This window comes from Mustela nigripes, chromosome 1 (genome assembly GCF_022355385.1).
Source record: "Mustela nigripes isolate SB6536 chromosome 1, MUSNIG.SB6536, whole genome shotgun sequence".
Classification (NCBI taxonomy): domain Eukaryota; kingdom Metazoa; phylum Chordata; class Mammalia; order Carnivora; family Mustelidae; genus Mustela; species Mustela nigripes.
The window spans coordinates 151,087,902-151,159,703 of record NC_081557.1 but is presented as its reverse complement, the minus strand read 5'-3'; the positions used below and the strand labels follow the sequence as shown (position 1 = coordinate 151,159,703).

The window sequence follows — 71,802 nt, the reverse complement described above, 5'->3', positions numbered from 1 at the left end:
GTTTCTTTGTCTACCTGCATGGTGGTTATAAAGATTGAAATAAGATCACACACTCAAAGCCTTTGTGTATGTCAAGCATCCTGCTCAATGCTTGATCATTCCCCCTTTCCCTTCCCTAATATGACCCTAATTGTGATCAGCCATAAAAGACGTGGAGCATACAGTTCTTTTTTTTTTTTTTAACTTAAGATTTTATTTATTCATCTGTCAGAGAGAGAGAAAGAGCACAAGCAAGGGGAGAGGCAGGCAGAAGGAATAGCAGGCTCTCCACTGAGCAAGGAGCCTGATATGGGACTCAATTCCAAGACGCTGAAATCATGACCGGATCCCAAGGCAGATGATTAACCGACTAAGCCACACAGGCATCCCAGAGCATACAGTTCTTAATCACATCCTCTTAAAAAAGATGGAAAGGTTGGATTGACTGTAGGGAGGCTATTTTTTTTTTTTTTTTTTTTTTTTAAAGATTTTATTTATTTATTTGTCAGAGAGAGAGAGAGCAAGAGCGAGCACAGGCAGAGAGGCAGGCAGAGTCAGAGGGAGAAGCAGGCTCCCTGCGGAGCAAGGAGCCTGATGTGGGACTCGATCCCAGGACGCTGGGATCATGACCTGAGCCGAAGGCAGCCGCTCAACCAACTGAGCCACCCAGGCGTCCCAGGGAGGCTATTTTTGAACAAAACTTCCTGCCATTAAAATTCGTAATTTTTCATTATATCTCTACGTTAGAATATATGTATGTATGTGTGTGTGTGTGTGTATAACATTGTACATTTATTTTTTAAAAGATTTTATTTATTTGACAGAGATAGAGATCACAAGTAGGCAGAGAGGCAGGCAGAGAGAGAGCGGGAAGCAGGCTCCCCGCCATGCAGAGAGCATGATGCAGGGCTCCATTCCAGGACCCTGGTATCATGACCTCAGCTGAAATCCACTGAGCCATCCAGGTGCCCCTACATTATACATTTAACATAAGGCCGTTTATCCTGGCTAAATTTGCAACTCTGGAAAATCCTGAAATCTCCCCTTAAGCGAAACTGTCTAGTGGAAAATAGAACTGAGAATTAAGATGTCTTCTGTATATCCCACAATAGATGCTCAGTAAATACTTTTGAATGAATTAATGAATTTTTGCTCCAGACAGGAACCTTGGGAACTTGCACGGCTTACAGAGACCTGGTACACGAACCTAGCCAACATCAAGTTGCCATTCTTGGGAGAAATTTCATTTGGTAGTCCTTTACACCTCAAAAAAACTAAAACCATTAAGAATACTCTACTCCCTTCTGCAGAATGTAAGTTCTGTAAAAGCTACTTTAGCAAATAGCAAATTTTATCTGTGTTATTTTGCTTATTATCAGAGAAATGTTTAAATATACTCATTCACACCATACCCCTCATCTATGTAGCCCTTCTTGTTTAGCATCAAAGAATGTGAATTTTGACATGTGATTCAATGTTCATTTTTAACAATATTATGTCTGGTGAAAAAGGTCCATTGGATTGCTCCATATATTTTATTTTCCAGCTATGAAACTTGAAAGGGAGTATGAAATGAAGCGCTTGAATCGCCTGAAATGTCAGGAGGATGTAGCTGAGGAAATTCAGCTTTCCCTAAGGGAAACGCAAATTGGTTTGAGAAGACCTCTTCCACCTAAGTGATATCATCTCATAATTGAACCTGTACTCAGTGCTTTCCACATCCAAAGGCAATGAAGGTCTCCAGCTTTTTGCTGTGTGAAGTTGGGTGCAGACCTACAAGTGTCCACTGGTGGACGAGCCAGCTCCTGGGGTTTGGTGGACAGCTCTGATGGATCTTCTGTGTTCCTGCCACTTACTTCTTCCTTTGTACCACACGTGACAACACTGTAAGTAGATGAAAAAGTAGCTGGAATTAAGTCGTTTATGGGATTAGTCATTGTGATTTTTGTAAAATTGCACCAAGGGAGGAGGAAATTCCTTGTCAGAGATATTATTTTGAATTTGCATCTTTGAGACACCAAAAGGAGAGAGAAAAATTCTGTTTTTTTTTTTTTTAAAGATTTTATTTTTCAGTAATCTTCATATCCAACATGGGGCTTGAACTCACAACCATGAGATCAAGAGTCATAGGTTCCAATGACAGAGCCAGCCAGGCATCCAGAGAAAAATTCTTCTATGGTAGACTAAAAAATTTTATTTGGTTAAGAAAATTTTAGGTTTCATTTCAGTAACTCTTTAGTTTCCAATGTTCAGTTACACATCAATTACTATTCTTATGCCATACTTTATTTTTATCCATCTATCTATCTATCTAGGCTCCATGCCCAGTATGGAGCCCAGTGTGCAGCTTGAACTCACAACTCTGAGATCAAGACCTGAGCTAAATCAAGAGTTGGAGACTCATCTGACCGAGTCACTCAGGGACCCCTCTCATGTGGTACTTTTAAAGTGGCAAGTAGAACTTACTTTCTGCTTGTGTTTTCCCCCAACATCGTCCTTTTGCTTTTGGTTAATTTTGTGTTGTCTCTCTGGGATGTCCTTGGAGCATGTGAAACACACACAAATATATGCAGATGACATGAAAATGCAAAGACCTAATTTTAAGAAAATGGTTATTTAGAGAGATGTTAGAGAATTATTCTCCCTGAATTGTATGTGTTTCCTCAACACTGTTTTTCTGTTAATTTTTATTTCTGTCTTTCACATGAAGAGCTCTCCCAGTAATCCAGGTGTGACCATGTGTAACTTAAGGAAAAGAGGTGGCTTGGCTAATATAGGCCTGACTCAGGGGTCATGGAAGAAGTAGAAACCACAAGATGGTGCCATTGATTGGATGTGGTTGCATGAGGGGATGTGGGTGAATGAAGGAGAGGAATTTAGGGCGAATTCCAGACTATGGGTTCAAGAAGGGAAGAATTGTCTTGGAAGTGTAAGAGCTATGTTAATTTTAGGTAAGTTGGTATTGGAAGTTCTTGGTAGACATGAGTGGTGGGTTTTACAGAGAGGAGTGGGTAAGGGGAAGAAAGGTGAAACCATGGGTATCTTTGGGCTCATCAGGAGGAGTGCGAAGAATAAACAAGGAGTGGTAGTGAACATTCTGAAACTTTGGTTGGCATGTAGAAGACACATACCTGTAAGGGAAAATAGCTTAGATACTGAAACCCTCGGTGAATTGCATGCTGTATTTTATTTTTAATGAAAAATATTATAGTATAGACATTTAACAATAAATAGCTGAAATTTTTGGAAAGAATCTTCATTTTTTTCAGTTGATAAAAATTGTCATCAATGAAAACATGGGGTCAGAAGAGGGGGAGAGAGAAGGGAAAGGAGAAAAGAAAAAACCCATATAATAAAATCTTAGATGTAGAAACTCTTTCAGTTGCTCTATTTATATCCTGTAGTCCTCACAATGACCCTGCAAGAAAGAAAGGACAATTACAAAGCAGAGCAGAGTTCTAACATCAGAGGGGGAAAGTTTGTGGACGGGGCTGGGCCAGGGTCTTGATGGGGCGGAACTTTCACCAATGGCTGACAGGGCAGCAAGCATAAAGGGGAAAAAAAGAACTCTCCCTTTGTTCACTTCCTTTAAGTACTATATTTATATCCAGTGTAGAACAGATTTAGAGCTTTAGGTGTAGGGCATGGACCACCCAGGACTGAATACTGGTCCCACCACTTAATAGCTGTGTCATCTCAGATAAATTATTGGGCTCTTGCTTTCCCTTGGTTTCTTCAGCCTCTTTTTATTGTGGTCTTAAGAATGGTTATTGTCTTTTCATTTTAGTAAACGGTGCAGTTTCTATTCTATTATGTAGACCAAAAACCTAGTGTCCCTTCCTCTTTCCTCCCAGTTCAATCCATCTGCAACTCTTGTTGGGTCTGTCTTCAGAAAATTTCCCACATGTATCCATTCTTTCTCCGCCTCTGTCACACTTATCCAGCCCTCCACCATCTCTTGTTTGGAACACAGAAAAAGGCCCATAACTGATTTTCTTGCATTCGTCTTTGGCTTTCTTTTGTCTTCCCTTAGCAGCCATAGTGATTTTTTAAGGGCACTCGTGCAGAGGCCCCTGGCTGACCCTGTCGGAAGAACATGGACTCTTGATCTCAGGATCATGACTTTTGAGCCCCACCATGGATGCAGAGATTACTTAAAAAACAAACAAAACTTCAAAAAGTAGCATTCATATCTTTGCCAAAAAGATCACCTCTCTCCCCCGAGTAATACCCTTTCCTGTGGCCTACAAGGCCCTAAGTTTGTTATTTGATACTTGTTTTCCTTTTGGACCTGTTCCCACTCATCTCTCAGTCCTACTGGGTGCAAAACATTAACGTAATCCTGCATCTGACATATCAGACTTGTTTCTGCCTTGGAACATTTGTACTTGCTGTTTAGTTTCCCCAAGGTTGTCTTCCCTCAGACTGTCACAGAGATGTTTCCTAACTATTTAGGGCCCATTCAAAGGACATCTCTGGAAGGAGGCTTACTATGACCACCCCCCACAACCCCCCAACCCTGATAAATTGGACTTTCCTTTTACTCAGTCACTTTCTGTGATAGCACGCTTTTTTAATTCCTTTACAGCAATTATCTGCAGTTATTTATTTGCTTACTTGTTTGTTATTTCTCCATGGTGTTTCTGTTGTCTACAATAGTATATACCCACAGTAGCCATTCTATTGATATTTCTTTAATGAATGAGCATATTACCTTAAAAATTGTTGAAAAGGTGTCACTTTTGTATATGTGCTGCCGAAGTGAGCATGAAAAGGTGTCACTTTTGGAGAGAGTGATCAGATGATTCGACTTCTGCTGTTTCCTCCCTATATATCCTTTTTTTTTTTTTTTTTTTTTTTTTTTTAAAGTAGTCTCTAGGAGCACCTGGGTGGCTCAGGCAAGTTAAACATCTACCTTGGGCTCAGTTCATGATCCCAGGGTCTTGGGATCGAGCCCTATTTAGGGCTCCCTGCTCAGCGGGAGACTACTTCTCCCTCTCCCCCTGCTCCTCTCCTCTGCTCGTGTTGTCTCTTTCTCTCTCTCAAATTAAAAAAAAAAAAAGGTAATCTCTACACCCAATGTGGGGTTTGAGCTCACAACCCAGAGATCAAGAGTCGCATGCTCTGCTGAATGAGCCAGCCAGGAGCCCCTTCCTATATATGCTTTGACACACATTTTTTTATTGGGTATGATTGGATATACCATAAACTGTACATATTTGAATTACAAGGTAATGAGTTTTGACACCTGTGGGATCATTATCACGATCAAGGTAATGAACATAGTCATCCCCTCAAGAATCTTCTTGTGCCCTTGTAATCCATCCCTTTTCACTGCTCTTCTTTCCTCAGCCCCCACCCTGCATGCCCCACTCCCATCCCAAGCAATCACTGATGTAGCTGCGTTCTGGCACTATAGGTTAATTTGTGTTTTTGAGGATTTTAGATACATGGAATCATACAATATGTACTTTTTTGGGATCCGGCTTCTTTTACTCAGCATATTTGAGAGTCATCCATGTTGTCGTACATGTGTTCCTTTTCATTGCTGAGTGGTTTTCCATTGCATGGATATCTTACCCTTTGTTTATCCATAACCTTGTTGATCGGTTTCTAGTTCTGAACGCTTAGAAATACAGCTGCCGTGAGCGTTGTATGGGCACGTCCTTTCGTTTATTTTGAATGGAGCATCTCAAGGAGAGGAATGGCTGGGTTGTATGCCAGGTACATGTTTAGTCTTGTCCATTTCCAGATCCCTCATTTAGTTTTGAAGGAATCAGGGGTTAGATGAAGGATTTGTAACCTCCCTATGGTGAGATGGAATTCTAGATCCACGTGAATTCTAAGTCTAACCTTTTTCAGAAGACTATGCTTGGGGCGCCTGGGTAGCTGAGTTGTTAAGCATCTGCCTTCAGCTCGCGTCATGATCCCAGGGTCCTGGGATCGAGCCCTGTATCAGGCTCCCTGCTCAGCAGGGAGTCTGCTTCTCCCTCTCCCTCTCCTCCTTGTGTTTCCTCTCTTGATAACTCTCTCTGTCAAATAAATGAATAAAATCTAAAAAAAAAAAAAAAGAAGACTATGCTTGGTCCATCTTTGGCCCAATGTCTATAGCTTGTTGAGAAAGTGAATATTGGAAAATATGGCTGGTATGGGGCAAGTAGGTCCTTTACTAGAATTTGGAGTGAGGGTTGAGTTTAGCTCAATGGTTTTCCATGAAGGGTGATTTTTGCCTTCCTCCCCCGTCAGGACATTTGGCGATGTCTGTAAACGTTTTTGGCTAACTTAACTATAGGGTATCATAAGGGCATCTAATGGGTGAAGTCCAGGGATGCCACCAGCTATCCTACAACACACAGGACATCCCCTGACAACAAAGAGATTTCCAGCCCCAGGTGTCAATGGTGTCAAGGCTGCGAGACCCTGATTTAGCTGATTGGCTTAAGCTACTCAGGACACATTGCTGAAACAGAAGTTTGGGTCAAACTGCAGGGCTGAGAATCCTGAGGTGGGGGTATTTCCCCAAAAGAAATGCAGCCCATGACAAGAAGAGGAGGAATGCTGGACAGCAATTAGCATGAGCTAGATGTCTCCAGTTCTCTTTTGGCTACTTACATTCAATCATACTCTTCTTTCCATATTATAAAACCTCAAATTATAAAATTCTCAAAATTGTATCGAGTTATACAACAACTCTGCATCCAGAATTTCAGTGGTCTTGAGTCTGGATCTTGCAACCGATGGCTAAATAATACTCCATTAACCCTAACACAATTGATACACCATAATGGAGAGAAGACAGGATGGATACTTATAAAGAAAAGGTTTGGCCCTTTAGTCTTTGAGGAGATCATGGGCCACAGACCTGGTGTTCTTTCTTCGGTATTTGGGGGCACATGGCCAAGGGGTTGCTGAAACTATTCCAACTTCACTGAGTCATCAATCCACCATCAGGGACCTCAAGGTGAAATTCAATTATAGTTTTCTTTCGCTTCATTTGGGAGACAAAGGGGAAGGAATCAGACAATAGGGGCATTGATAGGGAAGTTTATGGATGTTTTCATTGTACCTCAGAACTGATATAACATATGAGAAGAACCTAGGAATCTTGGCTTACTTTATTTGGAATTATGGGCATCAAATAGTAGTCTTAATTGGTCCCTAGGGAAGGCAATGTTGCCAGCGTATCTGGAGTCTCAGGCTCTGTTTTCAAATTTTCTAGTAGGCTTCTGCCTTCCATTCATATCTCCTTTCAGTTTCAGTCCCTTTCCTTCTCCGTGAATTATCTGTTTTCACTCTACGGACTTGTTCTGCACCTTGCAACTTTCACAGCATTGAAATGTGGGTGTCGTCACCTCCCTGGGCTGCAGTTGCAGGTGACATGTTTTTCTTACGTGGAATTACCTTTCTGTCACAGCAAGTCCTTCCTAGTTCTAGAAGCAGACTTCCTCTTTCATGGTTTCAGAGATTGCTCACTAGAGGACTATTTAGTCTCCTGCTATGTAGAACAGGTAAGAGGAGCACAACGTGAACCCAACACACAACTGTATACTGGGCTGCCTTCCCTGCACTGCCTCCTTCCCCAGAAGCTCTGTCGTATCAGAGCTGAAGTGTTCCCAGGAAGCTGACCATCAGAAAGCTAGCAGGGCAGTTTAACAACAGTGAAATTGCTTCACACGAGCCGTGGAAATAGCTAGCATGATTTCCTTCAATTTGAGAGGAGGTAAATTTCCTAATTTTGGTTTTACTTTATCATGCAATCACATGACAAGTGTATATATATCTTTTATCCCTTATGGCTCTCTTAGTATTTGAAAGAAATTTTCTAAGCTGTAACAAAAGGTTTTGAAAAATCAGAAAATTGGAAGCAGGAGCAAAGGAGAATTTATTTATTTTTTGATACTGACATTGTTATTTTTCTGGGTGAGTTGCAGCAGATGCTATTGATAATAATAACCAACACAATAGCTAATATTTATTGAGTACTTTGACTGTTCCAGGCACAGTAGCTAGAAAATGTCAGATCAAAAAGCTGGAAGCTCAGACCAGATGCTTGCCATTGAGGCCTGGTTTTCCTGTAAAATGCAGACGCTTGAGCTCAGCAGCAGCCTTTATTTTGATTGATTTTGGCTTGAGTACAAGGTGCATGGCCTCTGGCTTAGCAATGGAGGGTGGAGAAAAAACACTTCTGATCCTTTTCAAGCCAAGGCTTGAGGGCTTAACCTCTGTTGAAAGCATATAAAAGTATAAAAAGCATATAAAGAACCCTTTTCAGCATTATTGAAAAGTATCTTGCTTTCTCTGCTCCTACCCTTCTTCCTGGGGGTAGTTGAGGCATGTGGTCAAGGATCTATTTTGCTTACATATTCTTTTAGGGAGGCTGCTATGAAATAGCTTACAACCTACAGCGAATGCTAGGTCGTATTCCTTGAATTTAGGATCCTGCGTGTTTGACTCAGGTAGCTACTTCAAAATAAGAGTTGCTCAGCCGTGGGAATTAGGACGTTCCTCTCTTTGGCTCTAGTTCTTTCACAATGTCAGTCAACACCTTTTCTGTGCACCTGCTGCCTCATCTGAAAAGGCACGTGAGTTAAGGGTTTAGGAAGGTGAAGAAGAATGACCAGGATGTGACATATAGTTTGAGTGGCAGGAATAATATTTTATATGAGTGGAACTTGTAAACTCTCATGATTTCATCTATTTTTCGTGTATGGTATAGACCCCAGATTTGACTCCTGTGATCTCGCTTTATCATTTCCTAACTTAGCCTCTGGAAGGTTGTTTAACTTCTATAAGTTTCTCCCCATTCCTGAGTAAATGAGGGTAATAATGGTACCTGAGTGATAAGATTGTTGGGAGGATTAACTGAGATATTTTTTTTTTCTTCCCCATCTTGGACTCTCCAGCTGGGGCCCTGTAAACTAGACAAAAAGGTTAATGAGGGAAAGGAAGTTTATTAACATGTCCGTTGCAAATACACATGGGCACACTCAGAGATGAGTAACTTAAAGAGGTGTTAGAATTTGGGCTTATATGGCATCTTAAAAGAATGAGAAAGAAGCGACAAGACAAAGAAAAAGGAGTTTGAGCCTGTAGGGGTGGCAAATTGTGGGAAGACAAATATATGGGCAAACTAACTGTAGATAAGGCCTAGTTTTAGCAAGATTTTTTTCTGTAGATTCCTCTGGGATAGATTTCTCTGGGCTAGTAGGGTCTAGAGGGATCTTTTGGGGTTAGCTTCTGTCCTTCCTGGTAGAGAGGGAAAGAGAGACACCTTTACACATTTATGTCCTATTTTCAGGCATATAGAGGGAGGGCAGGGAGCTGTGCTTGTATCTCCTCCTCAATTGTCTTCTGCTCAAAATAATCCTTATGTGAAAGTGGCATATTTTGGGGTGGCGTGTTCTACCACCCTGCACATATAGAGACCTATCACAGGACCTGGTACATAGGAAAGACTCAATACATGCTAGTTGGTTTTACTGTTATCATCACAGAAAATCAGAATCAGTTATTTCTCCAATGGCTGACAAATCCCATTAATCTTATCCATTCAAGATTTTCTTATAATTCTAGGGGTCAGACACTCTGAAAAAAATTTTATTTTTCTTTTTTAAAGATTTTATTTCTTTTTTTGACAGAGAAAGAGAGATAGTAAGAGAGGGAACACAAGCAGAGGGAGTGGGAGAGGGAGAAGCAGGTTTCTCACCTATCAGGGCTGGATCCCAGGACCCTGCAATCATGATCTGAGCTAAAGGCAGACACTTAATGCCTGAGCCACCCAGGCACCTCCCCCCCCAATTTTTTTTTTTAAAGATTTTATTTATTTGAGAGAGAGCAAGAGCAAGAGCACAAGCGGGGGAGCAGCAGAGGTGGAGTGAGAGAGAGTCTGAAGCAGACTCTACGCCAAGCGCAGAGCCTGGGTGGATCTTGATCCCAGGACCCCAAATCATGACCTGAGCCGAAACCAAGAGTTGGATGCTTAGCCGATTGAGCCACCCAGTTGCCCCAACAGTCCATGAAAATTTATGGTTATAATCTCTCTCCCTCTCTCTTTTTTTATGGTTATAATCTTTTTTTTTTTTAAGATTTTATTTATTTATTTGATAGAGATCACAAGTAGGCAGAGAGGCAGGCAGAGAGAGAGGGGGAAGCAGGCTCCCCGCTGATCAGAGAGCCTGACGGGGGGCTCGATCCCAGGACTCTGGGATCATGACCTGAGCTGAAGGCAGAGGCTTTTAACTCAATGAGCCACCCAGATGCCCCTTCTGGTTATAATCTTAATAACATCTGATCTGACGAGCTGAGGCCAGAAAAGGTTGTTGGGAAAAGGACACAAATACTATAATAACTAGCATGCCACCTGTGCAGGTAAACACGTCTTTCCAGTTGATTCCAGGTGCTTCATTTTCCCTTCTGGTTATTTTATTCTGAAGGTGGAGGGGTGCTGTTTCAGGGTAAACACTTTGTCAGCTCGCTTTTCTGTGTCTTGTCTTGGCCCGTCAGTTCTTCTCACGCCCTTACATTCCATTTTCTGCAGGTATCTCTTACCTGGAAGCTTTGGTATTTGTGAGTCTCCCTTATAAAAACCCAAGAACAAAGACAGTGATTGAGTCATCTCAGCAGTCTGGCACCTTAGAGTCATCAGGCTCTTATCACGTTTTAGGAGCTGCTTGAAATAACCACAACTTCGTCTGTCTCTGTTCCTTTTTCCTTAATTATAAAACAGTAATTTTTGTGGCAATTTCAAAGGTATGACATAGTACCGAAAGTATAACGAAAAAAAATTCATCCATAATCCTACATACAGAAGCAATCACTGAATTTTTGCAGTTGAATTTGGTCTCTTTATGTTATTATTATTTATTATTTTAAGTTTTTGTTTATTAAGTATTCTCTACATCCAATGTGAGACTCGAACTCACAACCCCAAGATCAGAAGTCCGATGCTCTTCTGACTGAGCCAGCCAGGTACCCCTATGTGCTTACTATTTTAACATGGCTGGGAGTATTCTATCTGTACCTATCTATATCTATATCTTTTTTTTTTTTTTTTTTGCTTTACCTTCTAATAAAAACATTTCTCATTGTCAAAATATTTACATTTTAAATAGCTCCACAGAATCTCATTGTATCATAGTTTACTTAAATTAGTCTCACTTTGGGAATTTAACCAGTGAGCCACCCAGGCACCCCTCACTTTGGGAATTTAAATTCCCAGTTTTCTTGATCTATAAATAGCAATGGTAATATAAATAAGAATGTATTTATAAATAACAATGCTGGGGCACCTGGGTGGCTCAGTCTGTTAAGCGTCAGCCTTGGACTCATGTCATGATCCCAGGGTCCTGGGATTGAGCCACACATCAGCCTTCCTGCTCAGCAGGGAGTCCGCTTCTCCCTCCCCTGCTCCCCTTGCTTGTGCTCTGTCTGTCAAATCAATCAATCAATCAATCAATCAATCATCTTAAAACAAATCAACAAACAATGCTATTATGGAATCATTTGCCCCAAATGAAATCATTTGCCCCAATAAATTTCTGCCAGTATTGAAGGTTATTTATGAAGACAGGGTTTTAGACTTACAGTGACAAAGGCTCTGTGACATAGTGCCAGACTTTTCTCTGAAAGTTTACATGAATTTTCAATCCTACCTACAGTATATGAGAATATACTTTCACTCAACTTTTATCAACAAGGAACATTCATCTTTAAATTGTTTTCTTAGTGATAGGCAACATGTATTATATTATTTTAATATACTTAAAAATTATTACTTATGTTGATTTCTATGTTTTTGTCCCCCTATGATTGTTAACTGCTGTTTTGTGAATTTTCTGTTCAAGTACTGGGCTGTTTTTTTTTTCCTGCAAGGTGATAGCATTTTTATTTTTGAGGTTTGGCTTTAAAAAAAAATAGAATTAGGTTTTTTACCTTATGTCATGTAACAGTCTATTGTCTTACTGCCAATTTCCTTTGATTTTGGGTTGGATAAATAATTAATTTGGATTAAATTAATAATAAGTAATTAGTTTGGATTAAATACATAGTTTTCTTTTGTTTTGGATCTATCTCACGAGTTTACCTAAGCTCTTGGAACCTATAGGATCTTTTTTTTTTAATATTTTATTTATTTATTTGACAGAAAGAGAGATCACAAGTAGGCAGAGAGTCAGGCAGAGAGAGAGACGGGGAAGCAGGCTCCCTTCTGAGCAGAGAGCCTGATGTGGGGCTTGATCCCAGAATCCTGGGATCATGACTTGAGCTGAAGGCAGAGGCTTAACAGACTGAGCCACCCAGGTGCGCCCCCCACCCCTTTTTAAAGATTTTATTTATTTATGTGACAGACAGAGATCACAAGTAGGCAGAGAGGCAGGTAGAGAGAGAGGAGGAAGCAGGCTCCTCACGGAGCAGAGAGCCCGATTTGGGGCTATATCCCAAGAACCTGAGATCACGACCTGAGCCGAAGGCAGAGCCGTAACCCACTGAGACACCCAGGCACCTCCCCCTTTTTTTTTCTTAAAGTAATCTCTAGCGCAACATGGGGCTTGAACTCAAGACCCTAAGATCAAGAGTTACATGCTCTACAAACTGAGCCAGCCAGGCACCCTGGAACCTATAGGATTCTTTATGTCCTTCAAGCATCTAGATGTTTCCCCTTATACTAATTTTCACAGTTTGCTGAACAATTCCTTAACCATGCTGAACTACCTTTCATTTTGGCACATTCCCTTCAACCTTTATATTCCTAGACAGAAGAGTCTGGCTTTTCTTTTTTCTTTCTTTCTTTCTTTCTTTCTTTCTTTCTTTCTTTCTTTGACAGACAGAGATCACAAGCAGGCAGAGAGGCAGGCAGAGAGAGAGGGGGAAGCAGGCTCCCACTGAGCGGAGAGCCCGATGTGGGGCTTGATCCCAGGACCCTGGGATCATGACCTGAACCGAAGGCAGAGGCTTTAACCCACTGAGCCACCCAGGCGCCCTGAGCCTGGCTTTTCAGTTGGTTTTCTTGAAGAGTACCTTTCACCTTTAATTCTATTTGCAGAGAATAGAAATACAGGAGATTTTTCCTGTGATTTGTGTAGCTGGATCTCAAAACTAAAGTGTATATATGTGGCACAGATTCAGGTGCATTTTAAGCTTGTGAGTACGTGAGATAAATTGAGAAATTAAGGATTAGATGGTCTGTTTTTCCATGTTTATTCCAAATTGTGGTATTTTATACGTCAGCTATGTTTAACTGATAGTTTTCTCAGAATGATTCTGTTATTGACTGCTTTCATTGCTTCCCATCGATGTGTTCAAGGGAAATGACGATAGGCTGAGAATTAGCCTAGGATTTTAATCCTAATGTTAACTGACTTGTCTAATAACCCTGGACAAATCATAGGACCCTAGTAGGCCTTTGTTTCCTTATCTGGGAAGCAGGAATGGTAGTAGTTACCTCTTAGAATGGATGTGAAGATTGAATGGGATCTCATGAACTGCTTCACTAACTTAGGGTATAAATTTGGACATTCCTTTTAAAAATTTTTAATCACTTGAATCCCTACATGCCAATTACATTTAGGATCCCCTATTGAAAATCTCCTTTACAATTTTTTAAAAAATATTTATTTATTTATTTTAGAGAGACAGAGAGATTGTGAGTGGGGAGAGGGATTGAGGGAGATGGAGAGGGAGAATCCCAAGCAGAATTTGTGCTGAGCATGATCCCAGGACCCTGAGATCATGACCTGGAGCTGAAATCAAAAGTCTAATGGTGAACCAACTGAGTCACCCAGGTGCCCCTCAAATCTCTTCTACAAACTACACGAGCTCCAGGAGCTTACTCTTTCAAGGGAGTTTCCTTCCCAGGTTGGGGAAAAACTGGGAAAAACCTGGCATCCACTGGTAGGCCCTGTTTGCAGCTGCTGCTGCTTTGTTGGGACCTTTTCAATCAGTTGTTTCCACCCAATCAGATGGTCTGTTGTGCACTGCTGCCTTGCCCCTTATAGTCCAGATCTTTGCATACAACATGGCGGGGCTGAAGCTTGACCTCTCAAGGTTACTTTTTTTTAGGTTATATCCACATACTCAGTCACTGTGCCCTGTATCATCCTGTGATGTCTGTGCCAGGGTGACTTGATCTAGAGGAAATTGTCCAGACACCCCTTGCTTTCATGGTGGGTCACTGGACTTTAGTATCTTTTCCCGACAGTGGACCTCAGTTGAAACCATCCTAACTCGTTTGAGAAATTCTGATAGCACTTTATTTCAAAGGGTAAGGGTCCAAAGTCACTTTCCCTTTCAGGAAGCTCCTAACATCCACTATGCAATGGAGCCCCTTTCTTCCCAGCTATCAGAGCTGAGTACCAAGCAAAAGTTCCTATTAGGTCCTTGATGATGAATGTCTCATTAAACTCAAATTTGGTTAACTAAGAAGGGCCTTTGAGTGACTTCCAGGAACAAAGAGGGTCTGTCAAAGGCCTTTTGACATTATCCAGACAGAAATAATGTGACAACCTTCTCTCACTAAAATAAAAACCAAAGAAAGTTCTGCTGCACTAGACACAGACATGTATGTGTGAAGGACCCAGCATACCGTCACCTAGTAGGTGTTTAGAAAATGTTCTGTCTTCCTCCTCCATTCTTCCTCAGCTCTACCACATCTCTGCCCCCTTCAGCTGGAAGCACAAAGCTTTCCAAAGACCTAACTCATTCCTAACTGTCCATTTCTCTGCTGAGCTTTTCACTGATACAGCACAGGTGGTTCTGGGTTGTCTTCTTCTTCTTCATTTTTTTTTTTAAGGATTTTATTTATTCATTTGTTTGTCTATCAAAGAGAGAGAAAAGAGAGCACACAAGCAGGGGGAGCAGCAGGCAGAGAGAGAAGCAGGCTCCCCACTAAGTAGGGAGCCTGCAGCGGGACTGGATCCCAGGATCCTGGGATCATGACCTGAACTGAAGGAAGATGTTGAACTTACTAAGCCACCCCGGCGCCTCCTGGGTTGTCTTCTGACAGACTTACCAAGCTTGGTGTAAACGCTGGCTTATTCTTGGGCTTGAATCAAGAGTTGGTACCAGTAGGTCCTCATGCTGACCTCTGACGGCTTCCAGCGAGTTTCTACGTTCAGAGCTGCTTTTACAGTGTCTTTGCCTAAGCCAGTTTATACTCTCCACTTTCTTCAAATAGTCAGATTTTTCTTAAAGATTTATTTCTTTATTTTAGTGGGGGAGGGGCAGAGGGAGAGGGAGAGACTCAAGCAGACTCCCCGCTGAGTGTGAAATACCCAGTTCAGTCTCAACCCTGAGATCATGACCTGAGGCAAAACCAAGGTTTGGAAGGTCAACCAACTGAGCCACCTAGGTATCCCTCAAATTGTCAGATTTTATTTCGCATTTGTATTTTATTTGTATTTTTTCAAGATTTTGAGAGGGAGACAGAGAGCACAAGCAGGAGGGGCAGAGAGAGAAGCAGACTCCCCGCTGAGTGGGGAGCCTGATGTGGACTTGATCCCAGGACCCCAGCATCATGACCTGAGCCAAAGGCAGATGCTTAACCAACTGAGCCACCCAGGTGCTCCTTAATTTGTATTTATATGTAGCAAACATGCTCAGAGCATTTTGTCATGGAAAATAATTTGCTAATCCCAAAATAAACAATGCATAGCTAATATTCCTCTTAAGACATGTAGAGGTATTTTATAAAGTGTACCTTGTCACCAACCATTACCCCATAAATAAACTTTCTGCTCTCTGTGAGAAAGGGTGTGGCATCTGCTGTTTTGTAGGTTTAGTTTCATGGAACCATATTTTCCTTGTCTGGTTTTCCAATGAAATGTGTGTCTGTGTGGTTAAGACAAAGAGAAGGGCCCCTGGGCCATTGCGGTCAGAGGCTGGCCTCAGACTATCCCCAGCCTTCAAGACAAGCTCTTTATTACATTCTCTTCCAGAATTCCCAGACCTCATCACGAGACCCAGGGTGTGGCATCCCAAAGCCGACTCTGTTCTCCAAAAGAAAGTGACAGCTTCCTTGTATTATTTTGGGTACAGAAATGAGTTTTCACATGTTTGATGAAACAATTCAGGTGCTTAATACCATATTATTCTTACAGGTTGTTTAATTACTGGCTTCAGATACAAATTCTAGTAGAAAAAGAAGACAAACTGAGGGATGCCTGGCTGGCTCAGTCAGTAGAGCATGCAACTCCTGACCTCAGGGTCCTGAGTTCAAGCCCTAGGTTGGGTTTGGCGCGTACTTAAAAAAAAAAAAAAAAGGAATCAATAAAGAAGAAAAATTGAGACGAATTCTGAAGCACTCCTGAAACGATCGATCCTTGCTCCCTCCTGACATTTTCTTAACTGAACTTTTGCTTTAATATTTTCAACAGAAATGTTTTGCTAATGCGAGGGGGAGTGGCTTTGGCTTAGCGCCTTTGTTTTTTCCAGTTAGCCTTCCTCCTCATAAAGCATTGCATCCTGGTTCTTTGAAATCCCCATTGAATTTGGACAAATTACGTCTTGGCACTCAACCCATTTTCCTGGAACACAATGTGATGCTGACGACACAGCCCAGTCACTCCACTTGACAATAAATTTGCTTGTCTCATTTCACTTGAATATTCAGTGGTGAGTAAGAACAGAAGTGGAAAGCCTTACTTACTGCAGTTTATTATATGTTTCGTGCCCATGATAATTACTTTTATAATGCCACTCATGAATGCATTGATCAGATTAGGCTGAATCACCTGGCTGGCCAATAAGCATTGGAATGATTCTCCATGCATGACTTGGTTGCATTATTACAAAACGTGGCCGAGACCTGCCCAGCCATCGCGGCAGACGTTCATTTGTGATGCTGCCTTAAGGAGATGAAGAGATGAGAGCCAACTGTTCCAGCAGCTCAGCCTGTGCTGCTAACAGTTCAGAGGAGGAGCTGCCGGTGGGACTGGAGGCACATGGGAACCTCGAACTCGTTTTCACAGTGGTGTCCGCCGTGATGATGGGCCTGCTCATGTTCTCCCTGGGATGCTCTGTGGAGTTCCAGAAGCTCTGGGCACACATCAGGAGACCCTGGGGCATTGCTGTGGGACTCCTCTGCCAGTTTGGCCTCATGCCTCTCACAGCCTATCTCCTGGCCATCAGTTTCTCTCTGAAGCCCGTCCAAGCTATTGCCGTTCTCGTCATGGGGTGCTGCCCTGGGGGAACCATCTCTAACATTTTCACCTTCTGGGTCGAAGGAGATATGGATCTCAGGTAAGGTACACTAGAGAAGCCCAGAAGTCTCCCCCAATAGCCCTGACACCTTTGTGTTTAAATTCTGCTGATCTTTAGGTAGAGGTTCCAGTAGGTAGTGTTTTATGGAGTCCAGTCCTGGAAAAAAAGAAAGGACTTTCCTTTCTCAGCTTAAAATGTGCTGGGTTGCGATCATCCGCTGTGTTACTGGCAGCTGCTTCCCTGAGTAGTAGGGCTCGGTTCATGTGTAATAGTGGAGGCAGGTTTCCTCCTCCCCTGATGGCCCGTCCTAGGCATGAACTCATTCTCGCCCACACTGGCAGTGTTAACAGTCTTGCTTCCCAGTCTCCCAGGACATAGGCTGAGTATCCCAGAAAGCTCACGGTAGGGGTCTCTTTGGTGGTGGTGGGAGTGGTGGTGGCAGAACCAGAATGACACCCCTGTTGCTCTAGTCAGCAAGTGTTACCTTTACATCTATTTTATGAAGTATTTGGGGGCACTGGGTAAAGGAGCTTTTGGGGTATGTGATAGACATAGCCTGTTTTAAGTGCTGCTGGAGTTAGTTGAGTTGACCTGGGGAGCAACATAAAGACTTTTATGACCGAAAATGTTCTTCCTTGTTAGTTTGCAGACTAAACATTCATCATTAGCATCTCATTCTTTTGGGTTAAGGCAGGGACCTTACCCAGTTGTGTAAATAAATGCTCTCTGGGAGACACTAGTCTTTATTATTCATGTACACTTTAATGAGGAGGAATTAATCACATATCTTTGGGAGTACCTTTTTTGATACTGAAAAAAGGGCATTTGAAGAAGGAATAGAGGGAATGTTTGGGTGGCTCAGTCGGTCAAGCATCTGCAGCCTTCCACTCAGGTCATAATCCCAGGTCCTGGGATCAAGCCCCGAGTTGGGCTCCCTGCTCAGTGGAGAGAATACTTCTCCCTTTGCCTGCTGCTCCCCCCATTTGTGCTCTCTCTCTCTCTGACAAACAAATAAACCCCCCCCCTTTTTTTTAAAAGAAAGAATAGAGAAGGCACAGTTGGGAAAATAAAAGCAAACAACAGTGGTCTTTCTAGATTCTTTGTTTACTTACGAACTATTTCACCTCCTACGCAAGGATGAGTTATGAATGTAAATCTTTGCTCGATGTGTAGGTCATGTAGTTGAGATTTATTACGTGCTGCATGGTGAATCCGAGGTGCTGGTGGTGCTGGGAGTTGGCATCAGTGGAGCAGCTGCAGGTCTGGGCTTCCAGTTCCCTGCATGTGCTGAATGCTTAGCAGACAAACTGTTTCACCTGTGAATTTTAATGGATTCATTCCACGTGGAAGAGTTAATTTTCATATGACAATGCTTTGAGTTACCCACTTACTGGGGGTTTGAAAAGAATCACCAATCCAAAAAAAATACATTAACATGCACTGCTAATGCTGATTACATAAAGTTGATCATTAACATGAAAATTGGAAGATGAAAAGTATTTTTTACGCAGTCTACATATCAGTGGTAAGTTGTGAGGCCTAAATATTCTTGGAAAGGAAAAGGACATTGTACAAATTGAGTGAGTATGTTGTGAGGCATGAAGTAGGTGCTTTCTGTACTCTTTCTCTTCTTTCGTGGTTCTTATAATAACTTTGTAAGTGACCCTTTCTTATCCTGAGTTTTAACAGCTGAGAAAATTGGGACTCAGATTGGTTAAGGAGTTTGCCAAATGCTCCAGCCAAGTGTGGAAGAAGGCAGATGGGAATTCACATCTGTTTCTCATCACCCTGCAATTTAGGCATTTTCTTCCATGCCATTTATTAACACAACTCAATCTTCTGTTCTGAGTAGGAGCATAAATCTTAAAGCAGTGTTCTCAAACACTTCTGCTCTGGGAAAGAGAACGTTTATTAACTTCATCTTTTATTAGTCGACATTGTAGTAAAAGTACCAGTGAATAGGAAGTCTATAAAAGATAAAGCTCATTTTACTTCCTTTTGCCAACTCTGTCCTTAATTAGCTTCATGTTAGTCAAATTATTTAACCTATAAACCTCATCTCCTCATTTGTAAAATGGGTTACAATTACCTATTCCCCACAAGACTGTATTTTAAGGAGGAAATATATATTCAGGGTGCCAGGCACATGGTAGATACGTAATAAATATTAACTACTTCTCCCCCTTTTTAGAAATTTTGATTGTGAATCTCACAAACAAAAAATAAGCAAAAAACAAAACAAAACCAAACCCTGTAAGAAATGAAATTTTAAAACAGTGACTAAACATTAGATTTTCAAAAGCTTATTGATACGAGTAACAAAAATCTTAATTCTCAGTGAAAATTGCAACTAGGAGAAAATTCAGTGCTCTTGATTGCGTGTCCAAGTTCATTACATTTCTTCCCACTTGATTACCAACAAAAATAACTTTCAAGACAAAAAAGAAAAAATTGGATAGTCCTTTGTAGCAATTCTGTTTTCATGTGAGATAAAATCCATAGGACTTTAGAAGAACATCTTTGTTTCACAAAAGAGGAAATTGAGGTCTAGCTTTGTGCAGATTGCCCAAACATACGTGCCTTAATTCTGTACTTCATTCCGTCTACCTGTAGTTCTCCTGGTGTTCACCCCAAGCAGGGAGTTTCAGAATCAACATGTATAAACCAGTTTCTGCATTTTACATGTGAGGCGGTAACACCCTTGCTGTCCCAGTCACCTGGGCTCATCACCTAAGCCTTCCCCCGTGGCTCCTTTCATTCTTCAGCTCATTCCCTCAATCCGATGTCTAGACCTGTGGCCCATCCTCTCGCTTGTCACTCACAGCCAGTGCTTCCTCCTCCTCTCCACTGCCAGTTCTTTAGGGCAGGCCCTCCTAATTCCTTTCCTGGCCAATTGCAGCATCTTCACAGTCTTCTCACCATCTTGGGTGTCTCCACCGTGGTTTTAGAGTATGTGGATGAAGCAGTTCTGGGGTGAGAATGTCTATATTTAAATCCTGACTTGGTAACTCTTTCCTGTAACTGGAAATCATAACACTTCCCTATGGTATTGTAAACAGAAATGGACATGTTATGCATATAAAGGCTTCTCAACACCTAGAGACCTGGGTAGACATTAAGCCAGGTCTAACCTACTTCTCCGGGTTTATTTCCCAATAAGCACAAACTAGTCTGTAGTGAAAATGGACTACTCGTTGTTCTCTGAACATATCCCACACTTTCCCAACTTCCATTCCCTCAGCCTAGAATGCCTATTTGGTCCCTTCTAGTCATAATATTATTCTTCGTTATAATTGTTCTGGAAAGCAACAGGCTGGTGTATATATATGAAGAGCCTAAAAAATTACCCTTTTCCTGAACTGAGCTCAGCTCATCTTGACTAGGTTCTTTTACATGTGTGGGGACTGGATAAATGTAGATTGGTCTTGGATAGTCTCATCTGGGACTATCATTCTCCAGCAGGCTAGCCTAGACCTGATCATATGACAGAAGCAGGTTCTGAAAAAGAGGAAGCATACAAGGTCTCTTGATATCTGGGCTGGAAACCAGTTCATTATCATTTCTACCACATCCCATTGGCCAGTGCATTTTGCAAGACCAGCCCAGATTCAAGGAATGGAGAAGTAGTTTCTGCTTCTTGATGGGTGAGCTGCAAGGTCAAATTGCAGAGGGCATGGCTAAGAACAGGGTGAAGAATTGGGGACCTTTTTTTTTTTTTTTTAAAAGATTTTATTTATTCACTTGACACACAGAGAGATCACAAGCAGGCAGAGAGGCAGGCAGAGACAGAGAGGAGGAAGCAGGATCCCCACTCAGCAGAGATCCTGATGCAGGGCTCGATCCCAGGACCTCAGGACCATGACCCGAGCCAAAGACAGAGGCTTTAAACCACTGAACCAGCCAGGTGCCCCAATTGGGGATCTTTTTACAATCTACTGTACTAAAGATGGACAGAATTCTTGCCTTTGAGGGTAGGACGTGAAAACTTGGATTTGGCATTATACTGTAATGGTTAGGTGCACCCTGGGGCCAGCAAGCAGAGCTGTCACTAACTGGGTCATCTTGGCAGATTCCGCGTCCTGTGTGGAGCCTGCTTAAGATTCTCTGTCTCCCTCCGCTTCCCCTCCTCACTTGTGTGCTCTCTCTCTTTCTCTAAAATTAAAAAAAAAAATTTTTTTATGCTTCAGTTTCCTCACTTTTAAAATAGGGGGAAGCATAACCTGCCTCATGGGTTGTACTGAGGGTTGAATGAATATACATGAAGTGCTTAGAATCTGAGCCGGCAGGAAATGCTATGCGTTTTTGTATGGGGCCGGCAAAAGAGCACTGTGTCAGGGTCTGTGTTTTCGTCTCTGCTCAAGAAGCTGTGTGACTTTGAATAATTGCTTCTCTGGACCTCAATTTCCTTTTTCGTAGAATCAATGCATTAGACTCTCTGAGGTCCTTTTAAAATGTACAGAACATAAAATCGACCATTTTAATCATTTTCAAGGGTACAGTTCAGTGGCATTAGTGCACTGCCATTGCTGTGGGTCAGCAGCGGCCGTGTCTCCATAGTTCTTATCTTCTCAGACTGAAGCTCTGTACGCCTTACGGGACAAGCCCCTTCCCCTTCAGACCCTGTCAACCACGATCTCCCTTCTGTCTCTTTGAATTGGACTAAATGTCTCATCTAAGTGAAATCGTACAATATCTGTCCTTTTCTATCTGACTTATTTCACTTAACATAATGTCTCCAGCCTGCATCCATGTTGTATCATGTGTCGGAATATCCTTCCTTTTTTTTTTTTTTAATAAAGATCTTATTTATTTATTTGGCAGACAGAGATCACAAGTAGGCAGAGAGAGAGGAGGAAGCAGGCTCCCTGCTGAGCAGAGAGCCCGATGTGGGGCTCGATCCCAGGACCCTGGGATCATGACCTGAGCTGAAGGCAGAGGCTTTAACCCACTGAGCCACCCAGACGCCCCAAGAATATCCTTCCTTTTTAAGGCTGTATATTGTGTGTATACATACGCATGTGCAGATCACCAGATCCATTCAGTTGTCCATGGACACTGCATCGTTTCCAGCGTTTGGCTTTGTGAATAATGCTGCTGTGAACCTGAGTGTGCATATTTGTTGGAATCTTTGCTTTCAATTCTTTTGGGTATAAAGCGCAGTGGATCTGAGGCCTTTTAAAGTTTTAAGTATTTTGGACAATGGGAAAAGAAAAGCAGTTTGTAAAGTCTGTGTTCCTCGCCCCCCACCCCAGTTTTCAATCTTCTTTCTGAAACTATTTGACAGAGATGCCTGCCCTCTCTGTTCCCATAGCACCAAATATGTACTACTACTACTTCTTTTTTTTTTTTTAAGATTTTATTTATTTATTTGACAGAGAGAGACAGCAAGAGAGGGAACACAAGCAGAGGGGAGTGGGAGAGGGAGAAGCAGGCTCCCCGTTGAGCAGGGAGCCCCACTTGGGGCTCGATCCCAGGACCCCAGATGCTCAATGACTGAGCCACCGAGGCCCCCCCCAAATATGTACTGCTTGTTATCTGTAGGAGGGCATGGCACGCCCTGAGTAATTCCTCTGCCTGCCCCATGACTTCTGCAGTCTCCTCGAGGGCTGGCTCACCTCTGCATGCTCAGTGCCAGCCCAGTGGTGGGAAGGGCTCCACAAATGCCAAGTGAACAACTGAAGGGAACTTTCTGATTGCCTGTGTGTGATATAGAAACCCCTCTGGAAATGCAGTCTGTTTACTGGTGTGACTCAGGACCATTCCCACTGTCTTTAGTTCGACAACTTTTGATATTCGAGGTCCATTCTTCCCCAAGGATGTAGTTGTGTCCTGGAGCCTGAGGGGTTCAGTGGCCAGTTTTGCTTTTTGACCTTTAAAGTAGCTCTTAGTCCTTCAGCAGACACCTGAAAAATAGAACTTTGGATTCTTCAGGTCAGGCTGACATGGTCTGGTAGGGAACTGAAGACCATCTTAGGAGACAGAACTTCGGGGCGGGAACTTCAGAACGGCTCAGTTGGTTAAATATCTGCCTTTGGCTCAGGTCATGATCTCAGGGTCTTGGGATGGAGTCCTGCATCGGTCTCCTTGCTCAGCAGGGAGTCTACTTCTCCCTCAGCCTCTGCCTCTGCTCCTCCCTGCTGTGCTCTCTCTTTCCCTCTCAAGTAAATAAATAAAATCTTAAAAAAAAAAAAAAAAAAGAGAGACAGAACTTTGATTGAATCCATGTGACTCCGTGCAACTTTTTCTAAGTCTCTGTACCTTCATTTCCTTGCCTATGCAATGGAAATAATGCCTACACATATGGTGGGGTGCCTGGAAGGTACTGTTAGTTTAGCATCTGACTCTTGGTTTCGGCTCAGGTCATGATCTCAGGGTCCTGAGATTGAGCCCTACGTCGGGCCCCTAGCTCAGCCCAGAGTTGGCTTAAGACTGTCTCTCCCTCTCCCCACCTCTACCTCTACCCCTCTGCACTCCTAAAATAAATAAATAAATCTTAAAAATACCTATCCTATGGTTACTGTATAGATAAAAAGGGAACATATACCTAAAAGCATGAGGTATAATACTTAGCAGGTGGTGCTCAACAAATGCTAGTTATTGTTATGGAGAGGCAGCAGACAGGAGTAACGTTTAGATTGGGGGATAGAAAACCTGGCCTTGAACTCTTTTCTAAGTCCAAGTTGGTTGACCTGAGCTGATAGCCTACTGCATGTCCATTTGCCTAGCCACATGGTTTTTAATTTTTTTCCAGTGGAGAAGGAAGTGTGTACTTTCATAGTTTTGAATGTTAGAATTCCTAATTTTATTAGTTTGAAACAAAAACAACCTTTACATAATTTAAATCCAATTGCAAAATGGTATACTTATAGACACTGTGTTTTCATATACTGCATATATATGTCATTTCCTTGTTTTAATGGAGGGGCAGGATTTACCTGTTTGTCCAGACTTGCTGAAGCTGTCTCATTCTCTGTAATAGTTTGGGGAGGGTGATACCATTCTTCTCAGCACAAGTGGAATCTTGTTATACCTAAGTCAGCTTTTGCCAACAGTTTCCTAAATGTGAACAGCCAAGAGACCCAGTTAGCCACATCCTCCATTTACGCTACATTGGGATTTCATGGCAGTAAAAGGAAAGGTGTGACTTCCACTGTACTCACACACGTTCGCTGTGTGCTTTTACAGCTTTGTGAGTATTTCTTTCTTTTTTTTTTTTTTTTTTTAAGATTTTATTTATTCATTTGAGAGAGGGACAGAGAGACAGACAGAGAGCACACAAGCAGGGGAAGGGGCTGAGGGAGAGGCAGAAGCAGACTCCCTGCTGAGCAGGGAGACCAACATGTGGCTCAATCCCAGGACCTGAGATCATGACCTGAGCCCAAGGTGGACGCTTAACTGACTGAGCCATCCAGGTGCCCCATTTTTAAAAAAGATTTTATTTACTCATTTGAGGGAGAGAGAAAAAACTTCATGGGTATTTCTAACAGTTGGCAGAGCACCATCTATCAAGCACCATGGGCTTGAACATTTGTGTAAAGGACAGAAGCAGAAACCGACGTAATCAGGGATAAAGAATCAGTCTGATAGAAATCTCACATTTCCTTCCCACAGTTATGAATCTTGCCTCTCTGCTGTTTGTGCCAAAGCAATTCAGTGGGAATGTGCTATGCAACTTCTCCAAAAGTTCAAGATTAAAGTCCTGGAATTTCTTTCAGGACTTAGTAGTATCAAGAGCCAAGGAATGTGGCATTATCATAGGCTAAGAATTTGGAAGAGCTTCCCTTATACCCTCTTCGTGGATAGAGTTTGGAGAGTTGTGGCAAACTGCTTTTCTTCCTTTCTCTGTTCTCTAGGTAGGAAGAAGTCTGCTCCAAGTAATCTTTCTTAATAGGATAAAATAATTTTAAACTTCATATAGAACAAAAATATATGCAAAAACTGCTAAGAAAAGTTTGAAAAGAAAAATTTAAGTGGGGGGCACCTGGGTGGCTCAGTGGATTAAAGCCTTTGCCTTCGGCTCAGGTCATGGACCCAGGGTCCTGGGATTGAGCCCCTCGTTGGGCTGTCTGCTTGGCGGGGAGCCTGCTTCTCCCTCTCTCTCTGCCTGCCTCTCTGCCTACTTGTGATCTCTGTCTGTCAAATAAATAAATAAAATCTTAAAAAAAAATTTAAGTGGAAGTATTTTCTCTAGTATATGTGAAAACACATTATGAAAACAATGTGATTAGGAGTCTGGTATTTGAAAAAGATACATTGAATACTTTTGGACATTTAACATAAAAGGAGGTTGGCGCTTCAATTTACTGAAAATTACTTATTTAAAGAATAGTATTGACATACTTGCCCCTCAATATAGAAGACATAGATTAGCCTCAGACCTTCCACCATATAAAATATAAATGTTAAATGAGCTAAAAATATAAATATATCAACCTATAAAAAAGTAAGAAGTGGGGACAATATTTGAATACCCTTAGGTATTCAAGAAAATCTCAGAAGCCATTAAAAAAATGTACAGAGGGCATCTGGGTGTCTCAGTCTTTAAGTGTCTGCCTTTGGCTCAGGTCATGATCCTAGGGCCCTGGGATAGAGCCCTGCATCAGGAAGCCTGCTTCTCCCTCTCCCACTCCCCCTGCTTGTGTTCCCTCTCTCGCTGTTTCGCTCTCTGTCAAATAAATACAATCTTTTAAAAAAATGGACAGGGGCGCCTGGGTGGCTCAGTGGATTAAGCCGCTGCCTTCGGCTCAGGTCATGATCTCAAGGTTCTGGGATCGAGTCCCACGTCAGGCTCTCTGCTCAGCGGGGAGCCTGCTTCCTCCTCTCTCTCTCTCTCTGCCTGCCTCTCTGCCTACTTGTGATCTCTCTGTCAAATAAATAAATAAAATCTTTAAAAAAAAAAAAGAATGTTTAAAAAAATAAATTAAAAAAATGGACAGATATGAGTATCTCAGTGTATTGCCATGAGTGTTGTCAAAAATATACAATAAGTTTGCAGAAGCTATTTGTATTGTACACGATGATACATACTCTAATTTTAAAAGAGCTCCTACAAGTAGAGAAGAAAAAGTCAGACAAAGCTGTTTACAGAGGACATCCAAGAGGTCAGTAAGTATGAAAGAAAGCGCAAGCTCATAGAGGGTCAGATATATAATAAAATAACAGGTGTATTTTTCTGTTTTTTTTTTTTTTTTTTTTTAAGATTTTATTTATTTATTCGAGGGAGAGAATGAGAGAGAGAAAGCATGAGAGGGGGGAGGGTCAGAGGGAGAAGCAGACTCCCCACTGAGCAGGGAGCCAGATGCAGGACTGGATCCTGAAACTCCAGGATCATGAACTGAGCCAAAGGCAGTCACTTAACCAACTGAACCACCCAGGCGCCTTAACAGGTGTATTTTTCAATGTTCTCATGAGAATTAAAAGGGATTGATTGTATCCAGTACTGGGCAAGATTGTGAAAGTAACAGTCTTTTTGGAAAATAATATGGTGGTATCTATTGAAATAAAAAACAGACCTTTGACATAGCAATTCTGTTTTGAGGAATCTATTCTACAGAAATAAAAGAATTATTTCAAGTGAAATTCATATAAGAATGTTTATCATAACTTTGTTTATAGTGGAAAAGCACTCAAAGCAATTTATTCATCACTGATGAAGTGACTGAAGACATGGTATATTTAGATTACGGTGTACTCTGCATTCTTTAAGTGAAAGAATTTAAGCTACGTGTATTGCCCCGAAGGGCTATCTATGATTGAGGGGAGGAAAAAAGCAACCAAGCCGCAGAGTAAGGTGTACTGTGTGATTGCTTTAAAAAGAAAAAAACAAAGCTAAAAAGAAAGAAGAAAGAAAAAGCCTCTATTCATTGAACAAGCAACTATAAAATAGGAGTGTGTAAAAGAAAAACTTAAGGAAACAAAAAACTTAAAAAGAAAATAGAAGGACTGATTAAAAGAAATAAGAGAAGGGAAATATACAATCACTTGTGAATTACCTAGGTCTGGGTTTCTTTTTTTTTTTTTAATTAAAAAAATTTTTAAAGATTTTATTTATTTGAGAGACACAGAGAGAAAGGATGAGTGTGGGGGGGAGGTGAGAGGCAGAGGGAGAGGGGGAACGCAGTCTCCTTGCTGAGTAGGCAGCCCCAGAGGGGGCTCAATCCAGGACCTGAGATCATGACCTGAGCCGAAGGCAGACACTTAACTGACTAAGCCACCCAGGTGCCGCCTAAGTCTGGAGTTCTGAAAAGGGCACCAATCAGCTAAATATTTGCTCCTTAAAATGTTATTTACATTTTGAAAAAGCTTGATTTTAGTTATTTAGTAGAAAATCTCTCTTTTTCTGGATTACTACTGAGATGTTTGCCACTGCAATTCAGTATAAAGGGATCATTTCACCAAGATTTTCAAGGTTCATTTTCAGATACGTGACATAGGAGGAAGGCAGAGAGAGCACCAATGTACTGACACATTGGTTCATTCTTTGATTCCTACATTTATTCAGTAATTATTTAAAGAGCTCCTCCAATGTGCCATAGCACGAGGCTGCCAGATTCAAAGCCAATAAGGTCCTTGTCCTCAAGCAACTCACAGTTAGCCAGTCTGCCACACATGGATAGGTAACAAGCACTGGTGTAGGGTACGGTATATGAGGTAAGGCCAATCAAAATGTCTAGAGGGCAATGCCAGCTGTTCCTCCAGGATGAACATTCTTAGTGCAGAGAGCTTCAGCCCCGAGGAAAGGATAAGCCCAGGGCCAGCCAGGTTTGGGCGGAAAATGCTTTTGATATCCTCAAGCCATGTATGCATCATACTATATTTACAGCAAAGCCCCTCAATGTAGAATCTGATAGAAAAATTCCTGAATCTTCAGACTGGGAGCCGTGCTAATCAGTTTCCCATAAAGGTGGGCTCCCGAGGTGGGCTGGGAAGTGGTGTGCCTCTCAGTCTCTTGGCCATTTGTGTCCGGGACGCAGAGTGGGCGTGTACTTTGCGCAAGGCAGTCCACGGTGAGCCCTCAAACAATGACTCTTCAAAGGTTTCCAGACTCCTGGATCCGGAGTTGAGGTGGACAGACTCTAGCTCTACCCCCCGGGGTTGTGTTATGTGATGCTCTATTTGCCTCACCTCATCAAACAGAGCAGCATTAACTGTCTAGAGACAGTTTGTACGTGCTTAGACAGGTTGTGTAATTTTGCCGTGCAATTAAAAAATATTGGCCTGAAGGACATCTGATTTCTATTTACCTAGTTCCCCTAATTTTGCTGACTCTTTCACTGGTTCCGTCACCCAGAGGGGGACAAAGGACAGCCCACGCTTGGGAGTTGGGAGCAGGGGTGAAGGAGGAAAGGATGGTTCTGAGGTGGAGGCACAAAAAACTGGGGAAAGGTTGGATGGTCCCAACTCCACTTCTTGGGCTCTCATCCTTTTTGATCTTCTGCTGGCATTTAGCTTTCATTCAACAGCTCTTTTTCTCAGCTTTCAAGAAGCATGTTCTCCTAGCTCTCCGTCCACTCCTCTGCCCTTTCTCTACATGCACCGTGGCTCCCCTCCCTCACCCGTCCAGAGTAGGGGGTCTGCTCCCCGAGCCCCTGGTCTCTCATTATGCATGCTTTCCTCCTTGTACGAAGCTGTGCATTTTACTGTGTGACTAATTCCTGTTCTCCAGTTAAGAAATGTAAAGACTTAGAGAAATAAGGCTTTATATATTTGGAAAAAATAGAAACAACATATTATAAATTTATGAAGCAATAGCATTCCGTATGATGCAATAAAACTGTGGTAGTTAAGAGTTTTTATGGATCATGATCTCAGGGTCGTGAGATCGAGCCCCACATGGGCTCAACACTGGGCATGGAGCCTGCTTATTCTCTCCCTCCCACTCACTCTGTCCCTCCCTGTCTTCTTAAAAAAGAAAAAGAAAAAAAAGGAAAAAGGGTCTTTAAAGGTTCTAAACTAAAGGATTTTCACTCCTATATATTAATGTACTTGCAAATCCTCAAGACTCACAGTACCAAATTTGTTATCCTTTTCACTTGGAGACAATCTCATCACAGCAAAGAGAAATGAATTGTCTATCAGAAATTATTCCAGTTTCAGGGCGGCTGGGTGGCTCAGTCATTAAGCGTCTGCCTTTGGCTCAGGTCCTGATCCCAGGGTCCTGGGATGGAGCCCCACATCGGGCTCCCAGCTTGGTGGGAAGCCTGCTTCTCCCTCTGCCTGTGTTCCCTCTCTGACTGTATCTCTCTCTGTCAAATACATAAATAAAATCTTAAAAAAGAAAAGAAAAGAAAAGAAAAGACATCATTCCAGCATTGTTTAACAAAGACCAAAACTCCGTTCTGATTATTGTCATTTGTTTTCCCGGTAAAGCTGTGTGGCGTGGCTGTGGTCCGGCTGTTTGGGTTTGGTTCATTCAGCTCCTGCACCTACATTTCACTTCCCAAGATGGCCAGATTCCCAAGTCTAGTACTGGCAGCAGCTGTGGTCCTGAGTTTTCCTTTGCCCACCCAGGATATTTCTGATGCATGTCCTGTTGTCATACCTAACTTAATGTGTACCGCCCCCACCCCCGCCAGGTTGATGCTAAGTGACCCGTTCTTTTGTCAACTACAGCACCATTTTGGAGTCCAGAAATCATACTTTCGATTGCAACTCACCACTCCAATTCCTGTTTCTAATCATGGGATTATACAACATTAGAATTCAAAGCAGACTTCTAATTGAGTCTAGCATCCCACATCAATTCTTTCTTGCTATGGTTCTGCAAATTCTCTGGCTCTGTCCAGCTTGTTCTGTCTGAGAATCTGTGCTGGGGGGATCCCTTTTTTGTCCCTTGGAATCTTGGTGCATGCGGTGTTTGGGTAACTTCTTCTGACAGATATTTATAACACTTCACGCTGGGCAAATGCTTAGCCTTGTGGCAGGCTTGCCCTATTTCCATTTCGTGTTAGCAAAATTAGACAAAGAAATTATGCAAGCACAAAGCTACAGACCAGTATTTCTTATGAATATGCAAACTTCTAAAAATACAAACATTAAAAAAAAAGATTTACTTATTTGAGAGAAAGAGAACAGGGAAAGCAGGAGAGGGAGAGAATATCCAAGCAGACAGCTGCTGAATGTGGAGCTCTGCACGGGGCTTGTTCCCAGGTCCCATGAGATCGTGACCTGAGCCGAAGCCAAGAGTCAGACGCTCAACCGACTGAGCTACCAGGTGTTCCTAAGGCAAACATTTTTAACAGGGCACCTCCATGGATGGATGGCAGGTGTGAAAAACGGTGCAGCTGCTTTGGAAATAGCATTTCCTGAGCAAGTTCAGCTGTGATCCAGCAGTTCCACTCCTGGTATCCACCTGAGAGAACTGAATTCATGTCTGCACAAAAAATTGTGCACATATATTCATAGCTGCATTGTTCATAATAACCCAAAATTGGAAACTCCTCAAATGTCTCTCAGTTAATGGAAGGGCAGCAATAATGTGGTCTACCCACGCAGTAGACTGTTACTCTAACATGAAAAGGAATGGCGTGCTGATACATGCCAAAATGTGGCTGAGGGGCGCCCGGATGGCTCAGTGGGTTAAAGCCTCTGCCTTCGGCTCCGGTCATGATTTCAGGGTCCTGGGTTCGAGCCCCGCATTGGGCTCTCTTCTCGGCGGAGAGCCTGCTTCCTCCTCTCTCTCTGCCTGCCTCTCTGCCTACTTGTGATCTCTCTCAAATAAATAAAATTTAAAAAAAGAAAAAAAATGTGTCTGAAGCTCAAAAACATTATGCTAAGTGAAAGAGGCCAGACACACACAAAAGGCCATATATTGTAATGACAGTATTCATATGAAAGGTCCAGAATGGGAAATCCGATAAAGACAGAAAGCGGATTACTGGTTGCCGGGATTAGGAAAAGCAGAGCATGAGGAGCAGCAGCTGAGGGGGTTTCTCTTTGGGTTGGTAAAAAAATTATGGAAATAGAGAATGTTGCACATCTTGTGAATATATTAAAACACTTAAAACAATGAATTTTATGCTTTATGAATTATAGCTCAATAGAAAAAAAAAACTGTATAAAGCAAAAACAACAACAACAAAAACCCTTATGGTACCTACCAGAACACTGAGGACAAGTAGGTTCTCAAATAAATATGGGTTGATGGAGGAGCATCAAATACTGCTGGAAATCTCTTTCTAGACCACAAATACAGCTGTCATTTGTTGAATCACAAGACAGGAGTGAGCTTCAAGTAACTTGCCCCACGTAATCTCAAAGGCCCTGGGTGTTGCTTTTGGTCAGGACTTAAATCCATTGTTTCACACTCTTCCTTTTTTTTTTTTTTTTTAAAGTAGGCTCTATGCCCGGTGTGGGGCTTGAACCCATGACCCTGAGATCAAGAGTCACACGCTCCACTGACTGAGCAAGCCAGGCAACCCTCAAACTTCTTCTCTTAAGCATCATTTTAATTTCACTTTCAGCATCACCATGACAACCTGTTCCACAGTGGCCGCTCTGGGAATGATGCCGCTCTGCCTGTATGTCTACACCTTGTCCTGGAATCTTGAGCAAAATCTTACCATCCCGTATCAGAACATAGGTCTGTATGGGGCTGATGGAACGGAATAGTAATAGTAATGGTGATGGGAATGATAAGAGCTGGTGTTTGTTATGCGTGTCCTCTCTGTGGGTTTCTAAATGAACACGTTCTCCAGCACTTCTATATAGATTCTATGACTGGTTCCACTTCCTAGGTTTTTAGGATCGTAGAATCTGTTAAGTAATCTTACCAAGTTTGTGCTGCTGATGAGTGAAGAATTGAATTCTGACTCAGGGATCTGATGGCAAAATCCAAGCTTTTAACCTTACAAGAGTTCCCATCTGAAAATAAAGAAAGAGGAGTTACTTACTAAAAACACACTTATATAGTGCACTGCAAAGCCATTGGTCTTGTTAAGATCCAAAGGTTAACTGGATCACAGTGGGTCTAATGAGACCTTACTTCCCAAAACTCCACTTTTCACATGGCCTGTGAGCCTTGACATTTTTACTGATCCAACATGGATGATTCCTTTCTATTATTAGAGCATATTCTCATGCTACAACCATGCCCATATTTCTCCCATAGCTGCTTTCAAGACCGTCATTTCTCATTAAACTCTGTCCCCCATTTTAAAAAGATTTTAGGGGCATCTGGGTGGCTCAGTGGGTTAAAGCCTCTGCCTTGGGCTCAGGTCATGATCCCAGGATCCTGGGATCAAGCCCCACATCAGGCTCTCTGCTCAACAGGGAGCCTGATCCCCCCTTTTCTCTCTGCCTGCCTCTCTGCCTTCTTGTGATCTCTCTCTCTCTCTGTCCAAAAAAAAAAAAAAAGACTTTACATATTTATTTGACAGAGAGTGAGAGGGAACACAAGCAGGGGGAGTGGGAGAGGGAGAAGCAGGCTTCCAGCAGAGTGGGACACCAGACACCGGCCTCGATCCCAGGACCCTGGGATCATGATCTGAGCCAAAAACAGATGCTTAAAGACTGAGCCACCCCGGTGCCCCAAACTCTTAACTTTTTCTAGAGATCTCAGTCGACTTACTAGGCTGGGAAGAAAACCTTGGTGAAATAATCTGGTTATTCTCCTTTGCTCAGAGTCTTTGGAGAACTGGCTGAAACTGTGATTCTTAAAACTGTCTTGTCTGGAGTCTCAAGTAATCACTTGGAGAGCTTTACAGCCCAGGGCCCACAATTCAAAATAGAGCCATGTTCCCCTAACCACTGGAGCCCACTGAATTTGTAAAATTTGAGTGAAATATTGGAAATCATAATGTTATGCACAACTTTTTCTAATTAGTAAGTTGTTTACACATTCCGTTTAGATAATATATTCGAAAAGGCACTTGTGAACAAAACCCAACATATTAGGAGCAACTCATAAATAACTTTGCAGCCAGTTTTGCAGGCATTTGGCCAGATTTGGAAGCAAGTGGATCTCTGCTCTGTGGAGCCTGCCTTCAATGCTTTTATTCACGTGCGCTAATTAGAAGGCATTTTTTCCCCGCCCACCTTTGGGTTACTTGGCTACACTTGCAGAATATGAGAAATTGTTTTGGTATGTGCAACAGATGCTGTTTTTATATCTGCAATAGGTATTCTTTACTTTGTGAAACAGATGATCTGTTGGCTTTAAATGGGGAAATAGGAGCTGTGGTCATAGAGGGGTGACCCCCTGCGTAGCAATCAAAGAAGTTTGCCGACTCCTCCTGTTTTCTAACTTTTACATTTCTGGTTGTCTCTAAAATTCCACATTGTCATCAGAGGGATTTTGAGAGGGAAATGACGGGACATGAACAGTGGCATTCAGTCATAATGTATACCCTTCAAACATGGTCTTCCAGGGGTTTTTTCCCCTTTCTTTACATATGGAGGCAGATCCAGAAATAAAATGCAGCCTTAATTAAAGCCTTTATCTAATAGAAATAGACATGGTTGAGGACTGGGCACTCCAGGGGAGGGGGATACTGTTTGATGGATTTTTCTTCTCCCCAGGAATCACCCTTGTGTGCCTGACCATCCCTGTGGCCTTCGGAATCTATGTGAATTACAGGTGGCCTAAGCAATCCAAAATCATTCTCAAGGTAAGCAGCTCCCGATGGTGATAAATGCATCCTAACATGCAGAGACCCGAAAGACGGATGGAGACAGGGACTGGAACAGACGGGCCAGTCGGATACAGCCCCACCCCCAGCAATTTTCCTTACCTGTCCTGTGTTTTTGGATCTAGCCTCTCTATTTCTTCCGCTCTTGTCAGCCATGCTCTGTCATTTCCTTCGGCCCACACACTGAGGCTTAGGACACACTGGCGAGTGTGGGACTCCTGCTTTAGTGACTATAAAGCTACGGCGTGTGTGTGGCCAGAGAGAACCCAGAGCCCATGTCTTAACCAGGCTCCACACGAGTGCTGTTGAGGTCAATGCTGGTCAGGTGTGCAGGGGTGGAGGCCCAGGGTGAAGAGTAGGGGTGTTTCCATGAAAAAGTGAGGGGGAAGGTTTCAGAAGCATTTCCGAAGAAGCTTCCGAGGTTGTAGTTTGTGCACACAAACAAGGGCTGCTGACCACGTGAACCACTGTCAAAGTGAAATTATGCAGAATGCACTGAGGAGTCTGGCCATGGAGTGATAGCAGCTAGAACCTCCTACCTCTTCTGGACTTCCCAGCATGGTCCTCTGTCTGCTGGAGGAATAGGCCCATGTCCATGTGTGAAAAAGATCTCCAAAATAACTTTTGAAAATACCTAAAAATGACTTTTAAAAATAAAAGAATAGCTTTAAAAAATGTTGAGGCATTCTCAACAAACGTGTCAACAACCTAGGATGTTTTTGATTTTTCCAAGTATGAATCATTTTGGAAGATGTAAGATTGCATTGTGCACTGCTTTATGAAGATTTTTACGGTGCCCTACTTACATTTTACATTTCCAGAGAAACAGACATTTGGGGCTAATTGGAGGTTCAGCGAATACATCTCAGTTCATTTGAGTTCAGGATTTATGATTTATGATTTGGTTTTTGCTGTGTAGCCCCACATGCCTCTCCACGTATATGCACCAGCGGCCGCTGCTTTCTCCTTTTGGCACAAGATGGAACAACTCCCACGATTCTTCCATTGAGACGAAGTGGGGAAGAGGCTTGACGGGCAGACAGAGAGCTGGAGGAAGGCTTCAGTGTTGCACATTTGGACTGCATTTGAGTGGGAGACGGTTATTTCAGTGGGAGAGAATGGCCAGGGCGGTTGTGTATGCTGTAATTTTGTTTGCAAAACAAGAGGACCGAGTGTGAGCGTGGGAGCCTCTTACTTTTCAAATACTCTATTTCTGATAAAGTACTATCACGTACTCTGTTTTGTTGATTTTGGTGTTTCCAGATCCTCCGTTAGTCCCTTAGAGTCAATGGAGAAATCACGTAAATTTTCTGGAGGTGACATTTATTGTATGTAAAGAGCAGATTTAAAACCCCTTTCTTTTGCCAATTTCATAGGCTGCGTGGCAAAAAATATTTAATAATATGCAAAAATATTCTGGAGCATCTTAGTAGAAAACTAGGATAAGTTAATCCTTATTTTGATACAGTTTCATTTTCTGCTCTTGGTCCTTTGTTAATTTTAGATATGACATATTTTCTGAACAAATTGCTCTTGGTAAATTTTTAAACTTTGAAATCCTTTTATGATGGAAAGACAAAGAGGGATTCTGACAATCAGAGGACTTCTTTGTGTGTTCTAGCATCTTCTCATTAAGCAGCGGCCCAGTCTGTCTTTGTGTTGAGCAGTAAAAATAATCTTGGAGCAGGTCTACGATGCATTGGTTTGTTTTGGCTTTGTTCTGCTCCCCGTGACCACCTTCTTCCACTCCTCAAAACATTTCAAATCCCAGTTGACGCAGTACAAGGTTGTCTACATACTTTGTTGTCTACATGGTATGAATGGGAGCTTGTCAAAGTCCTAATTTCCTCCAAATATTCTGGGTCTGGCTTTCTTTCTCTCTGATCTAAAACTCAAACTGTTGGAAATTCCTTTTTGTTGGTTTCTTGTTTTTGCTGAGCAACACAAGGAAGGACAGTATTCATTTGGGAGAGGAAAGAGGCTTCTCTTAGTTACATTGATGTCAGCCCAGATTGTCTAGTAAAGAATGGGTGCATTTCACTTGGAGGAGAGAAGGGCAGGGATCAGGTAAGGAGCCACTGGCAGTCAAGGGGGTGGTGGGAAGAGAGTGGCAGATGGCGGGGCAGGGCAGACCTCAGACAAGAGGTTACCAGTGAAGGATCTGAGAAGTGCCTGCAGTGGGGTATTGGAGACTTACTGCCAGATTTCACTTGTCTCATGAGTTTGTCCTATCCATGAAAATCTTCACTACCCATTCCTTCTGGCAAAATCCTCTACTTCAAGGCAAACAAAACATAAAATAAGGCTTAGATTGTGTCAAACCTCACCAGTTTCCAGCTTAGCCAAGTCAGTTGACCAGTTTGGAGCTTTAGTTTCTTTTCCGTAAAATGAGATTGGATTTGGTGGTAAGTCCCCTCTTTGTTCCAAAACACCTAGGTTCCTGGCTTCTTAGAACAGTGATGGACTTTTCAAAATAGAACTAAAAGACCATAATGTTTACATGTATTTTATTGGTTTGCTTTAGATTGGGGCCATTGTTGGTGGGGTCCTCCTTTTGGTGGTCGCAGTTGCTGGTGTGGTGTTGGCAAAAGGATCTTGGAATTCAGACATCACTCTTCTGACCATCAGTTTCATCTTTCCTTTGATTGGCCATGTCACGGGCTTTCTGCTGGCACTTCTTACCCACCAGTCTTGGCAGAGGTACAGTTCAATGATCCCTACCCTTTTTTGGAGGAGGATAAAGTAAACAGTCAGCCACTGGCAGGCTTTGCTGCCTGGCTGTGTCAGGAGTTCTGACTTACAAGGTGGATGGAACAGGATAGCTCAACGCAGAGAGGGTGAAAAGATCATGGTAGTTCTTACGTAAATGAGAGTAAAGGCCAGATTGATGGGAAGTTGTAATCTGTGACATTAGGATTGGGGTGTTAACACCATGTGTTGGAATCTGGACACATTTCTCCTCTTACTCTAGTAATCAGATAGGGGTGAGATGGTCTCATTAAATATAGAGATCATTCTAGAGTATGAGCAAAATTCAAGAGATGAAACATTTATCCATAACTTATGCCAAATTCTATAAAAGTGCTAGTTCTAAGGGACAAGGGGAGAAAGGACAAACTGGAGACATGAGAAAGGAATTTATCTGACATATTATCACTACAAGTTGGGGCATAAAATTTATAAATTTGTGAAATATTAAAAATGGCAATACTCCATGTTGTTATATCTATAGATGAGTATTAACATACAATGTTGGAGGGAACATAAATTGTCAAAAACTCACCAGAAGGCAATTTAGTCATATCAATAGCCTTATACATGTTTATAGCTGTTCACTCAGTGATTTTACTTCTAGAAATCCGTCCTGAAGCTAAGACTCTCAGATAAGCACACGGATATTGATGTGCAAGGATGTTAATTGCAGTGTTATTTATAAATCTAAAAATAGAAACAATTAAATACCTAACAATAGGGAGATACTTAATTCATGGTGTGTCTATGTGATGGAATATGATGCATCAATTTTAATGCTTTTGGAAAATACTTAAAAGATAAATTTAAAAGAGAATAGAAAATGGGATACATTTTGATTCCCATTTTGTGGAAGAAAGCAAAAGAATGTTATGCATGGAGAAATACTGGAAGAAATACACCATATGCTAATACTGTTTAATTTTGAGTAGTAGGATTAAGAGTCATTTTAGTTTATTAATTTTGGGGGTATATTTCCCGAGGTTCCCAATAAGTATGTACCACCTCTGAAGTCAAAAAAGAATAACTGAAGAAAAGTGAACTAGGTGGTTGAACTTCAGAGGTGGAGTTTGGGAGATGAAAAAGCTTCAAAGATAGATTTAAGTGAAAGAGAACAGAAAGTGGTATGCATTTTGATTTTTATTTTGTGGTAGAAATCTCTTTGTAGTCTACTTGGGGAACATATAAGATTATCCCAGGTACAAGGTAAGACTCTGTCTGTGGTATCTCATTTACTTTTTACTACAAGCCTGAGAAGTAGTTATTATTAGTACTCTCATTCTACAGATGAGCGAATCCTTTAAGACATTAAGTAACACGACCAAGTTCATAGAGCCAGAATGTGGTGGAGTTAGGAATTGAACTGGGGTTTTTTTTACAAAGCCAGTAATCAGGAACACAGACCGCTGAGTGGTTGAAATATAACTGAATCTGGGGAGGAAGTATTCCTATGGCCAAATGTAGTTAACAATCTTGTTTTTTTCATACGTGATGGCTAGAGAAGGATCAGATTGATATACTGCATTTGCCTTGTGAATGGTCCAGGTTTGAGGTCCAGCTGTGCAGCTTAATCCTCTCAAGTAATTGGTACGGTCTGAAAGGAGAGTGGTCTGCAGAAAGCAAAGCAAAGCAAGCCAGAGAGTAAGCACAAATAAAAAAAGAGCTGCAGAACTTGCCCTGTACCAGTATTTTCATGCCCACATTATACCTCCTCTGGTTACCTCCATATTCCAAACCAGCTTGTAGAGAGATGCTGGTTTATATTCTGAAACACCTCTTTCCTCTCTTCCCTTCCATCTATAGAAGCCCAAAGACCCCCTTTATAAACTGAAGACAGATGAAACTGCTTAACCCAACCCATGATGTCCTGCTAATGTCTTCCTTTTACTCCCTCCTGATTTTTCTTTTTCAAGTGAGGCTTCTCTCTCTCTCTCTCTCTCTCTCTCTCTCTCTCTCTTTTTGCAATTAGAAAACTACAGGAAAGTAGAAAGAAGGAAAATTGTGTTCCTAAACTCTTTCACCAAAGAATTTTAGACAGGTGGTCTTAGACATTGGCTTTCATTTATGGTTTTTATGGTTTTTTTTTTTTTTTTTAGGGTTTTTATGTTTACCCTCAAATTTTATTTCATCCCTACTGTTTCATATCTCTAATTCACCTTTCCATTCCAATCCTCACTCCACGCAGACTGGCTTACGGCACATGTACTGCCTCCTAGTAGGCACAGCTCATACCTGTCCCTAGAACGTTAATTGTAGCCACCGTCCTACGTTCAATGGCTCTCCCACCATCACCGTTTCATCTGCCTTTGCCTTTTTAAAGGCTTCTCTAACCATTTATGCCACTTTTCTGAATTTTTATAGCATCTCCCTGACCCACGATCATATTTTTTCTTGCGTTGTTACTGGACCTTTCCTGTGTGTCGATCGTATCTTTTCACCCAGATTCCTCAGGCAGGTTCCTAGGGTCCTGTTCCGAAGTGCCTCTCAAGGAAGGCCACCTGCGGAGCAGACACACTGAGCAAATAATTATTAAATGGGTAAACATTTTTAGTGGCCTAACCTCATAGCTTACATTTACTGCTATATAGAAGAGAAAAATTTAAGAAGACTCCTTATTGCTAGTAACTTTTGAAAAATGCTTTCCTTGGTAGGTGCAGGACGATTTCCTTAGAAACTGGAGCTCAGAATATTCAGATGTGCGTCACCATGCTCCAGCTGTCTTTCACCACCAAGCAGTTGGTCCAGATGCTTAGTTTCCCGTTGGCCTATGGACTCTTCCAGCTATTGGACGGATTTCTCATTGTTGCAGGTGAGGAGAGCCCCCATTAGGTAGATTTGGTTGAAAATTGTCAGTCCAGTTTACTAACTTCTTTTTCAGTCTGAACATGCATGTGCTACCCTCATGGTACATTGTTAGCCTGCCATTTTTTTTGGGAAAACGAAGTGCACAAACACATTCCTTTGCTTTCATAGCAAAAATATTAAAATATGTGAAAGTAAACTTATAAACAAACATGCTTCACAAAAAACAGTGTACTGTTAGAACTTGGATTCTAGGACTTGATAAGTTTCCAGGAGCAATAATTTATCTTCAAAATGACATTTGGTATGTTTCATCAACAGCCATGAAGGCTTCCAAATGCCAAGTTATTTCACAATGCTTCTGTGACTAAGAATTGTGCTGAATGGTTGTGAAACATTTTCCAGCAATGAAATAGGAAACATAAACAGATATTGAATTACCACACTTGTATACACAGGTATCCTATATATGGGATATATAAAAATCCATACAGCCAAATATATATCATTTTAGAGTCAGTCCTTAGGTGGGTTCACAGAAAGTAAATTTAAAAAGATATCAATGAGGGCACCTGGATGGCTCAGTCGGGTAAGCATCTTGACTCTTGGTTTTGGCTCAGGTCATGGTCTCAGGGTTGGGAGATGGAGCCCCATTTCAGGCACTGCTCTCAGCAGGGAGTCTGCTTGAAGATTCCCTCTGCTTATTCCCCCTCCCAAGTAAATAAATAAGTCTTTTAAAAAAAAAGACGTCAGTATGTACACACACATATATTTTCATCTTGGGCCATTGTAATTTTCACTGTTATCAGGAGACAGGGTCTGAGTTATACTCATTGATACTGATATGACTGATGATACACTGATGGCTGATGTAACACTCAACATAAGGAATACTTGGGGTTTAAATTTACCACAAAATAAGAGAAATCTTCACAGAGTAAAACTCACTGGTCTTAGATCTAAGTTTTAATTTCTTCTCTTTAGTGCGATTGTGAAGGAAGGAACATGTCAGGCTTGTTCCCAGCTATCTCCAGCACTCAGGGAAGCGCCTGACGCATAACAAGCAAGCACTCCACAGGTGTTGCTGGTTGACTGACTGACTGACTGACTGACTGAATGAATGAATGAATAGATGAATAGATGAGCCACCAGTGGCCTGAAAGAATGTATGCGGGAGCTGTCAGTGACCTCAATCACTAATGGTCCATTCCAGATAGAAATAGCCATTTTGATACACTGAGTTCTTTTGCTCCATAGTCCCCCCCTCCTTTTTTTATCAAGGTATACTTGACATACATTTTATTAGTTTCAGGTATACAACAGATGATTCATATTTGTGAATATTACGATCACCACAGTAAGTCCAGTTAACTTCTGCCCCATATGTAGAGGTTTTTTTTCATTGTGATGAGAACTTTTAAAAACTTACTCTCTTGGCAACTTTCAGCTGTATAATACAGTATTATCAACTACAGACACCATGCTGTACATTGCATCCCCTTGACTTATGTATTTGATAACTGGAAGTTTGTACCTTTTGACTCACTTCACTGATACCCCTCAACCCCCAGCCCGGGGCAACCACCTGTTTATTCTCTGTCTCTATGAGCTTGGTTTTGGTATCTTGTATTTCCATTTTTCTTTGTCTCAGGTGTTTTATTTTACTTCTCATTTCTTTGTTGACCCATTGGTTTTTCAATAGCATGTTGTTTAGTCTCCACATATTTGCGAATTTTCAGTTTTCTTCTTGCAGTTGATTTCTAGTTTCGTACCATTGTGGTCAGAAAAGATATTAGTTATGATTTTAATCTTTTCAAATTTGTTAAGACTTGTTTTGTGGCCTAACATACGCTCTACCCTGGAGACTGTTCCATGAGCTCTTGAGAAGAATATATATTCTGTTGTTTTTGGATGGAATGTTGTTTATATATCTGTTAAGCCCATGCGGTCTAATGTGTCATTCAAGGCCAATGTTTCTTCATTGATTTTCTGTCTGGATATTCTATTCATTGATGTAAGTGGGGTATCAAAGACCCATATTATTATTGTATTGCTGATAATTTCTCCCTTTAGGTCTGTAATATTTGCTTTATATATTTAGGTGTTCCTATGTTGTGTGCATATATATAAGTGCTATATCCTCTTGTTGGATTGACCGCTTTGCCATTAGGGAATGCCCTTGTCTCTCTTTACAGGTTTATTTATTTATTTATTTATTTATTTAAGATTTTATTTATTTATTTGACAGAGAGAGATCACAAGTAGGCAGAGAGGCAGGCAGAGAGAGAGGGAGGGAAGCAGGCTCCCTGCCGAGCAGAGAGCCCCACGCTGGGCTCAATCCCAGGACCCTGAGATCATGACTTGAGTAAAAGCAGAGGTTTAACCCACTGAGCCACCCAGGCACCCCTACAGGTTTTGTTTTAGAGTGTATTTTGTTCGATGTGAGTATAGCTACCCCAGTTTTCTTTTGGTTTCTACTTGCATGAAACATCTTTCTCCATCATTTCACTTTTTCAGTGTGTCCTTAAATCTTAAGTGAGTCTTTTGTGGGCAGCATAGAAATGGGTCTTGTTTTTTAATCTATTCAGCCACTCTTTAATCTTTTGTTCAGAGACTTTAGTCCATTTACATTTAAAGTAACTGGGCATGCAGTTACTGACATTGACATTGTTTTCTGGCTCTTTCTAGGTCCTTTCTTCTTCTGTTCCTTTCTTCTCTTCTGTGGTTTGATGACTTTCTTTAGCGGTCTGTTTCGACTCCTTTCTCCTTTTTTGTGTATCTACTGTAGATTTCTGCTTGGTGGTTACCATGAGGCTTATATGTAACAACTTGTATTTATAACAGTCTATTTTAAGTTGGTAACAACCTAAGTTTGAACACATTCTAAAGCCCTACATTTTTATTCCCCCTCCATTTTTTTTATTTGAGGTCATATTTTACATCTTTTTATTTTGTGTATTTCTTAACTAATTACTTTGATTAGTTTTACAACTTTTGTCTTTTAACCTTCATACTAGCTCTAGAAGTGATTAATTCACTACTTTTCTGTATGTTTATCTTTACCAGTGAGATTCATACTTTCATATGTTTTCTCGTTACTAGTTAGCACCCTTTCTTTTCAGCTTAAGGACATCCCTTTAATATTTCTTGTAAGTATTGATGAACTCCTTTAGATTTTGCTTATCTGGATAACTCTTTACCTCACCTCCGCTTCTGAATGATAATTCCACAGGGTAGAGTGTTCCTTGTTGTAAGTTTTTTCCTTTCAGCACTTTGAATGTATCATGACATTCCTTCTGGTCTGCGAAGTTTCTGCTGAAAAATCTGTGGATTGCCTTATGGGGTTCCCCCTGTATGCAAGGCAGAAGTTGTTTTTCTCTTGCTGCTTTTATGATTCTCTCTTGTCTTTAACTTTTAACATTTTAATTATAATGTGTCTTGGTATGGTTCTCTTTGAGTTTGTCTTATTATGGAACTCTATTCCTGGACCTAGATGTCTGCTTCTTTTTCTCCACCTCAGTCTGATGCTGTAAAATGAAGAAATGAGTCTCTTCCACATAAAGGTCTGGGCATTTTTCAAGGGGCTGCTCCTGTGCTGGGCCCTGGGGCAGGACAGTTGGTTTGCAGTTCCTCCATTCACCACAGATCTGTGGTTCTTATATGCTCCAGATCCATTGGTCTTAAAAGCCAGATGTTTTGGGGGCTTGTTTCTCAGACGCCTGTATTAAAAGCTGGGGTGCCTAATCTGGGGTATGAGTCCTTGGCTTCTGAGGGAGAAGGTCCATGTTTTGAGTTCCCTCCTGATTGTGGGTGGCCCTGTCTGGGTGAGGCTTATGGTGAGATTTCATCTCAGTCTTTCCTACCCACTTTCACGTGGTTTCCCTCCCTTCTGTCTGATGTTATGGGGTTGGTCTGACTGTTTTTAGGTTTTTTTCCCCAGAGAAACTTAGTGTGTCTATGGGAGGAGATGAGTTTAGGATCTGCTTATGTTGTCTTCTTTTTTTTTTTTTTTTTTAAAGATTTTATTTCTTTATTTGAGAGAGAGGAGAGGGAGACAGAGAGGGCGTGCAAGCATGAGCAGGGGAGAGAGGCAGAAGCAGATGGAAAAGCAGCCTCTCCTCTGAGCAGAGACCCTGATTCGGGACTCAATCCTAGATGCCAGGGATCATGACCTGAGCCAAAGACACATGTTTAACCGACTGAACCACTCAGGCGTCTTGCTTATGTTGCCTTTTGGAGCTAGAACCCCATTTTCCATCTCTTTTCCCCCTTCATTTCTGTGTGTTTACACATATGAGACCCAAAGCAAACAGGGCCCCAAAGTACACGATATCGCTACATTACAGTCTTTACTAAAGTGATTTTTCAACACTTGCATGTTTTAACACCCAGCATACAAGATGTACAAGAGGAGACTGAAGAGTGACCACAGAAAAAAGGACACAGGTTGTGCAGAAGGCTGCCACGAAAAGAAATCTGCTTCTCTCAAAGAGACCAGTGCTTTCTTGGAGGCGAATGAAGAAGTTGCCTTAACTCCGGGACCTTCGGTGCTGATGGATCTCCACACAGCTCTTGAGCCATCGGGCCACATCTCCTCTTGTACCTAGGAAGGGTTGCTGGCCTGCCTGGTCTCCGTCTTCCTCAGCGGCCAGTAAAGACAGTGCAGAGCTGATGTGTGGATCTCATTGGCAGGGCCTGTAGGAATATTTGAATATTTATATTTTCATGTGGTTTGTGAATTGTTATTGGATCCATTTTTGAAAATGTATTTCACTTACTTCAGGGAGTTTTTTTTGGGGGGGGGGGTGCTCAATACATCTACTAGGTGCTGTGTGTGTTCTTGTCTTCCCGTGCAGTGAAGATTAATCCCTGTTGTTATGCGAAGTCGTTCTGGATTAGATGTCACCTCCCACTGCATACAGCTCTCATAAAAAAATGTGGTCATGTCAAAAACGGTTGTTATTTTTTAAGGGCTTGGAAATCTTTTTGGATTATAGATGTAATACAGTGTAGAGGGAATTAATGACCACTTGAGGTTAAAATGTGAATGCCCCATATTTTCACTCTCTAATGATAAGCACATGTATAGCCTTCTAATTTTTGTTTGTTATATCATTTTAAGAAACATTGAGATCATTCTATATATACTGTTTCATAAGTCATTTAATGACATAGTATGGAGAATCTTGTCATGTCAGTTTTTGTTGATCTACCTCATTCTTTAGAACAGTGGCTTCACAGAAGTATTCCATTGCATAGAAGGACTGTAATTTATTAAGCCATTCCTTATTTGTGGACATTTAGATAGCTTTGAACTTATTGGTATTATAATGCTGCTGCAAATACCCGAACTGTTGTGCAAGTATTTTTAGAGGATCACTTCCTACAACTTGAAATGTCAGGCCAACCTCACATTCAAATGTTGGGCAGGCTGCTGTCCGATGATGTACAGCAGTGACCGAATGGAGCTGGCTTCCCACAGCTGCACCAGTCTGAAGAATGATCAATTCTGATTTGTGAAAATATCTCATTTATTGCATTTAAAAAAATTATGACTGAAGTAGAGTATTTTTCATGATCACTTGCCTATTCATGTCCTTTGCTTGCCTTGCTATTTGCTTTCCTTTTTGATTGATACATTGTAACACATGACAAATAATGACCCTTTGTCCTGTTTTGTCAACATTTTACCTGCTTTCAATCTTTTTTGTTTTCCTATGTCTTTTGTCATATAGAAGCTTTGAATTTTCTACATATTCAGCTTTATTAGTCTTTTTAAAAATGCTTTTTGACCTTGGTGCCTGTGAAATGTTAGAATGTTGATGTTTTTGTGTGGATTATGAATTGTGAAAGTATTTCTTTTTGAGAATGTATTTGCATGAAGTTCTGTTTGGGGGTTTGCTCAACAAATTTATCCTCTGCTGTGTGTACTGTCTGGCATAGGCAAAACCCATTCCCCTCTCTTCTTACATTATTAAAAATATTTCCCATATATTTTCCTATAACTTTTATGAACGAAATATGTAAATGGTTATTCCATTATGCATCTACATTTTTGTGTGGTGTGTTAAGAATCTAATTTTTTATGGCTAATTGATCCGACATCATATATTGAATCATTCATCTTTTTTTTTTTTTTTTAAAGATTTTATTTATTTATTTGACAGACAGAGATCACAAGCAGGCAGAGAGAGAGGAGGAAGCAGGCTCCCTGCTGAGCAGAGAGCCCGATATGGGACTCGATCCCAAGACCCTGAGATCATGACCGCCAAAGGCAGCAGCTTAACCCACTGAGCCACCCAGGCACCCCTCATTCATCTTTTCTGATTTGAAGTGCTGCCTTTCTCATACAACTTCCTATATAGTGTGGGACTCTACTTAGTTCCATTTTTCTCTATTTTTATTTGTAAGTTTTGAAATGTGTAAGAAAGTATATTGTCTGAGATTTAGTGCTTTATAATTTTAATTTGTAAGTTTTCCCGAGAACCTGTGGGTTAATATGATGGTAATGATTATTGTGGCATATTCACGACAATTAAGAATGCCATTGCGGTAGTACAGAAAGAGCCCCATTAGGTCACAAGTATATTTCTATGGAAAAGAACTATGTAGACTGTGACATGTTTGTTGGTTCTCAACTGCTGCTTTATTACTTGAGGATTCCATTTATCTACCTGATGAATGTTTATGTGTCAAGAAACTAGTCTGTGCTGTGTCCAGGCCCAGGAGACGTGCAGCCGTAACACGCAGGAAGGGTTCCTGTCGGCAGGGTCATAGTCAGTGGGAATAGATCCCTGCAATGAGTGCTCGCTTCGGCAGCACACATACTAGATCCCTGCAATAAGGAGTCGGTGGAGCCGGGCACGAACTCAAACCCCCAGTTCTAAAATGAGCATTAACATGAACTTTAAAGAATCCACAAAAAATGGATTTCTAGATTGTTTCTTTAAACAGGCACCTAACACAAAGTGGTGAAATCCAATGCTCCGTTCTGAAGATATTAAGTACATGGTCATTATTTACCACATAAATAATTTTGGGTGGGACATGACCACCCAAAACCACACTTTAAGATAGTCACAACACAAATCAAGGTAAGGAGTTTGAAAGTCGTCCTGTCAGAAAACTGTCATTTCCACAAGTGGTTTGTAAACGTGGTGCTGAGAACTGGACACAGTCAAGTGGTCCCGGAGGCTACACATTATCTTTCGTATGGAGAATGTAGCTGGAAAAGAAAAAAAGCTCTAGCTGAATACATTGTATTCTAACTGATCTAAATAATCATGGGTTCATGGGGTGCCTGGGTGACTCAGTCAGTTAAACATCCGCCTTCAGCTCAGGTCATGACCCGGGGTCCTGAGATCAAGCCCCCTGTCCGGCTCCCCATTGAGCAAGGAGTCTGATTCTCCCTCTGCCCCACAGCTCTCCCAACCCCCCTGTGCTCTCTCTATCTAAAAAAAAATTAAAGAAAAAATAAGTCTTCAAGCAACAACAAAATAATCATGGGTTCATGAAAGCCAGAACCTAAATGAAGCTCAGAAGTGGGGCCAGAGCATTAATATTAAGAATGTGGGGCCCCTGGGTTGCTTGGTGGGTTGGGCCTCTGCCTTTGGCTCAGGTTGTGGTCCCAGGGTCCTGGGATTGGCCCGCATGGGGCTCTCTGCTCCGTGGGGGGCCTGTCCCCCCCCACCGGCCCCCACCACTCTCTGCCTGTCTCTCTGCCTACTTGTGATCTCTGTCAAATAAATAAATAAAATCTTTAATAATAATAAAAAAAGAATGCATTCAGCTCTAAGTCTGAAAAAGAGCTGCTGGACCGTTGAGGCAGCAAAGCCTCAACTTCCCACCAGAGGGAAGAACATGGGTTTTGCCAGGGCTACTCACTGTATTCCACTTGCAGAGCTAGGACACTTTGGGAGTTGGGGGTTGAAGTTAGGCTGACTTCGAATTGAATTCCAACTATGTTATTTGGGCAACATGGGGCAAGTGACTGTCCCTCTGAACTTTAGTTTCCTCTCTTAAAAAGAGGGTGATAACATTGGATCCTAAACACCCCGAGAGTAGAAAACACATGGTATGATGTGTGGGAAGTGTGCCGTAAGTGTGAACTGTTCCCTTCCTCCCGCAGCTATAATACATCCTAGAGTACAAAACGGAGTTCAGCCTAATCCCCACAGCCAGTTTAATAAATGATTAAAATTTTTTTTTATTAATTTGAAGGAGAGAGAGCGTGTGCAAGCACAAGGTGGAGAGGGGCATAAGTTGGCTCCCTGCTGAGCAGGGAGACCAACATGGGATTCAATCCCAGGACCCCGAGATCATGACCTGAGGCAGAGACTTAACTGACTGAGCCACCCAGGTGCCTCAGTGAATCATATTTTAGCTACTAAGCAACCTTCTGACCACAAAGTACACACCTTTGTGTATACTTTGTCCACCTGGATGGGCCCCACCTGAATAATTACTCATTCTGCTGGATAGAGCTAAGTCAAACACTTGGCAACATAGTTTATCAGTAAGTATCGGGAGAGTTTGCTTAGCATGACCTCTAGAATATAGAGGTGAATGGATAAAAATATGTAGTCTTTGTGAAGCTGAAGACTACTTTCAAATACTTCCTGTCTGAATTTTCAAGTTATAAATTCAGGTATTTCTGAGGTTAGGAGGATCTTAAACAACTGAACAGTGTTAACTACTAAGGAATGGTGAAAACCGGCAGAAGTGGAAAGGTACATGCTGCTTGCTGCTACCCTATATCTACTGTTCCTTTTGCCCTTATTAACAGAACCAAGATTTTGTTCAGGACAGCAATGACTGGCTAAAAATAGCTTTCTTGAAGTTATAGATGGTTATGTGACACAGTTCTTGTTATTAAGACAGAAGTGCTTGTGATTTCGGGAAAATTTTGCTATCTTGCCACAGGCACTGACTGACCCTTTCTCCTTGTCAATCCTATTTCCTTCCTGGAATGTGGATGTAATAGCCGGAGCTGAAGCAGCCATTTTCAGGCAATGAAGGCAAGGCCAGGATAATCATGTATCTGTTGACATTCTTGAACTGTCGAACCAACCCCAGCAACTATCTGCTTTTGAATTTGTTTTCTTAGGGAAAGAAATCTCTGATTTGTAGAATCCTGTTCGGTTAGTTTTTGGCAACTTGCAGTCAAATGCAATTCCAAATTAATATATTACAATTTGCATTGGCTTTAAAATATTATGCAGATTAATGCGTAATTTATTAACAATTATCTCCACCATAACAAAGTACCTTGAATATTTCTGAATTATGTAAAATGGGAACACATTCTCTCAGTGTCAAGGTATAACTTTTAACTTCTTGGATTTATCAGATTGCATTTAGATAACTAGTCATCTTAAAAGCAAGAGATCTAGTAGGCTAACTGGAACCACATATAGGAACACCTGAGTTTTACGTAACAGCCATTTTTCTCCTTTAACGATGGTAATTCATAATTTTTTTTTAATGGCACTTACTGAAGTTTTGATTTGGGGACAAATGATGTTTCTAATCCTGCAATGCTTAGGACTATACTTAAGAAACCATTCCTTTAGGGTGCCTGGGTGGCTCAGTTGGCTGGGTGTCTGCCTTCAGCTCAGGTCATGGTCCTGGGATCAAGTCCCACCTTGGGCTCTGCTTAGTGGGGAACCTACTTCTCCCTCTCCCTGACTCTCCTCCATGCTTCTGCTTTCTCTGTCTCAAAGAAATAAAATCTTAATAAAAGATACCATTCATTTATAACATACAATTTCAGTTTTAGAAATAGATTCCATCACAATTTATGCTTCCCCTTCTGTAGCACAGAGTTGTCACGGGCAAAGAGCTCGGCCAACTCGTTTCCCAGCTTCCTTGCACTCGGGAGCACCATTTGGGCAGTTCTTGCTGATGGAATGGGTGGCAATGATGTGCTTTGCTTCTACGCCTGCCCAGCTCATAAAATCCCCCACGGGCGGTCCTCTATGCTTTTTCTGCTTTCTGGCTGGGGGAATGGAGACAATTCCCAGGAGGACTTTGGAAGTTGTGTGTTGATTATAGAACCTCCATCAGCGTGGGTTCCTGGAAATTGGAGAGAGAGCTATCTTGCTGAGCTGTTCACCTGTCCAGAACCGTTGGGTACATGAGAAATAAGCTTCTATTATGTTTGAGCTGTTATATCTCCTGGTGTATATTTTATAGTACTTAGCCATCTAATGTGTGTTAAGAGCCACATGGTATTTATCCATTCATCTGATACCTAAGTGCCCCCGCGTGCCACCTGGCTCAGTGGCCTTACCATGCAAGTGCCATGCACTTTCTAACCAGAGTGGCCCTAGCCAATGTCTCATCCCATTCCATGGTAGTGGCGCCAGGTCCCAGATGAGGGCGGTAACATGTTTGCTATAATGAAGTTTCCATTTAGGGGTCGTAAACTGAAACCACATTTTCTTGCCATAGTTTCCATTTCCTAGCTACATTCTTTCCAGAAAAAGGATCCTTCTTCAGCTTTCCCCTCTCCCCTCTCTGTTGTTGACTGCAGATGATAGCTAATCACCTCCAGCTGTACTGGCTCCCAGAGCCCTGCTGGCCTGGTTTCCTGTGCTTATGACAGGAAAACAAGGACTCAGGATTCCATTGGGCTCAGAACATTAGTTTCCAAATATCTTTTAAAGCAGCAGAGCCCTTTTTTCAAATGAAATGTTCAGCTACAATGCAATCTATGAAAGCTGTTCTGACTGAAGTAGGAACGGTGGTGGTGATTCTCTTGCCAGATTTGGAGCTACTTTGGACCAGGTGGGGAGTCAAACGTATGATGGTGGGGTTCTGTGCATTTACTGCTGTCCTCTCCCTCAAACAGCCTCTGATACTCAGGGTTGGAGTCCTACAAATCGTTGCACTTGGGTAAGATCAGAAATTCAAGTTTACGAGTTCTAATGCGTTAGTCCCATGAGGACCAATCAAGCAGTCTCCCGGGTTTCGCAGGAGCATCACTTGTGGCTGAGTGGAAAAGTGCTGGCAGAATTAGGACTGAGGGAAAGGCGGTCAGTGCTGGGAATCAGAAGCAGCTCTTTGAGGCAGATCGCTTTCCCTTAAGGCAGAACCAATTATAACCTCCCAGGAAATGTGATATTGTTTTCTTTTGATTACCCCTTGTCAGCTTAGATATTCTGAGTTTTACTTCAATTAGAACTTGAAAGTATTCTGATTTATGCATCAGGCACAGTAAGCTGGAAGGCAGGGAGGCAGAAGGCAGGGAGACTGAATGTCTTCGCTACTATTGGTCAGTACAGGACCCACACGTCACACCCTGAAGATTTACCAGGGTTTCCAACAACACTCTTGGTTCCTGTGGCTGCCATGACTGGGACCAAGTGGGGAGATGGGAAATTGGGGTTCAAAAGTTCTTGCTTCCCTTGAGGCCTGTGTGTTAAGAAGTAACACACTGAAGGGAGATGGTGGGGGGATGGGGTAGCTGGGTGATGGGCATTACGGAGGGCACTTGATGGAATGAGCACTGGGTATCAGATGCAACTGATGAATCACTAAGTTCTACGCCTGGAACTAATAATACAGTATATATTAACCAAATTGAATTTAAATTAACACACACACACACACACACACACACACACACACTGAAGGAACATCTGGGTGGTTCAGTCGGTTAAGCGTCTGACTCTTGAGTCTCAGCTCAGGTCTTGATCTCAGTTTGTGAGTTCAAGCCTGGAGTTGGGCTCCACACTGAGGGCAGAGCCTACTTAAAAAAAGAAAAAAAGAAGAAGAACACATTGCTGAAAATGTTTGCATATGCTTTGGCTTGTTCATATTTTTAAGATGTATTTTTATTTACAAAGTGAGATGATGCATAACAAATATAATGCAGTTACAAATGTATCCGATAACTCCATTTTCATGAAAAAGTATATAAATATATTACAGGAAATTCTATATAGTAAACATTAGAAACTGATACAGTAAACCTTTGCTACCTTTTTTCTATGCCAATATTACTGTCACTTAAAGCTTAAATACTGGTTTCAAGTATCCCCTATAAAATAACTCTATTAAAATGCTGGGAAGGAATTTTGCTATCAACAAGATTGGTGGATTACAAATAGACTCGGCGTGTCCTTGCAACCTCAGCTATAATCAAAAGCTGCCTTGATCACCCCTAAGATCTGCACTGTTCGGTTAGTGTCAAAAATTTTTAAATTATCACAGGCTAAAAAGTAGCTGTAAAAATACAGCATTTCATTATTATTTATTGTTGTGAAGAATGCCCCTCTAAGGTAGAGGAGAATAAGCATAATGATATTGTATGGACTTGCTGCCCTGTGATCTTTATTTTAAGCAGATAACAGGAACACCTGTTGGAGGTTGGGAGCGAGATGAAGCATCCAGAAGGCTGTTCTTTTCATGTTATTTCAGAAGCTGTGGCTGTTCTTTTTGCTCTTCTTCAGCTTGAAGACGTGTCAGCACATAAAGGATGACTTGATAGCAGAAAATATATTGATCCTATGGCAAGAGAAAAAAAGAAACAGAAGACTCTAGATGTATAATATGAAATTTTATATATATATATATATATATATATATATGAGTAATTTTGAAAATATGGAAAAATTTTGTGATGATGTTTAATATAAGAAGCAGGATATAGAATTGTGCAGTGTCATCCAAATGATAAGAAACTGAACCAGACTGATAAAATGAGGAGGGGCAAAGCCTTGGAGGTGAGTGAGTAGGCAGGTGGAAATACCCCAGAGTCCTAACTGAAATTGTCTGTGGTAGGACACATTTATTTCTGTGCTTTGGTAATATTTATAATTTGCTCTTATAATGGAAAAATAAAGTCCCTACAAAATTTCCTCTAGATTTATTGAACTCATCTTGATGTTCTGAAATGTCAAAAAATTAATACCCAAGAAGCTACACCAAATCATGCTCTTTAAATATTTGGAATGAAAGAATATGAAAATCAAAGTTTTGGGGAAATCAACTCTTTTTTGGTGAAATTACTCTCTGTTAAGTTGACGGTGCAGGGATCTGAGTTTTTTTTAATATGCTTTGGAAGGAATTAATGAGTCCGAGGGTGGACAGAAAAAATTCACAATATACTAAATGGAAAACAAAACACTAACGACAGTTGAATCTCATTTAAAATGGTTGGGTGTATGTGAGCATTCATGCCTGTTACACGTGCTCGGTCTAAAAGAATGTAAGAATGTTTAAAACATGCGCAGTTCTGAGAAATAGGAATATAGGTAACCCTTTTATTTCCTTGGTGCTCCTCTGTACTTTAACTACTTTTCCTACGTTTGCACACGATCTTCCCTGACTTTCTCTCAGGCCACCAACAATCCATTAGCAAACCCACTTCACACCATGGCCTCTTCTCCCTATATCCACATACTCCAGGCTGGGCCCACTGCTTGCCGCCAAACCGACCTCCCTGCTTCTAACCCTGCGTCCTCCCCCCACGTCGGTTTCATTCTAACACAGTGGCCAGAGAGGACCTTTACAATGGAAGTCGGGTCATGTCAGTCCACACTGATAATGCTGCGCTGTCTCCATTTCCCTCAGAGGAGAGCCCAGGCCTGGCCCTGTCACTCCCCTTTTCACCTCAGCCACCCGAACCATGGCCATTCTCAAGCACACCAGGCCTGCTCCTGCCTCAGAGCAGATGGCTTTGTCTGCCTGAAATACTGTTACTCTTGGATAGCCTCATGTGCTCACTGTACCTCCTTCAAGCCTTTGCTTCAGTGTTACTTCCTCGAGGCTGCTACTCTATTTAAAATACCTTCCCCAGTCTGCCATGGCTCAACCTCTTTGCCTCGCTCTATTTTTTTTTTTTCTTTTATCTTCTAAAGCACTTCTCACTTTCAAAGATCCTATATAACTTACTTAGTTAATGTGTTTAATATCTGCCTTCCTCATCACCACCTCATGAGGGGGTCTTTGTTCCAAACACGGATGTGCTCCAAGCACCTACAAAAGTGCCTGGTCCACCGCAGGCCCTCAGTGAATAAGTACTTGTTGAATGAGTCAGTTTCCTGGGTCTAAGGAACTGCTTATACAGATCAGTATGCTTTCTTAACCTAAAAAAGTGTGCAACTCAGCCTAATATTTAGGAGGTTTAACTTGAATTAAAAAGATATCTGAAGGCTAATGAAGCAAATTTTAATTCTAAAGATGGTAAACTTCTATATTCTTTAACAGGTAGAGAAATGTGAATTTATGAGATATGAAAATAGCTGCCATATCCCTCCTCACACTACAAACAGTAAGGATAGTTGAACCACTGAGAGCAGACAGATACTCTACAAAATGTAGTTCCTGTGAAAGACATGTCTGTAGGTCAGCCTGTGATATAACCCATGGTTTGATTTCAGGTAAGAGAAATGTTATCAAAATACAGGATACACAAACCTACCCATTCACTCTGCCCCAAGAGTGTCTTCTCTAAGCTAAGCAACTCTATCCTGCCTTCTGGACTTCTTGTCAATGCTGCCGAAACCATTCCCTCTCAGGGAATTTCTGTGGCAAGAATGTTACCTTCTTTAAAGTTGGAAATGGGGAAAGAATGCCACTAAATTATATGCTATTTTATACCAACCCAAACTACCCCCTCCCAACATGCTGCCCCACTCTCTACATATTGTTAAGTGCAAATACTGCATTTTCTCATTTCCCGCATTTAAATTAAAGGCAACATTTAATGAGGTATCTCTGAAGTATTTTAATTTTTTTCAGAATTAGTCCTCCTGCTTAAAAAAAAAAAAAAGTCCCTTATTACCATAAATCTATGGTTTTATGTTATAATGTGGGGACCATTTAAGAAGAGAATCAGAATTTTGAAAACTACAGAATCTTCACGAAAATCCTCATTAGAAGACACCAGCCAAGACTCACCTCTGTCTGAACCATTCCATGTCTTTGCAGCCTCATGCAGCGCACTAAGTCAGAGATGTCAAACTGCCAAAGAAAACAGGGTCTGTGTGTTAGATAAAAAGGGTTACTGAATTTGAACCCCAAAGATTCCATACCTCCTCCTCCTCCTCCTTTTAGCAGTGTTGGGAAACTGCTCTGGACAAAAGTCAGTGAACTGACTCTGCCAACATTTGATAATTTTATTTATGATCTTTATTAAGAATTAGGGGAGGTTATTCTACTTGAAAATCCCCAACAAAAAAATCCCCAAAAGAAATTCTCTCCCCTCTGGAATTTGACTAATTTCTCTCTCTCTTTTTTAAAATTTTTAAAAAGATTTTATTTATTTGTCAGAGAGAGAAAGATAGAGACCACACAGGCAGGGGGAGCAGCAGGCAGAGGGAGAGGTAGGCTCCCCACTGAGCAAGGAGCCTGATGTGGGACTTGATCCCAGGCCCCTGTCATCATGACCTGAGTCAAAGGCAGATGCTTAACCTGACTAAGGTTAGCCTGACTGAGCCACCCAGGCATCCCAGGAATTTGACTATTTTCTAATATCAACATAAAAAAAAAAAAAAAAAAGTAAACTATTTTTCTTACAGTTTGCTTTTCAGATTAAAATTCCTGATCTTTTTATTCTCACTGATACTGGCACTTTGAAACAAGGGAGAAATAGACGTTGTTTCGTTCTACTTAAATTATTGGTAGACACAATAGTGTGTATAGAGCAAGACAAATGCTTTTAGTGAAAATTCTTTAAGAGACCGTAATTTTATGGTAAGATATTCTAACATTTTAAGTAAGGTTTATACTAATTTAGATTTTAAATAAGATTATAATCATTAATTTTGTTTACTTAATAATATTTTTTAAAGTGGGAATAATTTAGAGATTAGCATCAGTTTGTAGAACAAAGTATACATACATTTCCCACTCATAGGTAAACAATAACAAAAATATGTCTTTTTATTTCATAAATATACTTTCTTTTATGCTTCTCTCTCTACATCTATTTCCAAAGATTTTTATTTATTCACTTGAGAGAGACTGAGCACAAGAGCACACAAGTAAGGGGAAGGGCAGAGGGACAAGCAGGCTCGCTGCTGAGCAAGGAGCATACATCAGGGCCAGATACTAAGACCATGAGATCATGACCTGAGCCATAGTCAGACACTTAACTGACTGAACCACCCCATTTTTAAAGTAAGCTCTACACCCAAGGTGAGGCTTGCACTCTGCACCCCAGGTGAGGCTTGCACTCAGGACACCAAGGTCAAGAGCTGCATGTTCTACAGACTGAACTATCCAGGCACCCCAGTGTTTGAGTATTTCTCTCCCTAAGTGTGACAGTGAAACTGACTTTACTGTATAGAAACCTACAGACTATAAAGAGTAAATCTGATACTGCTAAGAAATTTTAAGCACATGGTTAATACCAGTAGAACAAATATAAAATTGAAATATTACTTCTTCTTGATTATGGTCTGAGTAGTTTTGAACATTAACTAAAATAAAAAATTTTTTTTAAAAGATTTAATTTGGGGTGCTTGGGTGGCTCAGATGGTTGAGTGTCTTTTTGACTCAGGTCGTGATCCCAGGGTCCTGGGATTGAGCCCTCAGTTGGGCTCCCTGCTCGGTGGGGAGTCTGCTTCTCCTTCTCCCTATGCCTGCTGCTCCCCTTGCTTGTGCTCTCTTTCTTTCTGTCAGATAAATAAATAAAATCTTAAAAAAAAAAAGAGTAGATTGTCTTTTAAAAAAAGATTTAATGTATTTATTTGAGAGAGAGAGAGAGAGAGAGAAATCATGTGCATGAGTTGGGGGAAGGGGCAGAGGGAGAGGGAGAAGCAGACTCCTCACTGAACTAGGAGCCCTATGTAGGGCTCAGTCCCAGGACCCCAAGATCATGACCTGAGCCAAAGGCAGACATTGAACCAACTGAGCCATCCAGGTACCCCTAAAATACAATTTGATATAGTAAGGAAATTAAGGCATTCATAAAAGCTACTAAATAGGGGTGTCTGGCTGCCTCAGTTGGAACATATGACTCTTGATCTTGGGGTTGTGAGATTGAGCCCCACATCAGGTATAGAGATTACTTACAAAAAATCTTAAGATTTTACTTAAGTAACCCCCCAAAACCCCAGCTAAATAAAAAAATTCCAAGATCATAACACAGTATTAGATTCCACTGTTAATTCTGGTTGACTGCTAGTTCAGCCTGTATGTTGTACTCACTTCCAGATCTTGACTGATTAATCCTAAAACCACATCTATGCATATCAGGGTCCCTGAACGTCCGATGCCAGCGCTGCAGTGTGTGATGATTGGTCCGGATCTATGAATGTGTCTCATGTAAGAGATAAAAGTGAGCAAGTCGTCTGGCTGAGAAGGTGTATCGTGGTCTGGCCAGGCAGTGAAATTCAGATGAGAAATATGTCGTATCTCTCCTGTCTGAAATTGTACAATACAAGAAATGGATAAATACTGTATCATTCACACATGTTTTAGTTCTTCATAATATACAGTCCTTTCAAACTTTGGCTTGCCCATTGGATCAAATCAAAGGACAGATGCAAGAGACAAGAAGACTCGGTTCCACGACACAGGGAGGGTCTTTATCAAGGAGATTGCTAAATCCACATTTTAAACACTGGTAACAATTTCTTTTGAAACCCTAAAAGCAGATTACATTGATATGAATAACAACCTTTCTAAATGACTCCACCTCAAAGGTACTCTAGATAAAAGCCACCGTCAGTGCAACAGCTTACAAGCCCTTGACCCAGCTCCTTCTCAGACCTGACCTGTTCCTGGTAGTTGCTTTGCTCCACCACAGGGACCTCTTTGTGGTTCTTTGAAAACACGAGGTACAGTTCAAGTCGGGGCCTTTGCACTTGCTGTTTCTGACTGAAATCCCTACCTGCCCCCTTATCCCTTGGCTCAATCAACTCCTTTAGAGTTTTTTCCACAGCATCATCAACACTAGTGTTTCCTCATTAAAAAATGAACTCCATGAGGTCAGGGATTTCTTTTTGTCTGTATGGCTAACTGCTGAATCCCTAGATTCCATAACAGGGCCCAGGCTGTACAAACCTTCTATTAATTAAACAAATCATTTAAGGAATGACTACATTAGCATAAGTAATAGGTAGGCTGGTGTGAATGAATAAGAAGGTATAATCTTTAATTATTTATAAAATCACATCAAAAAACCATGAAGGAAATCATTAGGCTATGTTTACATGTGACCAATAGAATCAAGTCCAAGTCCAAAAGGAAACCCATTAGGGTTGAGCATCAAACAACATGGGTTTGAATTGTACAAGTCCATTTACATGCGTTTTTTTTTTTTTTTCATAGTACAGTACTGTAAATATTTTCTCTTCCTTATGATTTCCTTGACATTTTTTTTCTCTAGCTTAGTTTGTTGTAAGACTCAGTCTATAATACATATAGTATATAAAATATGTGTTAAAGGACTATTTATATTACCAGTAAGACTTTAGGTCAACAGTAGGCTGTTAGTAGTTAAGTTTATGGAGAGTCCAAAGTTATATGTGGATTTTGGACTCCATGGGAGTCAGTACCCCTAACTCCCGTTTCGTTCAAGGGTCAGCCATACTTATACTTAAGCTAGTACTACTGGGAGGAGGATGAAATTGAGGGAGTGCGGAGGTGAGGAAAAGTAGCGGTTTTACTTAAGGTATAACCACTTATCTAATTCAAGCTGAATTGATTCAATGGTAAAGTGGCCATAGAAGGAATTACCCAAATGACAAACATTTATGTTACAATTGTCCATGCATTACCAAATATGTTGTGCTTATGGGGGAATATTTGCTACTCAGAGATTTTTAATTGATTGTTTTATTCATTCTTCTTAGAGGTTTCACCTTAAAGAACAAAAACAAAAACACATTTCTAGCACATAGCTTCTGAGCCATTCTGTTCTATCACTAAGCAAAGGATGATGGATGGTCACCTTAAAGGCGTGTATTCTCATTTCATCCTAATACAGTATGCATTGAAGGAAACTGGCAGTAAGAAGGTCACATTTAAGTGTCTGTTAGATAAAAAATAATGGGTGACATTAGTTCCACTGAAATGAGAAGCCCCAAGTTGCTGGCTTTCATTTAGAAATACACTGATGTGGAAAGTGTCCAGGCCTGCATTCCAACTAGGAGATAAGCCTTAGGAGACGGAAAGATTTAACTCACTTACCTGAATCTCTTCTAGGGCCATTGCTCGTACTACAAAGCCCTTCAGCTGCTGCATTCTCACGAGAGCCAGCCGAAGCCTGTCATTGACCATTGTTGTTTGGCCTAGGATGTTAGGCCAGTAGCGCTGGCATTTTATTTTTTCCCCTTCTACTTCTTGGGTCATCATGGCTATCACTGTGGATTTTTGTTCCCAAATCATCTGCCAGAAATCTCCAACAGTTGTAGGGAGAGGTCCTTGGCAGGCAATGTAAACGAACTCTTCTTTTCCCACGGGTATCTTAATGAAGCTGGCGTTGATATAGCCGCCTTCATCTCCAAGAGGAACTCTTGTGGCATCATCTGTGAATTTCCCACCACAAAACAGAGCCATCTATATCATGCATTTTTAAACAAGAACCTCATAAACAGCATGAGTCAAAAATTACGAGAAATTCCTCAGAACCATAAATGAAATCATACTTTTTAATGAGGCATATTTTCAAATTACAATCGAATCATTTTATATTTACTGATTTTGCTCTTGTTACAAGTATATCTAAGATGTCAACTCAGTGAGTTTCTGACAATTTGATATTATTTATACAGATTTGGTTAATTAAAATTAATAAATCAATGAATACATTTAGAACTTCTTAATAAGTTCCTAGAGAAACAAATGTACTTTGCTACTTCTTATCCATCCTAATTTTTTTTTTAAAGATTTTTTTAAAGATTTATTTGACAGAAATCACAAGTAGACAGAGAGGCAGGCAGAGAGAGGGGGGGAAGCAGGCTCCCTGCTGAGCAGAGAGCCCCATCGGGGCTCAATCCCAGGACCCTGAGATCATGACTTGAGCTGAAGACAGAGGTTTAACACACTGAGCCACCCAGGCACCCCTTATCCATCCTTATTTTTAATGATGATAATGATGAATTTAATGAACGACAATGCCAGAAGATTATTTCATAAAATAAAAATTAGTATTATAATCAAATGATCAAAGTACATCTTACAAATATAACTGGCATAATTACCTCTTGCTAATTTAATTAAATTATATACTTTTAAATCAGCAGCCAAAACATTAACCCAATAAGTAAAAAGGTAACTCACTTTATTCTCCAGGCATACAGGCCCCTGTCTTTGTCTGGTTGTAATTTCGTAGTTAAAATAAAAAAATTTTCAAACCAGTGAAAACTATATGTAAGCCACCTTGTCCAAGAGAATTAATCAGTATGTACTGTATGTACATCAAAAGTCATTTCTATTTAAAATATTTATAAATTTAACTGGTAATTTCTATGATTATCAAATTATGACTTCAGTAGTGTTTCAAAATCAATTGCCCTTCAATTACTTGACTTCTACCTCTTAGTCCATGGAAAAAAAATCCACTCAGTAGTTTTGGATTTATGGCTTAGCTCATTTGACTTTGAGAGGCTAGTCTGGCCATTGTGGGTGGGGTGGTGGTGAAATAATTCCTACCTACTTTATGCTGAACCATTATTGATTTCATTTTAAAATGCTAAGATTCAGTTCTCACAGGAAGTTTTCCAAAGTAAATTTTGTGTCTTGCAACTTGGTTGAAAAAATTCAATTGTATTGTTATTTATTACATGATTTGACACTATTCTATTTTAGATTTTTGAATTTATGACTTCCTGGTAAAGATAGGATTGTTGTATCATACACAGTGGAACCCAGTGTGCTGATATATATAAATGTGGCTGATGATTACTGTAAGAAGTTGCTTAAAAAAAAAGTTGCTAGACATTAATATTTTGGCTATATCTCTATATATTAAAAAAAATTACTTGTTGATTGGTGAAATCAGTAAAATGTGGTAAAAAAAAAATTCGCTTTTTCCTCCTAGTATCTGAACAATTCAAACTCTAATGTAACTTGGTAGTATCATTGTTGGTACCACTGCAGCCACATGCATGTATAATGTATCATAGAAATTTCTCTGAAGTTAGAATGAGTGGAATAAATAGATGTTGGTGTGATACATGAACTAAGAAACTGCTCAAGCTGAAGTGAATTCATGAATGACAACTTTTAAAAAAAATTTTAAATTTATTTTTTTTAAAGAAGGCTCCACACCCAATGTAGGGCTTGAACTTAGGACCCTGAGATCAAGAGTCATGTAGTCTAGCAACCAAGCCAACTAGGCGCCCCTTCCTGTAGAAGCTGATTCATATTTAAAAAAAAAAAATATTTTGTTTATTTATTTGTGAGAGAGACAGAAAGGGAGCACAAGCAGGGGGAGCAGCAGGCAGAGGGAGAAGCAGACTCCCCACTGAGCCAGGAGCCTGATGTGAAACTCGATTCCAGGACCCCAGGATCATGACCTGAGCAGAAAGCAGATGCTTAACTGACTGAGCCACCCAGGTGCCCCAATTCATATTTTAAAAAAAAAAAAAAAAAAAAAAAAAGATTTTATTTATTTATTTGACAGAGAGAGAGATCGAGAGATCACAAGTAGGCAGAGAGGCAGGCAGAGAAAGAGGGGGAAGCAGGCTCCCTGCTTCCTGAGATCACGACCTGAGCCTGAGCTGAAAGCAGAGGCTTAACCTACTGAGCCACCCAGATGCCCCCCAATTCACAGTTTTAAGAAGACGTTAAAATTACTGATTGGGGGTGCCTGGGTGTCTTAGTCAGTTAAGAATTGGATTCTTGATTTTGGTTCAGGTCATGATCTCAGAGTCATGAGGTAGAGCTCAGGCTCTGTCTGCACTTAGCAGGGAGTCTGCTTGAGATTCTCTCCCTCTCCCTCTCCTTCGGTCCCTTCCCTATCTTCACACATGTGCATGCTCTTTCTCTTTCAAATAGATAAATAAATATTTAAAAATAATAAAACTACTGATTTGGCATCACATTAATTTCTAATACTATGCTGCAAAATCCATGAAAGTCTGAATAAGTAGTTTGGATTCTTCTGATTGATTTTTCAGAATATATAGTTTAAGAAGGTACTTACATTGTATATCTAAATGTATTTGTTACTGATATAAATACCTAATATGTGTTTGTGTGTGTGTGTGTGCACACTTGTGTTAGAGATAGGGTAAACTGGCACAAAAGTTTTAAATCAGTTCAAATTATATTAGACACATATTTGATTTGAAGCCAAATTAAACTTACAGGGAAGTATATTTTTATATCGATTCTTTTTTCTGTTTTCCTTAGTTTGTCCAATCAGACACTGATCCAAAGGTTTTAATTCCTGGAGATTCTGCAAGAAAAAATGGAAATAAAGCTAAATTTGTTGAGATAAGCAGTAATTCAGTAACAATTGCAAAAGCTTTAAATATGCAGGGTGTAAAATTGGCTACTGATCAGGGCAGACTTTGAATGTTAAGAAATAGGTATGTTCTGTTAAGATAAGTGAGTCTAAAATCCCAAAACTAATCTGATATACCAGTTGTTGAAATATATTGTTGTAAATATCTTTAACATGTAGTCAACTAAATTTGTGAGGCTGCAATTTGTACCTTAATTTTATTTTATTTTTATTTTTATTTTTTTAAAGATTTTATTTATTTATTTGACAGACAGAGATCACAAGTAGACAGAGAGGCAGGCAGAGAGAGAGAGAGAGAGAGAGGGAAGCAGGCTCCCTGCTGAGCAGAGAGCCCGATGCGGGGCTCGATCCCAGGACCCTGAGATCATGACCCCAGCCGAAGGCAGCGGCTTAACCCACTGAGCCACCCAGGCGCCCCTGTACCTTAATTTTAAATTAAAGTTTACAGAGATCTATAATTATATTTTAGGAAAAAAAAATATAAAAGCAACTTTGGCTTAAAGTAATGGGCTGGAGCAGAATTTCTTGACAATATTGTCTATGGGATCATAGAATATCCCATGTGGTAGAGTTGTGGTTAGATAGTCCTAGGTTTTTATTTTTATTTTTTATTTTTTTTAATTTAAAAGAAAAAGATTTTATTTACTTATTTGATAGAGAGAGAGATCACAAGTAGGCAGAGAGGCAGGCAGAGAGAGGGAAGCAGGCTCCCCACTGAGCAGAGAGCCTGATGCAGGGCTCGATCCCAGGACTCTGGGATCATGACCTAAGTTGAAGGCAAGAGGCTTTAACCCACTGCGCCACCCAGGCGCCCCGATAGTCCTAGGTTTTTAAAGCCAACTTTCACTTTTCATTCACTCATTAATCCACCCATTTATCTCTTCATCCATCCATCCACGCAAATATATATTGAAAATGCCTACTAGATGCAGGACACTGTAATAAGTGCTAGGAATACAGTAGTGAGAAAGGAGATAGGATTCTGGTTCTCCTTGAGCTTACAGACTATTGGGAGAAAGAATCAGTAAAGAAGTAAACAAATGCTGTGATAAATGCTTTGAAGAAATTAACAAGTCGTAGGTTAGAAAAAAAATAAAGATCTACTTTATAGAGTGTTGTGATGGCAGGTCTTTGGAATGGTGACATTTAAACTTAAGCCTTAAAGAAAAAATTGCTGTAAAATGGAGAGGAAGTACTGTGAACTTGTTTCCAAATATATTAATGCGATATACATTATTTTGAATATTAAATACAAAGCATCTATCACATTCCAGAAGCTCTCAAAAGAAGTTAGCTCCTTTCACTTTAGTGGTTATGAAAAGCTCAGGAAGTGGGTAAAGTAAGCATATAGTTTGAGGGAGATGAACAAGGTAAACCTCAAAACCACAGTCGTGCTACATTCCTCTTTGGCCTGGTGGTAAATATGGACATTGCAAGCAAGACCACATGAGGAAGGGCTCTGAACCACTGCACTGAACATATTTCTGGAGCTATATTAAATTAGAAACTATTATTAATAAACCAAATCAACAGTATTCTAATTATAAAGTTTAGTAAATAGTTGGAATTGACCCTTGACACCTGACTTAAAAAAATGTCTATCTCTACTCTGAGGCAGGGAAGTTAATCTTTGGAGAGATTTATTAAGCTCCAAAGTGGTTAAAGAGATCTCTTTAAAACAATACAACTAGGATCCTAATTGTGAGAATTAATTTTCTGCTGGATAGAACAAGATGGTGCTCTTAGTTGGAAGTAAATTTGCAAAGTAATGGACATTTAAAAAATTTCTCCTAATTTTGCATAAAACTTTGTTTGGGAAAGAAACATTGGCAGAAGCCACTTACCTCCAGCTCCTTAGAAGGAATTCCTTGATCTAATAAACCTCTCAATGTTCGAATGACTGATTTCAACTTGGTACCAGTGTATTTACCAGAGGGGAGCACTTTGACGATGGGGAGTGCAGCAAGCTCCTCATTTGTCAGAAAGGGATGATCTAAGAAGACAATAGTTGATTTAAAAAAATTTTATTTATTTATTTATTTATATATAGAGAAAGCACAAGGATGGGGGGTTGGGGCAGTGGGAGAGGGAGAAGCAGACTCCCAGCTGAGCAGGGAGTCCAACGTGGGGCTTTATCCCAGGACCCTGAGATCATGACCCGAACTGAAGACAGATACTTAACTGACAGAGTCATCCCGATGCATCGACAGCAGTTGTTTAAAAACAAAAACCAAAAAACCCCTCAAAGTGACTTAGCTAATAAGGGAACTGATTTGAGCCTATTCTCACCTCATCTGCTTTTACGAAAGCAAGAGTCTTCAGAATTAAAAAGGCAGGAGAACAGGCAGGCAGATACCTACAATTAACACAATAAAATCTTGGCCATATAGCAAGGCCCTAGTACCCAACTTTTAAGGAAACACCTCACTGACTGCTCAGAAATTCTTAAGGCTCTTGGCTCTCATGCACTTAAGAGTTTCAAAATATATCTAGTCCAGGTATTGCTTTGCACTTAAATTAGCTTCCAAGCACATTGGGGAAAAGATGAAGGGAGATGCTTCAGAAATTCCTTATAATGCGACATGCACTAGAAACACGGATGCCTTCTCTCTCTACCCTGGTTTGGTACTCAGTGCCTATCTAATGGGCATTTGAAAGCTTTCTCAATACAAATTAAAACTGGGGGGGGGGGGGTCTCCAGGAGCTTATCAAATGAGTGATATCAATGTCTTGGGAGAAGTGTGTATCTAATTTAGGACCTGCTCTACGGAAACTGCTTATACAAGAAGGCAACTATTATCCTGGAAAAAAGCAGGAGAGAGTTCTTGCTATAGTCTTGTAGCTACAAGTATAGCTTTCTGATGATGCAGCTACTAGGTAGGCAACAATAACACTGGCTCTGTGGGGTACACAGAGTTGTACAAGATACTTCAAGAAGCTGAACATCCAGTGGGGTGAAGGCTAGCTGTAAATACAGAGTACACTTACAAAAAATAACTCTAAACTTTTATAGAACAGAGTATAAAGGCAACAGGAGCCCAAAAGCTGGAGATGAGCATGGGCTACAGGATTTGACAAGAGCACCAACACTGATACCAACAGTTTACCTAAATCGAAAAAATGTTAATTCAGCTTTAATTTCCTTTAACAACTAAGACTTAATTAACAACTGTTAATTTCCTTTAACAACTAAGACTTCAGATTACAAACTATGTCTTTCATTGCATTAGTATAACATTGCCTTTATAAAAAAAGAGAAATGATACACTAGATAGAGCCTCATTTCTCCACTGCCTCAGTTATAAAATAAAAGAGGCAGTACTAGGACAGAGCAAATGACTCTTAGTTTTAAAAAATGAGGTTGAGATGCAAGGGTATTAATTTCCTATTTTTGAGTATTCTCAAAATACTTTATTTATTTTTTATATTTATTATTATAAATAAAATGTGTTTCTCGACTATCGTCCAGAATGGCAAAATTGTGTGACTTTGTGTTTCTAATTATTTACATGTTTATTTACTTTAAGCCACTGAGAGTTTTAGCTCACAACTGTGCAAATATCTAGTTATAAAACTGAATGTTGATGTTTGTCTATGTGATTTTACCTTATGTATGGAACCAAATAATGTACACATACAGTGAAATAACACATCCATATATTCTGAAAACTAATTTTTGAACGCTTTTTTGGATCCATTTTTTTTTAACTCTTTTAAAAATTTTTTAATGAACATATAATGTATTATTAGCCCCAGGGGTACAGGTCTGTGAACCGCCAGGTTTACACACTGCCCAGCACTCACCGAAGCACATACCCTCCCCAATGTCCATAACCCCACCCCCCTCTCCCAGTCTATTATTTTTGATGAGAAAATTGCTCAGAAAATTCTTGCCTTTATCGGAATCTTCATGGTTTGTTGTTTCTATTGGCAATTCATCACTTCCCCATGTTATCTCGTCATCGTCATCAGGCTTCCTTTCTTGTGACTTTTGAATCAAGCTATGACAACAAAACACAGTGGTAATATTTTATTCAGTTTTGTCCCTGAAATAAATTTAAATATTATGTCTTTGATTCCCTTGTTTCCGCTATAATTTCACGATATTTAAAAATAAATCATCTGATTAAAAAAACCCAAGTCCACAATTCCTAAAATTCATTGGTCAGTGGAAATTAAACTCAAGTACAGAATTGTTTAATATAGTCTAAAATTAATCCTCAAACAAAACCTGTCTTGAACCTTAGATTGAAGGAGGTAGAGAGTGGTTGGTTTCCGTCCTTCAGCGTGGATAACCCATTACCATTGTGTGAGAATAGCTCATCTTTTTTTTTTTTTCTTTTTAAGTAGGCTCAATGCCCAGCGTGGACCCCAACATGGGGCTTGAACTCACTACCCTGAGATCAAGACCTGAGCTGAAATCAAGAGTTGGACACTTAACTGACTGAGCCACCCAGGTAACCCTCTTAATTTATTTATAGAGGTCCCTATGGATGGACATCCATCTTTTGCTACAGTGGGGGGCTAGAAGGACACTTCTGTATCAGGGTACTCACTTAATGTAATAAAGCACAGTACACGTTCTCATTATTTAGGGGTACACAGTAGATGCCATCTCCCCAGTAAGGAGGACGGGTAGGCAAGAGAATCTAGGCAAATGAAATGTTTAGTGATGAGGTGAAAAAGGATAATGTAAAAGGCTGAACACATCTTTCCATTTTCTAATATTCAGGAGGAGCAAGGCAGTACATCTGTCTGATGGCAGTAGGACACACCACTAAAGCAAGACATGTACAATTCTCCCCAGATGTCAATAACAGGGCGGCAATTATGCTGCTTTGATGGCGGATGTTTTCCTCCATCCATGGCACTCCAGGTAATTGTGGGTTACAATTAACATTTAATTTGCAAGCTCTGCATCCATGAGGTTGCTTTTGTCACCAGTAAGTACATTTTATCTGTAAGGATATAGTTTGGAGATCCTTCCATCAGCCATTACCTTCTTTCTTATTCTTTTGATTAGCTGCTTTAGTATTTCATGGGTGCTTGTGTGAGTATATCTTAATTTATTTTGGGTACATTAACTTTTTTTTTTGAAGTATAAATGATTTTGCCATGAAATTTTTGTAGAAATGTCTTTGCACACGTCATAGTAGGAGCAATTCTTGAGAAGTCAAATTACTAGACTGAAGGTTAGGTACTAGAGTTCTTTCAATCTATGACATCTATCCCTGCAAGATACACTGTTGTTTACATTAAGAAACAATATTGATGATTGTACATGATTTCAGAGATCGTAAAATTAAAAAGTATCTAAGAATTAGTAACCTGCAGATAAAATTTATGTTAATAGTGTTTCCAACTGCCACCCAAATAAATTACATATACTTATCTAGGCTTCCTTTTTCCTCCCCTTCCCCTGCTTAACAGAGTAGAGCCTGTCTGTATTTTTACAATTATTGGCCACTGGCCCAGATATTTGTTTAATCTTTTAAATGTATGTATATATGTATGTCTGTATGTATTTGTGATTTTATTTATGACAGAGAGAGAGAGAGAGAGAGAACACAGCAGCAGGAATGTGAGGAAGAAGCAGGCCTCCTGCTGAGCAGAGAGCCAATGCAGGGCTCCATCCCAGGACCCTGAGATCTTGACCTGAGCCGAAGGCAGACGCTGAGCCATCCAGGCACCCCTAATCTTTCAAATTTAAACTGTATGCATTTCTACATTAATAATATGTACCCCCCCTTGTTTAATTTTATTTAGTAAAAAATAAAGTACTGTCAATTTGCTTTTCTAGGAAAATGTAAGTAGCTCCCTTTGTTAGGTTATTATCTGATATGGAGCAAAACTCATTTATGTATAATCACTTTGTTGGCCAACTCATTTGTATAACTTTTTTTATTTTTTTAAAGATTTTATTTATTTATTTGACAGAGAGAGATCTCAAGTAGGCATAGAGGCAGGCAGAGAGAGAGCGGGGGAAGCAGGTTCCCTGCTGAGCAGAGAGCCTGATGCAGGGCTTGATCCCAGGACCTTGAGCTCAAGATCTGAGCCGAAGGCAGAGGCTTAACCCACCCCTTGTGTAGCTTTTTTAAAACACTAAACAATGTACTGGTACAAATCCTCTTTTGTATTAGAAACTGTTGTCAAGAAGAGACAAAATATTGGGATTTTAAAATGTTTCTTATCTTATTTGGCTTTATTTAAATCCTTTTAGAAGATAATCACTATCATCATTGTTGGCACATTCCCTTTTAGACCTTTCTTTCAGTTTTCCCATGGTCAAGGATAAACTTATTTTTTGGAGGAATGTTTTACTAAACACACTATCACATGTCATTAGAACCTCCTTGTAGCTGTATTTTAAGAATGATCCTAATATTCAAGCATAGGTCCATAATTTAGTCAAATATTCTCCTTTTATTGAAAAAGAATAAATTAATTTCAAAAGCAACATCTAAATGAAAATCTTCACGGCACTTGTCTTTCTTTCTTTCTTTGATAGACACTGATCACAAGTAGGCAGAGAGGCAGGGAAGCAGACTCCCTGCTGAGCAGAAAGCCCTGATGCGATGCGATGTGGGGCTTGATCCCAGGACCCTGGGATCATGACCTGAGCTGAAGGCAGAGGCTTAACCCACTGAGCCACCAAGATGCCCCCTTCATGGCACTTCTAAAAAGGAATAAAGGGGCACCTGCGTGGCTCAGTGGGTTAAAGCCTCTACCTTCAGCTCAGGTCATGATCCCAAGGTCCTGGGATGGAGCCCCACATTGGGCTCTCTGCTCAACAGGGAGCCTGCTTCCTCCTCTTTCTGCCTGCCTCTCTGCCTACTTGTAATCTCTGTCAAATAAATAAATAAAATCTTAAAAAAAAATAAAAAGGAATGGAATCGTTATACTTTAAAAAATTATTTTCTTACCTTTCACTTTTTACCTTTTCTTCACCATATTCTTCACAGCCGTTCATTTTGACAGACTAAAATAAAGAGAAATAAAAGTCCCTTCAGCCCATTATTAAAAAAAAATCAATCTCAGAATGTTCAATTTTTCCCTGTTAATTATTTCCTATATTTACTGTTATGTCCATCCTCCTGTAACAAATACACGTATGATATTCAGTTAAAGTCAAACTGTGGCTAAGGCATCTTCAGTGACCCAAGAGTTTTTGCTGGTTCCACCTGTTCACCTTCACACTCATCTTGGCTTTTCATTTATTATGTAAGGGTATTAACAGCATAGATGTAAGAAAGCAAGATGAAAAGCTAAAGTATGATTACTTAGATATGCATATTTGGTATATACTTTTACATGACTTCATTTTTTTTTTAAAGAATTTATTTATTTGAGAGAGAAAGAATGAGTATTGGGGACAGGAAGAGGGAGAGAGAAAAGAAAGAGAAAGAGAGAGAGAGAGAGAGACTCAGACTCCCTGCTGAGCAGGGAGCCCAATGCGGGGCTCTATCTCAGGACTCTGAGATCATGACTTGGACTGAAGGCAGACACTTAACCAGCTGAGCTACCCATGCGGCCTACACTACTTCAGTGTTAAAATCTGAAAATGGGCTCTTCAGAAACGTCTTAGTAATTTTCAATGTATTAAATTATTTTTCCCTTTTATTATTAAAGTGAGGAGTCTCTCCATGGAGAACATTGATCAGCTTGTATTGTAATGGAGTATGTAGAGACTCAAATACTGCAGGAGCAGTTTGCTACAACTAGAAGAATATGCTAAATTTCATTATTACATGGTTAATAAATCTTACATTTCAATCTTTAAAAAAATTTTTTTAAAAAGATTTCATTTATTTATTTGACAGAGACAGACAAAGCGGGAGAGGGAACACAAGCAGGGGGAGTGGGAGAGGGAGAAGCAGGCTTCCTGCGAAACAGGGAGCCTGACCTGGGGCTTGACCCAGGACTCTGGGATCAGGACCTGAGCTGAAGTCAGACGCCTAACAACTAAGCCACCCAGGGGACCCCATTTCAATCTTTAGTAGGACAAATTACCTTAACAATTATTTTAACAAATGCCTATATGGTTGCTATTATTCCCTTGTTCTTTAAAACACCCTGTGAGGGGCGCCTGGGTGGCTCAGTGGGTAGAGCCTCTGCCTTTAGCTCAAGTCATGATCTCAGGGTCCTGGGTTCGAGCCCCGCATTGGGCTCTCTGCCTACTTGTGATCTCTCTCTCTCTGTCAAATAAATAAATAACATCTTTAAAAAGAAAGAAATAAAACATTCTGAATCCGATATAAACAATTATCAGGACATGTTTTTATTATAGTTTTAAAAAAATTACACTTACTTATTTACATGTGTACAACTTCCAAGTTGACTACTAGACCATACAAGCAAATTTAGGATGGAAACCCTGACATACCTTCTTACCTTGTTAGCCCAGCTTAATCAGAGTCAAACAAGTTCAGTAATAGCTAAATTAATAGTTTTGAAAGTTTACTTGATAATTTACACTATGTATATGACTGGCATTCATTCCTTCATTCATAAATAAGACTCAGACATGGTACTTAAGTATTTCATTAAAAAGTAGTCAAGTATAGAGTGACAAATTACAGTTGAGTGAAAATAACTGTGGATTATACTACACTCTTCATAATACAATGATTAGTAGCTTAAATTTTGGTCCATAGGGTTAAAACCCTAAAACTTTCGGGATTGTACATATAATCTTTTTATTCCACCACTGGGTATTTACTTAAGAAAATAAAAACATGAATTTGAAAAGAAGTACCCCTATGTTTATGGCAAGTTTTTTTTTTTTTAGTAATCTTTACACCCAAAATGGGGCTTGAACTCACAATCCCGAGATCAAGAGTCGCATGCTTTACCATCCGAGCCAGTCAGTGCCCCTACTGCAGCATTATTTACAATAGCTAAGATATGGAAACAACCCAAGTATCCACCAATAGAGGAATAAAAATGATGAGATTTTGGCATTTGTGACCACATGGATAGACCAACAGAGTATCATGTTAAGTGAAATAAGACAAGGACAAATGCCATATAATATCACTGAGATGTGGAATCTAAAAAATAAATGAACAAACAAATAACAGAAAGAGACTCATAAATACAGAGAAGAAACTGGTGGTTGCCCGAGTAGACAGGGGTGGGAGTATGGGCAAAACAGGTGAAGGAGATTAAGAGGTACAAACTTAAAATAAGTAAGTCATGAAGATGAAAAGTACAGCACTGGAAATGGAGTCAGTAATACTGTAATAACTTTGTATGGTTACAGGTGATAAATTATACTTAATGGGGTAAGCACTGAATAATGTATACAATTGTTAAATCACTATGTTGTATAACAACTAAAATGAATATAACATTGTATTTCAACTATATTTCAATAATAAAAGCTAAAATAAACAAACAAACAACCCACAAAGCTTCCAGCGTTGTAGAATACACTGTTAAGAACTGATGCAGTTGGGGCGCCTGGGTGGCTCAGTGGGTTAAAGCCTCTGCCTTTGGCTCAGGTCATGATCCCAGAGTTCTGGGATCGAGCCCTGCTATGGGCTCTCTGTTCAGGTAGCCCGCTTCCCTCTCTCTCTCTGCCTGCCTCTCTGCCTACTTGTGATCTCTGTCTGTCAAAAAAATAAACAAAATCTAAAAAAGAAAAAAAAAAAAAAAAAAAGAACTGATGCAGTTGAGGCACCTGGCTGGCTCAGTGGGTTAAAGCTTCTGCCTTCGGCTCAGGTCATGATCTTGGTCTTGGGATGGAGCCCCCCCCCATCAGGCCCTCTGCTCAGCAGGGAGCCTGCTTCTCTCTCTCTCTGTCTGCCTCTCTGCCTACTTGTGATCTCTCTGTCAAATAAATAAATAAATAAATCTTAAAAAAAAAAACAAAACTGATACAGTAAATAATCTGCATTTTTTTTACAGTGATCCCGAAGAGATGAACTTATGAAAAACTGAATATTTTCAGAAGTTGTAAGAAACTTAAAATTAGGGTGGCTCAGTGGGTTAAAGCCTTTGCCTTTGGCTCGGGTCATG

General features: G+C 40.6%; 3 protein-coding genes across 9 annotated transcripts in view; 2 read left to right on the top strand and 1 right to left on the bottom strand.

Annotated features, from left to right (window-relative positions):
* Nucleotides 1–1,659, top strand: part of C1H4orf36 (chromosome 1 C4orf36 homolog) — a 3,893-nt gene extending 2,234 nt beyond the window's left edge. For both annotated transcript variants that reach the window (XM_059375438.1, XM_059375445.1), the window contains exons 3-4: nt 1,138–1,292; nt 1,526–1,659. In XM_059375438.1, the coding sequence (XP_059231421.1) occupies nt 1,138–1,292; nt 1,526–1,659 (289 nt within the window). The remainder of the gene's footprint in view (nt 1–1,137; nt 1,293–1,525) is intronic.
* Nucleotides 1,660–16,829: 15,170 nt separating this feature from the next.
* On the top strand, nt 16,830–45,448 carry SLC10A6 (solute carrier family 10 member 6). The gene is made up of 6 exons (XM_059375426.1): nt 16,830–17,211; nt 31,635–31,753; nt 33,691–33,779; nt 36,325–36,500; nt 39,203–39,360; nt 43,746–45,448. The coding sequence occupies exons 1-6, from the start codon at nt 16,835–16,837 to the stop codon at nt 43,958–43,960; spliced, it is 1,134 nt and encodes a 377-aa protein (XP_059231409.1). The 5' UTR covers nt 16,830–16,834; the 3' UTR covers nt 43,961–45,448.
* A 5,692-nt stretch (nt 45,449–51,140) lies between these two features.
* PTPN13 (protein tyrosine phosphatase non-receptor type 13) overlaps nt 51,141–71,802 on the bottom strand; it is a 204,549-nt gene continuing 183,887 nt past the window's right edge. For all 6 annotated transcript variants that reach the window (XM_059375355.1, XM_059375373.1, XM_059375364.1 and 3 more), the window contains 8 exons: nt 68,706–68,761; nt 65,677–65,783; nt 63,627–63,775; nt 61,623–61,713; nt 58,500–58,837; nt 56,514–56,729; nt 54,261–54,323; nt 51,141–51,863 (listed from right to left, as the gene is read on the bottom strand). In XM_059375355.1, coding sequence (XP_059231338.1) covers nt 51,768–51,863; nt 54,261–54,323; nt 56,514–56,729; nt 58,500–58,837; nt 61,623–61,713; nt 63,627–63,775; nt 65,677–65,783; nt 68,706–68,761 — 1,116 coding nt within the window. In that variant the 3' untranslated portion in view covers nt 51,141–51,767. The remainder of the gene's footprint in view (nt 51,864–54,260; nt 54,324–56,513; nt 56,730–58,499; nt 58,838–61,622; nt 61,714–63,626; nt 63,776–65,676; nt 65,784–68,705; nt 68,762–71,802) is intronic.

What these genes read in the sequence shown, in the direction of transcription:
- SLC10A6 (XM_059375426.1), top strand. Translation starts at nt 16,835, where the DNA reads ATGAGAGCCAACTGTTCCAGCAGCTCAGCCTGTGCTGCTAACAGTTCA. An exon ending in CATCCCGTATCAGAACATAG is followed by an intron (nt 31,754 to 33,690) that starts GTCTGTATGGGG and finishes TCTTCTCCCCAG; the next exon opens with GAATCACCCTTGTGTGCCTG. An exon ending in CGGATTTCTCATTGTTGCAG is followed by an intron (nt 39,361 to 43,745) that starts GTGAGGAGAGCC and finishes TTTAACACCCAG; the next exon opens with CATACAAGATGTACAAGAGG.